The 60,948-nt window shown below is 40.2% G+C and overlaps 1 long non-coding RNA gene across 1 annotated transcript; it reads right to left on the bottom strand.

The window, feature by feature from the left end:
- LINC01546 (long intergenic non-protein coding RNA 1546) lies at positions 16,378-29,211 on the bottom strand. Its single transcript, NR_038428.1, has 3 exons — positions 29,113-29,211; positions 28,659-28,734; positions 16,378-16,876 (listed from the first exon to the last, which is right to left on the bottom strand). It is a non-coding gene; the product is annotated as a long intergenic non-protein coding RNA 1546 (long non-coding RNA).

The following is a 60,948-nucleotide window of genomic DNA, read 5'->3' as shown; positions in this document are numbered from 1 at the left end:
CAATATTTGCATAACTTTGGTAAAGTTCTGTGACACAAAGCAACCTTGGGTTGGTGGTGTGTTGGGACATGAAGAAAGATGGCTGCTTTCTCTTCTGTTGATGAAGACTTTGAGAGGGAAAAACAACAACCTGAATAAACGTAATATAAAGATCTGAGAGATTATCAAAATCCAGAAGAAGAAGGTAAACAGTGCCTGTGGACTATTTGAAGTACTGGGAAAGACGCAAATCTGCTTGACACTCAACTTGACTCAATATATGCCATCATTTAATTAAGGATAGTCCCTGGAAGGCTGGTAAAACTGGAAATCCTTAGATTGGGGTACAAAACTCTTATCTCACGTCTGCCACATCATGGGTTCTCAAAAATAAGGATGCTCCTTTCCCACTATCATCTTTTCTTTGATTCCAGGAAGGCATCCACTGCCATTTAACCCAATGTTATGCTTATCTGCTGGGTATCTTCAGGGATACAATTTTTTAGGTTTTTGTGATGCTTGTAGAATGCCATAAGGATAGGAAATGATTCCTGCCCTTATTATCTCTCCCTTCCCACCTGAAACCCACACTAGGTTTTTGTGATGGTTGTAGAATGCCATAAGGATAGGAAATGATTCCTGCCCTTATTATCTCTCCCTTCCCACCTGAAACCCACTAAAATGAACTACAGCATGTAAGAAAAGCAAGGGTGATCTTCATACGAGCTTTTCATAGTAGCTCAATTCTGTGCACATGTGGGCAAGTGAGTAGAACCATGATGCAAACATCCATGATATTGTCTAAGCTTTTTACAACCAAGGGACCTTTGAGAACAATGTGGAAATTCTACATATTCCTTTACTCTTTATATCTGTTCTATGGTAGGGTCCCACCATAACTGTCACTGTTGATTTTCTTTATACTCCAATGTCTTTTTTCTTCCTCAACTTTTATTTACCCAATTTTCTTCTTTTTCTATCTTCAGTCCAGTCTTTTCTCTCTTCCTTCATGAATCTCACTAGCTTCAACCATAACTTTTGTATATTAAGGGATTTTACTTATGTTTCTAACTTTTTCCTGAGTTCCATTTCTCCTTGTTTTTCTGCAACTTGCTGCCTCTCTCTCTCTCTCTCTCTCTCCTCACTAGAATCTTCCACTGTGTTCCAAACTGCATTCACCATCTGGGACAAATTAGATCATGTTCCCAATGAGCTGCTTCCTCAGATAAGAAGGAAATTATACAGATTCACTCATGACCATATGACATGTTTAGACCAGTGAAATGTAAGTGGATATGATGTAAATTTTATCCAAGCGGAGGACTCAAGACATTCCTTAACCCTGTACCTCCTGCCTTCCACCATGAGGGCAGCAGGAAATGTTTATTTTGGTTCCAAAATAGGAAGCCAGCATGGCTGAACCCAGCAGAGCCCAACTGAGCTGTAACTGACCTGCAGCCTTCCTATCACACAAACACATTTATTTTTGAATTGGAGTATTTGTTACTGCAGCAGAAGCTGACGTATACACCATCTTTCTTCCAAATTTAGCTTTTCCTCCTTTGCTATTTCTGTTAATGCCACCACCTCTTTCAGTTCATAAACCTAGAATGTTTTATGACACTTATTCTCTCTTGCTTTCCTTTCAATCACTCACCAAGCTATGTTGAGATACCTTTGTAACATAGATCTTATCCTTCTATTTCTCCCTATTCCTGGTCTATCACTGCTCTGGTGCTGATACCAAATTTGAGATCTCACTTGGATTATTGCTGATGTTGCCTACTAAAGTCTTCACCTTAATGCATTCAACACACAATACCACTAAGCTAGTCTTCTGCTCTAGAGTTCCAGTCATGCTACTTCAGTCAAAAATCCTCAGATTGGATCTTCACATTTACATAATAAACTCCTTCACTTTGGATTAGTAAACAAGGGCTTCAGCTACCTTTCAAGTCTTCCATTTCATTTTTTACTCCATCTTTTAACACAAGAAGGATTCTTACTGTCACCCAAACATTTGTGACCTTCTATCAAAGACTTTTCTCACCATCACTATCATCATCATCATCATCATCACAACCATCACAACCATCACTATCATCGCCATCATCATTGATATCATCATCATCATCCTGTTTATCAACTGCAAGGCCACTCCTCTTACTCCTCTCTCCCTTTGGCCGTTGCACTTTCAGACCATGCAGGCTTAGACTGGACATCAGCAGAGGTAAAATTTTGCAAAACCTTCCCTTTGGAAATAAAGCTTTGCCTTTTTGAAACATGCTTGGTAAACTAGAAATGAAAATCATACACCTTGTAAAAGATTTCTTTGTCTTTCTTACTCTCACCGTGCCCTCAGAATTCAGTCAACATTTACTGAGACATAGCATGGGAAAAGCACTGAGTCAGACAGTGAAATGAAAAGTGAATTGCATGGGATTCCTGTATCCCAGTGAACTTACAACACAAGTTGTAGATTCAGACATTAATTGTAACATGATAAGATAAGCATCAAATGATGTATGTACAAAGGACAAAGATTATGAAAACAATTAGATGAGAATTATCAGTTGTTGATAAATGTAAAAATAATGGTACTGGTTAATTTTCTTTTTTTGAAAGTTTATTTTATTAATATATTTTTTTCAGAAGCTGGGTATGGGGAGGGTCTTCCAGGCTCGGTGAGCAGCTATGTGTATAACTCTCAGGTGTATCATTTTCTATCTCCTGTCTTTATCCCTTCACACATTTATGGCCTTTGACTTTTCTATGATGGTGATGTAAAAACTAATATTCCCTGTTATACCACTTTCTCCTACATTCCTAACTTTTACTGCCTCTAGAATTCTCAAAAACTGCCTTTGTTCGTTATATATGTCACCCAAATGACTCAGGTCCTCCCTCTGCCCTTCACTTAAACATGCCGGTAGAATGATTTTGGTACTCTCCCAAAGACTACGGAAAGCCCATAGTTACTTCTTATTCTGAGGTGCTTCAGCGGGAGAAAGGTGAATAATTGTTCTCATAGCGACTGGGTTGCAATGTGCCTCCTCTTGCTTCAATCTCCAGCTTCCAGCAAAATTCTCCATCAACTCTACCTGCCAACGTATGACCTTGGAAGCCTTCTGTTTCAATGACTGGCTAAATTTGTCCCAATCTCAAATTCATCTTCTCTCCTTCATCTTCCAAATTCAATACTGATGATAATAATTGGTATCTATGTAGAGTCTTGACAGTCTTGGCCAGTTTCCATATATTACTTATTTGATTATCACAACCACCCTGCAAAGTTGGTGCCAATACCACTGCTCCCATTTTACATAGTAGGAAGTTGAGGCACAGTGAGTTTGAACAGCTTGCCTTTGGTCATTCAGTTCTAAGATGGTACAATTACTATTCCATCTTCCTACCTTCTTAATGAGAAGTTTAAATCTAGAAAGTCTGTGCTTTATATTCATGTTACTCTTCTGTTCTATGAGAACTTCAGAACCTAGGAAGTTTCTGCTCTACATTCCATCATCTTAACCTCTGTACAACCTTGTCACATGAACATGGGATAGAAGATAATGAAAGGCAATATCATACAGGATGGGGCATATGGGGACAATAAAACTTCAAATATCACCACTCCTTAAAGCAAAGGAAATGTCAAATCCTGATAAATCTCCTCATCAGTGGTTCTTAATTTTCGATGCACTTTGAAATCATCGTAAGAGTTGAATAAATCTGATGTCTGATGACATCTCTCTCTTCCCCTTACCCCACTGTTAGCAATTCAGATTTAATTAGTTTAGGGAATGTTTTGGGTGTTGGTATTTGTGCAAGCTCCCTGTGATTCTAATGATCAGCCAAGATTGAGAACTTCTGTTCTAGCTTGCGTCTCTGTAGGCTTCACTCTACCTCCTTACTTTCATTCTAAGAACTTTAAATCCAATCTTGCTTGAAGCTCCAAAATTTTGTTCCCCCAAATGGTAGCAGTAAACCTTCAAATTCCAATCACTATGCTGAGCTGAGCCATCAACATCCTTACTTTGCCTGAAGCTGCTCCGTGCACACCAGCACTGGGACACACTCCAACCTTTGCAAAGTCAAAAAGTCTCATTGACATTTTAGTTTACTCCCCTAAAAGAACAAATTTCTTTCCAAATGGAATTATTTGGCACCTTAGTGCACTGGTTTAAATAGTATTTTTTCCTTCTAAAGAGAAACTAGCCTCAGAATATATGTTATTTGAGCCATTTTAAAAATAATTATTAGTCTGGGATAAGTAGATAGAATATATAGTATATAATATAAAACATATATAAATATAAAATATAAGTATAAAATTATATGTATGTGTATGAGTATATGTGTGTATGAATAGATTCAAGATTGAGGGACTCATTTTTGAGACTACTATTAAATCAATTTAAAAATAACCTGCTAACTCCTTTATTACACAAAACACTTACCCAAATCTCACACTGTAATTACTGCTGCCTGTTTTAGTCCACACCATAAAACTAGCATACCTTGCACCTTTAGGATTCATTAAACCCAGTTAAAGAATTTCATTTGAGCATGTCTGTAATCTGTTTATAAAAAGCTTCCTATGTGTAAAAGATAATATTCACACTCGTGAATATTATCCAACTTCTTGGACACATCTTAATGTGGCCTGAATTGTTCATTCTTATTTTAAAAGTCTTTCTATTTCTCTTTGGAAGTTATGGAATAACGGATGGAGAAATGAAGAGATGGGATTCCAAGTGGAGAGATGGATAATCCAAACAGTAACATGTAGGAGGGAAAACATAATTTGGGGGACATTTTCAAGCACAAATAATAAATTAAAAAGAAATCTTGGTTATTTTTTGTTTGACACATTCCTCCCTTTTGAGTGCAAAAGAAAACATGTGTTAAAGAAGCAGGTCTGCCATAATGTAGCCTGGACCTACATCTGACTCCCAGTAATTGAATTGCCCAGTTCCTTGACCTGCAACATTGATGGCGATGCAACTGCCCTGAGGCAGAAGTGGCTACCTGTCCACCAAGCGCCACGCACTGCCTGCCTTATTGAATGTAGATCCCGAGGCAAAGACTACATTTCCCATGCTCCCTTGCTCTGAGGTGGAGTCATGTGATGGATTCCCGCCAATGGGGTGATGTGATGAATTCCCATCAATGGTGTGTGTCTTTTCTAGGCTCAGGAGTAAAGAAGCAAGGATGCTCTTCTACCTCTCTGTTCTCATTCCCCACTCAATAAAGGGATTATAAGGCACTAGGGGATGGGGAAGTCAAGGTGGGAAGAACTTGAGTTCTTGAATGAATTCAGAGCACCTTCAGTGGGTGTCCACAAAGGCTATTATCATACTATACCTTATCTTCTTATCCTCACTGCTGTCATACCTCTTGAGAAACACTCTTGCTCTTGACATCAGAAAGCAATACTTATCAAGGTATGCCTCTGTTAGACTGAGGTTTATTTTACCCATAGTATATTTCCACAAAGCCACAAAATGTTGCCATGTTTAAATGAAATAATATTTGTGAAAGGCTCCCCTAGAAATGATACATAAATACCATCTATTCTTGTTTTGAGGATGATGATTATTATTTCTTTGATGCAATGGTATTAATAGCATAACTCCAATTTACACAATGAATTATAATTTTGTAAAAGCATTCCCTTATACTGCCATTTAAAGTGTATAACAATACTGTAGGCTGAACATTATTTCTTTATTCCAGATTAGGGTACTAGGGTTCATGGGATTATGTACCAACTGAAGTTCTCCCCACAAGTAAGTGATAGAGAAATGTCGTCTGCAGCCCAGGCAAGTGTCCCTGATACAATTTAGTTGGATTATTAATCACAGCATACATTACAATTTTCTACAAGTCCCTATTCACAATCTTAAGACTCTTAGCCCTCTTTATCATTTAAGAGATTTCTAAACAAGTATATTTTATGTTTTAAAAAAGCCATAAAGAGGTTGGGGAATAGTGAAGCATTGTTAGTGGAATCTAGCTTCAACTTTCTGTTATGAAAAAGAAATATGGACATGTGGCTTTTGGAAGAAAAAAAGCAAAGCTATTTTTCATTAATGTCCAGCAACGTGAATTTTAAGACAATAAGAAAAAACAAGCAAACGAAAAATCTAAGAGTTTCCATGTGAAACAGAAGGCTCACACAGTCTTTTTTCATTATTTTATGTTATATAAGCTTTTGTGAAATATGTCAACATAATGCAATCATACATTTTCTGGGCCTGGCTGAGGGGCTGAAGTTTATAGTTTTTCCTCAAGATTTGGCTTTGAATCATTATAAAAATAGCTTATGTGTATAAACATTTTCTATCTTCCTTTCTGGATGATGGTAGGAGGTTGAGGTTCATTTTAAGTAACTACTTAAAGGAAGAGATAAAAAATGATTTTCAGATGACTGGATTAAAACCCACTGCAGTTTTATTTTTTTATTGTTGATTCTGGAAAAGTGAGACTTTTATTAGGCAAGTATTTAAACAAATAGGAAAAAAAATAACCACTGATATTTTTCTACAGAAAATACTGCATTTAATACATTCTCAAACAGAGAAAGATAATCTGTCTTGATGTCCTCCTTGCTGAAACAAGAGCAGGCACAAAAATCCACCCTGGAGCCAGGTGGCTGGAGGACAAGGGGGAGTAGGAGGAGGAGGAGGAGGAAGAGGAGGAAAGGAAGAGGAAGAATAGGAGGAGAAGGAGAAGGAGAAAGAAGGAGGAGAAGGAGAGAAGGAGGAAAAGGAAGAAGAAGAGGAGGAGAAGGTGAGGGAAGAGGAAAGGGAAGAGGAGAGGGAGGAGACAGGAAGAGCATATCCCTTTGTGGCTATCAAATTAGGAGTTGTTAAAATGACAGCAATTCTTGGGAAGCGTGGAGGTAAAATGTGCACTCTCATAGGCTGGCATAGTGACAATATAAATTGAAAAAAAAAAACTCTTTTAAGGGCATTTAGGAAGGAGAATCAGCCCCTGTTTGGAGAGGAAAAACAAGTTTCCAGCATTTTCACACACATAGCTGGAACTAGCTTCTGTCTTTGTGAAAAGCCTTTATTTCATAGTGTAACTGTTATAAATAACGAGACATAGAAATATATTAGAATATGATATTCTATATAATATAATATATATTTGAATAGAAAAGAATGAATAAATAAAAATTATTTGCAATCTTATTCCTCAAAGATAAATATTCTGAACATGCCCAGATTTTGGTTAGTGTGTATGCACACTATGTAATTGCAGTTTGGATTATAAATCAGATCATGTGGTTTAAAGTTCACCTCCGCCCCCAAAACCCCAATATTTGATTTGCATAGCTCAACATCAGTCAGCCTCATCCTAGGGATGTATAGATGTGTCACTCAGTATTTAATCCTGTCTTGGGGGACATCTAGACTGTTTCACAACTTTGCCCACCTCTGCAAAGAATCCCCATAGTCTCTGAAATTCTGAGATATGGAATGGCCACAGTAAAGTGTATGAGCATATTTAAGGCTCTTGCAAAACATTTCCAAAATGCCTTTCAAAGAGATTTTTCCAATTTATATTGTCACCATGCCAGCCTATGAGAGTGCACATTTTACCACTACGCTTCCCAAGAATTACTATCATTTTAACAACTTGTAATTTGATAGCCACAAAGCGGTATGCTCTTCCTGTCTCCTCCCTCTCCTCTTCTCTTTCCTCTTCACTCTCCTCATTCTCCTCCTCCTGCCTCATCCTCCTCCTCCTCTTCTTGCAGGAGCACAAATAGTAATTAAAAAGAAATCTTGGTTATTTTTTGTTTGGGTGTTGGTATTTGTGCAAACTCCCTGGCGATTCTAATGTTCCGCCAAGATTGAGAACTGCTGTTCTAGCTTGTGTCTCTGTAGACTTCGCTCTATCTCCTTACTTTTATTACAAGATGAAATCTTAGATTGAATCTTTAGATGCGATCTTACTCCAACCTCTCATTGCCCCAAATGGTAGCAGTAAACCTCCAAGTTCCAATCACTATGCTGAGTTGAGCCATCAACATCCCTACTTCGCCTCAACTTCCTTTATGCACACCAGCACTGAGACACACCCCACCTTTTGCAAAGTCACCTGTCTCAATGGCCTCCTCCTCCTCTTCCTCCTCCTCCTTCTTCTTCCTTCTTCTTCCTTTCTTCTTCTTTCCTTCTCCCCCTCTTCTTTTTACTCCTCCTCCTCCCAACCCCCTTCTTCTTTGCCAAACTACCTAATTTGGCCATCTCTTGGAAGAATTTTATTTTTTGTTTTGTCCTTACATTTCTTTTTTAAAGTTTTAACTGACATAGGATAATTTAGGGGGTACGTAGTGATGTTTTGATACATATGATGAATACTGATCACATTAGGGTAATTAGCATATTCATCATCTCAAACATATATCATTTCTTTGTGTGGGGAACATTCAGTTCCCTCTTTCTAGCTATTGGAAACTATATAATATATTTGTGTTACTATAGTCACCCTACAAGGATATAGAACACTATAACTTATTCTTCCTGTCTGGCTGTAATTTTGCATCCTTTATCTACTGAGCTGCTCAGCCTTGGTTTGCTGAGCAGTAAGAATTAATCTACATAGGGAGCCTTAAATATAGCAAATACATAAGAGGCATTAATATTGCTCTAAATATAAAAAAATACTTTGTTCACAGTTACCATTTTTCTTTCTATTTTGTTTATGGAACTGCATTTTTGGAAGGTACAGTAGTGTTAAATTATTTGTAGCTGTATCTTTCATTTTTTCCTTTGTTATTCACTCTTCTTTGTGTTTAATAGGTCACTCTTCTTTCTGACATAAGATATTGCTCACATACTTTTATAATATTTTTCATCTTTAAATATTAGAATTTGGCCAGGTGCAGTGGCTCACACCTGTAATCCTAGCAGTTTGGGAGGCTAAGGTGGAAGGATTGCTTGAGGCCAAGAGTTCAGACCAGCCTGGACAATACAGTGAAACCGTCTCTACAAAAGCTTTTTTAAAAAATTAGGTGGGTGTGGTGGCACATGCCTGTAGTCCCTGCTACTTGGGAAACAGAGGCAGGAGGATTGCTTGAGTCCAGAAGTTGGAGGCTGCATTGAGTTATGATTGTGCCACTGCACTCTAGCATGGGCGATAAAGCAAGACCTTGCCTCTAAAATATATATAAGTATATATATATATGTATATATATGTGTGTATATATATAAAAATATATATATACGTATATATATACATATATATGTATATATATACATATATAAGTATATATATAAAAATATATATATAAGTATATATATAAATATATATATAAGTATATATATATAAGTATATATATATATAAAAACTTAAAGCATTTGGAACTCACTTGACTATATGGTGTGAAATCAAGATCTAAATTTGTTTTACCTGAATATTAAACCAATTTTTCTAACGTCATGTATTAGTTTGTTCTCATGCTGCTATGAAGAAATACCCAAGACTGGATAATTTATAAAGAAAGGAGGTTTAATTGACTCACAGTTCCACATGGCTGGGGAGGCCTCAGGAAATTTACAATCATGGTGGAAGGCACATCTTCACAGGGTGGGAGGAGAGAGAATGAGAGCCAAGCAAAGGGGTAAAAACTCCTTATAAGACTATCACCCCCAATGATTCAATTACCTCCCACCGGGGCCCTCCCATGATATGTGGAGATTATGGGAACTGCAATTCAAGATGAGATTTGGGTGGGGACACAGCCAAACCATATAGCATCATGTATTAAGTAATTTATTATTTCCTCAGTGACCATAAATGTCACTCACATTAAATACCCATGTGAGTTTCTGTTCTCTGTTTTATTGTAGGGTGTCTTACAACATATTTTAATATGAAAACCCGTGCTTTCTTATATTTTCCACATTGTTATATGTCTTCATACTAATTTTTGTCTTTAGATAAATTTCATTTACTAAATATTTATCACCAAAAGTCATTGAGATTTTAATTGGATTTCTTTTAAAAGATGAATCAAATTTTTAGTATGTATTATTTATAACATTGTGTTTTCTCATGCAAGGACATATATATTTCCAGGTTTTCAGCATATTTGTAGAAGCCTTGAACATTTTTGCTAAACTTTCTTGGGAAGGTCTTGTTTATTTGCATCATTTTCAGCTGAGCTACTTAATTGGTCATATTGCCTGTGGGAAAATATAGCTTTCCCTCTCTTCCCATAGTTATATCTCTGGCTTCTTTTTCTTGTTTTATTTTACTGGCCACTTTCCAAAGCTGTGGTTGGCAATGTTTCTGATTTTTAGAGAAGAAAAATGTCCCTAGGACAGCCTTTTGTAGGTAATGCTCAGAACTCTGGTTCTGATTTTATCAGATTGTCTAAAAAAGGACTTCTCTGTTCAAGAAAATATGCACCCCGTAGCCAAAAGAAAATGTCCATCACATTTAAGAAGAATCTTCCCAAGTCTAGATTACTAAGTGTACTCTGTTTTTGAGAAAGGTTGTTGAAATTGAGCAAAGGCATCCTCACACCTTTATGCATGAGCGATGCTCTGGAATGGGCTCATTCTGACTTTTAGGAGCTAACCATGAAACATCCAGGAATTGTGTGAGCCATCTGTCCAACCGTATGTAGCTTGAAATGAACCGTAGTGGGAGAATTTACACCATGGGAATTGGCAAACACCACTAACAAGTGTGTGTGTGTATTTTGAGAGATGGTTTGCTTAGCACACCACCTATTATGTAGATAATCTCATCCATGCCTTTATTTAATAAGGGGCATATTCTATATGCCAAACAAGGTAAGAAGAGTTTAATAAAAATTTCAGTAATTAAGGCAAAGTTTCAATGAATAATTATCCCAATAACCAATTGATAAAACAGTTATGATCAGTACTATAAATGTCAGATGCTGTCAGAGTTTATAAAACAGATGTGTGGTGAAATCTGATGCAAGATTTCCCCAAGGAAATGATGTGTCGACTTTGACCAGGCCACTTTGCAAGACTCTTGGTCTATCCCATGAATACATAAACAGTTGTTTCCTATCTGGATTTACCTGCATCACATTCAGGGAAAGCATATTTTATTTTAACAGCTTAGCGCAATCAATAGAACTCACTTTTGTGGGTACGTCCAGGCCTCAGGATTGAGTAGTAAAAGACTGATGGGAGGGAGATCTGGGATGGAAAGAACAAGATAGAGCATTGAGAGTAGAATGTGTAGGAGAGTCTCTGCCATCTCTTCTGAAAGGTTTGCCATTTCAAGACTTCCCAGGTTTGCTTTCTCACAAATAAAGTGACCACCAAGTCTGGCCGTTTGGTGTTCAGATATATAATTCTCTGTGTGTGGCAGACTGCTCCCCAGAAAATAAAAAGAATGAATTCCATTGTGTATGTGGACCACATTTGCTTTATCCAATCTGTCATTGATGGGCATTTAGGTTGATTCCATGACTTTGCCATTGTAAATAGTGCTGCAGTGAACATTCACATGCATGTGTTTTTATGTAAGAATGATTTATATTCCTCTGGGTATATACCCAGTAATGGGATTGCTGGGTCAAAGGGAATTTCTGCTTACTATGCAGCCATAAAAAAGAATGAGATCATGTCTTTTGCAGGAACATGGATGGAGCTGGAGGCCATTATCCTTAGCAAACTAACACAGGAACAGAAAACCAAATACTGCATGTTCTCACTTATAAATGGGAGGTAAATGATAAGAAATTATGAACACAAAGAAGGAAACAACAGACACTGGGGTATACTTGAGCGGGGAGGGTGGGAGGAAGGAGATGAGAGAGGGAGGGAGGGAGGGAGAGAGAGAGGGAGAGGAGCAGAAAAGATAACTCTTGGGTACTGGGTTTAATATGTGAGTAATGAAATAATCTGCACAACATGTACCCCTGACACAAGTTTACTATTGCAATAAACCTTCACATGTACCCTCAAACCTAAAATACAAGTTAAAAAAATTAATGAATTTCACATGGTTTGAAAAGAAATGAAATAAAAGTATGACTTGGAGTAATTCATATTCTCTAACTTCCCACCCAAATTCTACATACATATTTAAGTAGATTCTTGGAATTTTCCCCCCTCCACTTCTGCCTTTTTTGCTTTGAGTTTGTCAATAACTCAAGGTGCCAACAGGGTTTACTTTACCAAGCATTATTTATGTTACCTTTAGGCAATAGAAGCACCATTTTTCTATTGTATTTGCTGTTAAGATAGCTGATGAAATATCAGGACAACATGTTTATGAATGAGTTGTTTTTTAATTGAACTCAAACTTTAGTTCTTAGCGACAGAATTCCAAGTATAGTTGACCTTGCATGACAGCTAGAACAAAAAGGAATGTGATAATTCAGTGTTGTTCCATACATTTTAGCTTCAGTCATTTACACTTTTCCATATTGACTGAATACCTACCATTGAACATGATTCACCATTTGATGGAAGAAATGAGACAGACGCCTCAGTGAGTGTTGACAGGCTAGATGACCTCCTATACGCTCATTAGCAGAGGTAGATGAGGGAACTATAAAGGGAATAAATTTGAGTTAGAAACGAGGTCTTAGAAGAAAAGTCAGTCAAGGATGGCTATGATTTGTACAAGCCCCTTTAGCAGAGAATTGTCAGCTTAAGCCAGACCCAGGGATGTGGTTCTTTAGGGTTATTTTGGGAAAGAATGAGTGGTTCAGTTTGGCTTAAAGACGGGTTGTATGGGCTTTGGGGTGGAAGAAAATGCTGGACGTCTTGTGCTGCATTTTATTTACTCTTTTATTTTACTTATTTATTTTTAGAGACAGACTCTCGCTCTCACTCAGGCTGGAGTTCAGTGGCGTGATCATAGCTCACTGCATCCTTGACCTCCTTGGCTCTAGTGATCCTCCAATCTCAGCCTCCCAAGTAGTTGGGACTACAGGTGCACACCACCATGCTTGGCTAACTTTTAAAATTTTTTGTAGATACAGGGTTTTACTATGTTGCCCAGACTGGTCTCAAACTCCTAGCCTCAAGAGATTCTCCCACCTTGGCTTCCCAAAGCGCTGGCATTATAGCTGTCAGCCACTGTTCCCAGCCCCTGTACTGCATTTTAAAGCATGTTCCATATTGGAGTGAATTGGATAGTCAATATGGAACAGTTGTGGGGTTTTTGTTTGGTTTAGCGAGATACTTTGGAGTATGTAATCAGTAAGGAATTTAAACAACATTAAAAGAGGCATGGCGACTCAGGTTGATTTGCATTAGAAAAAATTAATTGGCTTCCTCGTAAAAATTAGTTAGGCTGTGATTGTCAGATCAGTGAGAAATTTCAGGAAAATTAATAGGAGATTGCATTGGATTGATTTCCATTAGGCAAAATTAATTGACCACCTGGTCAAAATTAGTTAGGAGGTGATTATCATGATTTAGACAAGGATTAATGAAAGTTTGATATAAAGTGGTTCTAGAGAAAACAGAAATTAGGAAAAATAGTTGCAAAATATAAGCGAGCTTCTCTAGAGTTTGGTGATTGTCTGCATGTAAAAAAGGAAATATAAGTTTCAAAAAAATGTTTGAACCTGAGTGACTATGAGTAACATGTCTCATTCAACCAGGGTGGGGAGATTGAAAGGGGGACTGTTTTTCTAGATAATGAATTGAGGGTATCATGCAAATAATTAAAAATAACAAAAGACAGATATCCATTCAATATCACCAGATCCAGAAACAATCACATTAAGAGGTTTTTGCTTTTCCATTATTTTAAAGTTCAGTTTCTTTGACTGTTCAATATTTATTAGTATGTTTGAAGCCAAAGACACAAAGAGAAGAAAGCTTAGGCTACGAGGACAAAAATGAAACTGTAGCCAGGTACAAAAAGGATTTGGAGACACAGAGCAAAGTGTTGAAGGAAGTACACTGGGAATTTTTATTTGGGTTTTGAGATCCAATTATTATAATCCCAAGTGTGAACTGATTGCAGATTGCTGAAAGGTTTATTAGCTTCCTATAAAACCTTCCTTAATTAGCCCCAACTGAGGCAATGCAGCTTCAAACAAGAAAATCTGCCTTTGTCAAAAAGTGCACTCAAATCAGCTTAGAGAACCACAGGCTGGAGGAACAGTCCCAGCTGGTCTGCAGAACTGCACACTTTACTGCTGAGACCCCACTGTGATTCATGGGCCATGGGGTCATCCAGCAGGAATTGGGGGCACCACAGCCCACTGCAAGGAAAGCCCAGAAATCATGGCTCCCTGCGGGTATTCACGACAAAGACTCACAAAGAGATGGAGACAACCTCAGGGTGCAGCTTTTGCTGAGTCCATGGACATGACTCAGACTCTGCTTCTCCCGCTGTCAGCCACAAAATCAGCATGAGAAAAATTAGGAAGGGTTAAAGAAAATCACGTTTGCTTTGCAAGAGAGGGGAGACTCAATGCGTTCAGTTTTCATCATCACAAATGGTATACGTTCAATGAGATGAAGGAAATTCTCATTAGTTGAAAGGTTTAATTGATCTTGGTGCAGCCTTATGCCCACAAAACAACCGCCCACTGCCAGTTAATTTGCCAGGATAAATAAAGCACGCTGGGCTCGTTCAAGCCTGGTGCATGGCTTCAGTGTTAAGGGTGGAGCTCACAAAAGCTTGCACGTCTCCCACATCTCTTTAAAGCTCTTTCCACATGCCTATAGAATGAATCACGCTGGAGCTGAAATCTCTAGTAAGTGCACTAGTAAAGTAAGAGGTCGAGATGAATTATATACTTGTATGCCGTTGCAGTCCCTCAGATTTTTTATTTTATTTTTCGGTAACTGTAACCATGGGAGCACAAAGGAAGGTCAGGCAGAACAAGAAGTACTGCCATAAGATTTGAAAAACCCTTCATTATAATTTTCTCACTTTATTAGAAGATGCGTAATAACGGAAGCCACGTAGACCAAGGATACTAAAAGATTTAACAAAAGTCATGCAACAACACAGGACCAGATGAAGCCTAGATAAGAAAACATTCAGACAGACAGAAGGGAATCCTATGATGGAAGTGATAATAGAGCATTATTAAGGCAAAAAATAATCAAAATAATATATATAAACACTTACCAATATTGTTGCAGTGTACAGTGTTGATGTCAAAGAAATGTTGGACAACAACATTAAAAAATGGGCAAACAGCCAGGCACAGTGGCTCATGCCTGTAATCCCAGCACTTTGGGAGGCTGAGGCAGGCAGATCACTTGAGGCCAGCAGTTTGAGACCAGCCTGGCCAACATGGCGAGACCCTGTCTCTATTAAAAATACAAAAATTAGCCGGGCATGGTGACACATGCCTGTAATCCCAGCTACATGGGAGGCTAAGGCAGGAGAATTGCTTGAATCCGGGAGGCAGAGGTTCCAGTGAGCTAATATCATGCCTCTGCACTCCAGACTGGGTAACAGAGCAAGATACTGTTTCCGAAAAAAAAAGAAAAAAAAGAAAAAAGAAAAAATGGGCAAAGGATATGAACAGACACATCTACAAAAAAGACATAACACACAGCCAACAAACTTGAAAAAATACTCCATATTACTAATCATCAGAGAAATGCAAATTAAAATCACAATGAGATACCATCTCACACCAGTCAGAATGGCTATGATTAAAAAGTCAAAAACAACAGATGCTCCCAAGATTGCAGAGAAAAGGGAACACTTATACACGGTTAGTGGAAATGTAAATTAGCCCAGCTACTGTGGAAAGCAGTTTGGAGATTTCTCAAAAAACAAAAACAGAACTACCATTCGACCCATCAATCCCATTACTCAGTATATGCTCGAAGGAATATACATTGTTCTACCATAAAGACACATGCACGTGTATGTTCATGGCAGCACTATTCACAATAGCAAAGGTAAGGAATCAACTTAGATGCCTATTAAGAGCAGACTGAATAAAGAAAATGTGGTGCATATACACCATGGAATACTATGAAGCCATAAAAAGAATGAGATTATGTTCTTTGCGGCTACATGGATGGAGCTGGAAGCCATTATTCTAAGTGAATTAACAGAGGAACGGAACAGAAAACAAAATACCACAAGTTCTCACTTATCAGTGGGAGCTAAGCATTGAGTACACATGGACACAAAGGTGAGAACAATATACACCAACGCCTACTTGAGGGTGGAGGGTGGGGATCAAAAAACTACCTGTGGGATACTACACTTATTATCTGGGTGATGAAATAATCTGTACACCAAACCCCCGTGACTTGCAATTTATCTATTTAACAAACCTGTACATGAACTCTCTGAACATAAAATAGAAGTTGGAGAGAAAAAGTAAATAAAAATAAATAAATAAATGTATGAGACTTAGCTGAATGCTATAATATTTTATAACAAATGAAATATATATTCTTTGAGCAATGCAGAAATAAAGTTTTTGTTTAATTGTATATCAAACAATTTATAAGGCGATTTCTGTGAAAGACAAGGCTACAAAATACATTGCTTTTACTGAGAGGTCACTGAAAAACTACTAAGATAATTGGCAAAAAGAGCAAGGTTCTTGAATTAAGAAAATGGAAAGATAACTCCGGTATGCTAAGTGAATGATATTGGCTAGTGCTTCCTCTAGGTTCCCAGGAATACCGATGAAGCAGATAATATTTGCCCATTTTCCACGTGAGGACTGGGACACACAGAAACCAAATGGTGAATAGCTGTCAATAGCTGGTCCCTTGGAGTCAGACGTGGGTGCAGCTCAGCTGTGCCACTTTCCTTGGTGGTGACGTTGGTTCATTCTTGTGCCTATTGTGCAGCCATGGGCTGCAAATCTAGAATTAGAGCCGAGGTCTTGGCAGCTGCAGATATTCTGCTCTTTTTATTACTCCTTGATCCTCCTGCAGAGAGTCTGACACAGAAACAGGAGAATTAGTATATGTACTTCAGCATTTAACCGGGATCTAACATCAACTTGTAGCTGCTTTCCCAATAGTTCATGCAAACAGAAGCCTTCTAAACATGCCATGTCTCTGTTGGGTCAAATAAAGTGGCTCCATTCTGGAATTTTCCTTAATAACCATATTTTAATGTGTATTTTCTGATATCTTCCTTAACATTACTTACAATATTAATAACTCTTGACTGAGTATCTTGAGCTAGGCACTGGGCTGGGCGTTTTGCACTGAAGTCTACAGTCTTTCAGAAATCCCCAGAGGTGTGCATGCACTACATGGCCTCAAGCCCAAGTTGAGGGAGAGAAGAGAACTAGTTTTATGTGGCACTTCTAGGAAGAGATGAAGCTGAGTTTTGCACTCTTGCCTGTAAACAACAAATCTCAACGATGTTTTGGGTTTGTTGCATAGTGAATGATAATTATTATCACCTTTAGGATTTCTGGTGTGGTTCCTGGCATGTCAGTCATAATGAAAAGCAACAACATGATGGCCTTCCAGACAATGTACTCTGCACAATTTTAACTGGCTCAATATATACATATATATATTGAGCAATGCAGAAATAAAGTTTTTGTTTAATTGTGCATTGAAAAATTTATGAGGTGATTTCTGCAAAATATAGAGCCACAAAATGTATTGCTTTTGCTGAGAGGGCATTGAAAATCTGCTAGAATAATCAGCAGGAAAAGTGAGGTCCTTGAATTGAGAAAATGGAAAGATAGGGAACATTTCTTCATGGCTGAAAGTGTCATTTTGCCTGGCTGGAAAAGAGGAGAACCATGATTAAGGGGTATGTCAACCAAGAGATAACATTTTTGTCTGTTCTGTGTTGCTATAACAGAATACCACAGACTGGATAATTGAAAATGAACAGAAATTTATTTCAGTCATGGTTCTGGAGTCTGGGAAGTCCAAAATCAAGGGGCTGCATCTGGTGAGGGCCTTCTTGCTGTCTCCTCACATGGGGAAGGCATCACATGGTGAGAGAGAACAAGAGATCAAACTCACAATCTCAAAGCCTTTTATAATCCATTCATGAGAGTAGGGTTCTCATCACCTAAACACCTCCCAAAAGACTCCACCTCCCAACACTGTTGTATTAAGAATTAAGTTTCCAACACATGCTTTTTAGGAGACACATTCAAACCATATCAGATACTCATAACAAACTTTTTAAACCTATATTCATGTATTCCATTAGGCAAATATAGGTTATATATATATATATATATATATATTTATATGATATTCATATTTAGTAAGTAAATATACAAAATATATAAATATAGGTTATATATGATATTTATATAAATTTATATATTATATGTAAATATATATTTATGTAAATATTTATATGCGTATATTTTATATATTTATATATAAATATATAGAAAATATTTCATTCCAATATATATTCCATTCTAATATTATATATATAACTTCAACATATTTCTAGATATGTTTCATATGTTTCAAGATAGATATAGATACTGGTACAACAAAGATACATAACTTTTCATGGCTCAATAGTTCATTTATTTTTAGCACTGAATAATATTCCACTGTTGATAAATTGATGTTGAGGAAGGCTATACATTTATAGGGACAGGAGGTCTGGGGAACTCTCTGTACCTCGTGTTCAGTTTTGCTATGAACTTAAAACTGCTCTAGAAAATAAAGTCTATTAAAAAATATGCACTGATCAAGCTAAACTATGAAAAACTAAATTTTGTTAAATCCAAAATATTTCCTTTCTTAAAAAAAAAGTATAATGTTATCTCCTTTGCTGAGACAAAGGGGAAACATTAATTATTTCCTAAGAAGTATGGGTATGAAGACTCTCCTCTTTAGGTCTCTAAAACTTCTTTGTCTGTTCCTTCTGTATAAGCAGAACTTTGGGTGTCTGGCTCCCTCCATCAATGGGCCATGTGGCTGGACAAAAGAAAGAGCAAGGTTCTTGAACTGAGTATCAGTTCTTTCTCCTGCTATTGGAGCCACGGTGGAGTGAAAAATGCTTTGTACAGTGGAAAGGTGCAATGTTGAGTCAAACTTTTCTGTTTATTCAGTTGACATCCTCTGAGGAAGCACCATGGCAAGGCTTGTGCTTCTGCAGATCCTGGACTAAAATTAGAATAAATGTGCAGTTCTTGCTGGTGCATGGCCAGCATTAGATGCCTCCCATGGGTAAAATTCCCAGAGAAAAACAGGAATCTGGGTATTCAATACATCCATCTTAAAAGAAAAAGCAAAACCCAATTTTCATCAGTTTTAAATTTCATTCTTTAAAAGAACTAAAAATACAATTACATTTTTTAAAAATACTCAGATTCTCTCTCATTTTATTTGTAAGCCTTGTTATATCCATGTAATTTATGTCTGATTCCTCAGAAGTAGACCCTGAGAGGAAGGGCTCCCAAGAAACCTGTAGGAATGTTGGTGGAACAATCCGGGGCGGGGGAGGGGGGAAACAAAAATCAAGCAAGGTGGGATCTCAGGCCAAGTTGTAGGGAAGGAAAGTTTCATTTAGCATGCTTCAAATCAGTGCCTGCACACTAATTTTTATACATTTTAAACACAGGTTACCATCATTTTAGCTCAGCATTCTGTGTGCAATTAATAGCAATTTTCTCATAATTAACTAATGCGTTCTCTTCATGCGCTCACTCCCAAATTGTTGGCCATATCTGGTCTCTACCCTGGAATCCATCATTTCTGCACATCTCTCTGAAAGATAAAATTTCAGTTTATTTCCAATTTGTTAATATATTACTCCCTTCCTCCCTCCATGAATTTTTGTGCTAAGTTTTCTAAAGCTTGGTCCCTAAATTATGTCCTGGTGATACAAGAACCAAGAACAGGTAATATATCATGTTCCTTAGCCCACATGTGGTTATATGGACCTGTTATATGGTCTTGTCTTGCTGACCACCTAGTTTTATTCTTGAAAGATAACTTCCCTTGAAACTACTTTTCCAAACTTTTACTCATTCTATGATCTTTGTGAGAAAGATTTCTGCACTTTTCATAGTAGGGCAGAGCTACATCTTGAACTATCAACACACATGTGAAATCATCCCTATAAACTTCATAAAATTTAGCAGGGGAAAAACAAAGGGGAGAAATGAAAATAAACCAAGCTCACAGCACACTCAACACTCATCCTGAGGTCAGCTTGCTCCCTGTCCTGCTTTGTCATAGTTGTTTCGTGCCTCTTGTCCTAGAATCACATAGACCCTAGATTAGAGTTCCCTTAACTGCTTTCTAGATAACAACTTCAACATTATGAAACAAGTTTTCCCTTTGAGATATTCTTTCAGGTCCTGCATACTGATGAAACTACTGATGCCAGGTGGTCTGAAGGACACCACAAGAAGCTAACTCACCAAAGAATGCAGTTTCCATATCCTGATGACTTCATCCTCCTTACCCAAAGCAGTCAATGACCCCAATTTTCCAGCCCCTTATCCTCTGCAATCCCTTTAAAAACTACAGCTCAGGACTCCACAGGGAGAGTGGAGTCAGTGTTTTCTCACTCAGTGTGCTGCAATAATTAAGCTCTTTCTCTGCTGCAAACCCTGCTGTCTCAGTGTATTGGTTTGTTACTGCACAGTGGGCATACAGACTCAGTGGTCCTATAACACATAGTCCAAGACAGCTGTTGTTGGGTAAGTCTTTCAGGTCCTGCTTGCCTGCACACAAAGTTTCAAAGGGGAGAAGGCTATAAGATTTCTTCATTGGCTACAAATAAAATGTCTTAGAAAAACTCCCATGTTACTTTCTTCAGTCTTCCCAGTGGTTCTCAAAGTGTGGTACCTGGACCAGCCTCATCACCTGGGAATTTGTTAGAAATGCAAATTCTAGAATCCTTCCCTAGACCCACCAAATGAGAAGGAGTGGGACCTAGCATTCTGTGTTTTGACAAGCCCTCCATAAGCTTCTAATGCTCCCTCGACATTGAGAACCACTGGTTAGGACTGCAATCTCTCTCATCAAATCTCATTCAGATCATGACCTAATTAGCAAACAAGACTGTGAGTCATTCCTGGACCAACCTGCCTTTTTTTCTTTATATATACCAAAACTTTCTGTTTCAGCTGACTAAATGGGTGGAATTCAGAAAGGAGCAGCCAGTTTATGAGGACACTGTGAAGATTTAACATATTATGGTGGGGTTGCAGATTAAATCCACACAGGGACTTAAAAAAATTGAAACATTACAATATAAGACACAGATATCAAACATTTCCAGGCTTTAAGAAAATCTAAGACTGAACACAGTGGCTCATGCCTATAAATCCTAGCACTTTGGGAGGCTAAGGTGGAAGGATTGCATGAGGCCAGGAGTTTGAGGCTAGCCTGGGCAACATAGTGCAACCCTGTGTCTACAAAAAAACTAAAAAATTTAGCTAGGTGTGATGGCATGTGCCTCTAGTCCCAGCTACTTGGGAGGCTGAGGCAGGAGGATGACTTGAGCCCAGGAGTTTGAGGCTGTAGTGAGCCATGATTGCACAACTGCTCTCCAGCCAGAGGAACAGAGCAAGATCCTGTCTCTAAAATAATAATAATAATAATAATAATAATAATAATAATAATAATAATAAAATTTTAAAAAGAACGAAAGAGAAGATCTAAGAAAATTGAAAGAATGGTATCAGAATATAACTTGGGCAAGCTATAACTATATAAAGAAGAGGTAGTAATCCACAGACTACTTTCTAAACCTCTGTATGTCTTCCCATTCAGCAAGCTGCAAATAACAACATACACCTGTAAATCAGAGTCAAGGGAGTTGCATCAATGACTAAAGCAAGGCTCCATTAACCTATTTACAACCAAGATAGCAGCCCACTTTGAGTCTCATGAGTCTCACAGTGGGCCGCCATCTTGGTTGTAAATAGGTTAATGCCTCCAAGGATCATTTTCTCAGACTTGGACTCTCTTTCATGGTGAATGTTTTATAGCATTCCTTTTACAAAAATGTAATGAAAACCACTGATAATGAACACACCTGCACAAATAATTTTCCAACATGTATTTGAGGCTGTAACTGCAATGTAAAACAGAAATGTAACAGGAAAGCAACTCTTATTTTAAAACACCATGGCATTTTAATAGGTAAATGATAAGGTAGGGATGGAACAAAAGACCCACAGGTTTGCTCTAGATGTAATCATTGAGATAGATACCAGAACTGCCAACACTGGTGTGTTGTGTTGGCAACTCAAATAGCAGCAGGAGGATTTCCATAGATGGTGTTTTCCAAAGTGGTGACTAGTTCTTGATCAGGTTCTGATCAAGGCAATTGACTGCAGTCCTGTTTCCACTCTTTTGCTTTCTTGTGAATTTCATGTTGATTAAAACTGTTCAAACATAGATGAAACTGGAGGTCATGATGTTAAGTGAAGTAAGCCAGCCACTGGAAGACAGTGCATATTCTCACTCCTGTGTGGGAACTCAAAAAAGTGGATCTCACGGAGATACAGTGTAGAATGATGGTTACCAGAGGCTGGGGAGAGAAGTCTCACAGTGGGCCACCATCATGAGTCTCACACTGGGCTGCCATCTTGGTTGTAAATAGGTTAATAGAGCCTTGCTTTAGTCATTGATGAAACCCACTTGAATATGTGTTGAATACTTAGAACAATAGACATCCACAGTAGGTATCCATTAATTTCAATAATTAGTATTTGCAACCAAATTTATTCAGATGATCAGTCTTCATGAAAACTAACCTTGGGTAAGTAGGATGAAGCTGTTTATGAGTATAACAGTAAGCCACTGAATGAATATACTCCTACCTAATAGATTATAACTTATGTCTTAGCTTATTGAGGCAAACTATAAAAATATTTTTAAGAGCAACCATTTATCACACAATGTTTGGACTGTTGCAACCTTCTTGTTTCTTGCTGTCAAAATTAAATCTATGGCATGTACTCATTGATCCTTCATGGAGGGAACTCCCTTTACTATTTTTAGTTTTCAATTTATTTTTATTTTTAATTGACAAATAACAATTACATGTATTTATGGGTTAAAACGTGATTTTTATACATTTATACATTGTGGCATTAACAAATCAGGCTAATTAAAATAATCATCACTTCACATATTTGTCATGTCTTTATGGTGAGAACATTTGAAATTCAATTTTTAGAGCAATTTAAAAATATACGATATATTATTAACTACAGTCACTGATATGGTTTGGCTCTGTGTCTCCACCCAAATATCATGTCAAATTGTAATCCCCAGTGTTGGAGGAGGGGCCTGGTGAGAGGTGATTAAATCGTGGGAGTGGACTTCCTTCTTGCTCCTCTTGTGATAGTCAGGGAGTTCTCATGAGATCTGATGGTTTAAAAGTGTGTGGCATCTCCCCACTCACTCCTTCTTTCTCTCCTCCATCACCATGGTAAGATATGCTTGCTTCCCCTTCATCTTCTGTCATGATTGTATGTTTCCTGAGGCCTCCCCAGCCATGCCTCCTGTACAGCCTGCAGAACCATGAGCCAATTACACCTCTTTTCTTTATAAATTACCCAGTCTCACATAGTTCTTTATAGCAATGCCAGAACAAACAAATACACTCACCTTGTTATGCAATAGATCACCAGAACTTATCCTTCCTGTCTAACTGAAACTTTGTACCCTTTGACCAACATACACTGCATGCCCCCATCCTCTGGCACCCACCATTCTACTCTCTATTTCTATGAGTTTGACTTTTTTAGATTCCACGTATGAGGGAGATTATGCAATTTTTGTTTTCCATGCCAACTTCCAGGGCATGGAATGGTGTGGACGGTACACGTGCCCCAAATTGGCTACAGAGCTGTGGGCAGAAAACTTGAAGTCAACTTGAGGGCATTTTGGAATCTGGCTCTGAGGCACACAGCAGGCTTGATGGGTCTTTAATGACAACCATTGGAGAAACAGGATAATATTCCTCCCTGCCTCTGTCCACTTGGGATTCTATAATAAAACAGCATACACTGAGTGGCTAAAGCAATGATCTTCAATTTCTCATGGTTCTGGAGGCTGGAAGTCCAAGATCTGGGTGCCAGCAGATCCAGGGTCTGGAAAGGACTCTCCTTTTGGTTTGCAGGTGGCTACCTTCTTGTGTCTGCAAATGGTGGTGAGAGAGAGAGGGTGGGGAATGAGCTCTCTTGTGTCTCTAATTATAAGGGCACTAATCCCATCATGAGGGCTCCATTCTCATGACCTGTTTTTCAAAATCCCCATCTTCAAATACCATCTGTCTTAGCCTTACAGGCTGCTATAATGAATACACATTAAAATGGGTTGCTTATAAACAACATAAATTTATTCCTTCCAGTTCTGGAGGCTGGAAGTCCAAGATCAAGTTGTGGCAGATTTGGTGTCTGGTGAGGACTGGCTTCCTGGTTCATACATGGTACTATGCCCATCCTGGTTCATAGACGACACTATGTTCTTGCTGTGCCCTCACATGGTAGAAGGGGCAAGGGAGCTCTCTGGGTCCCTTTTTATAAGCGCACTCATCCCATTCATGAGGCTCCACCCTCATGACCTCATTACCTCCCAAAGGCACCACCTCCTAACACCATCACCTTGGAGGTGAACATTTCAACACATGAAATTTGGAAGACACAGACGTTCAGATCATAGCACCATGATAGTAAAGATTGGGATTCCAAAACACATAAATTTTGGGAAGGGGACATAGACATTCATTCCACTGCATCCCTTATCTGCCCTGTGGAAAGAGAATGCATGCCTATTGAATTCAGATGCCTGCCCATTTAACTGGCATTTTCACTTGCTGGGCGTGGACGGTACACGTGCCCCAAATTGGCTACAGAGCTGTGGGCAGAAAGCTTGAAGACAGCTTGAGGGCATTTTGGAATCTGGCTCTGAGGCACACAGCAGACTTGATGGGTCTTTAATGACAACCAGAGACTTGGAGGTGGAGAGTGATCTTCTACACAACAGATGAGAATGAACTTCTCTCCAACATTTCTTTGGATGAAGCAACTCAAACCATCCATGGGACTAAATTCTCTGGCCTGTCAATACCCAGGTGATTGGAAATTCTTCTGGGAAGAAACCTTCTCATTCCCCATTTGGCAGGCTCCTAATGCCACTGCACCATTGCAGATTCCTACAATGCTCATCAACACAATTCACTGGCAGCTCATTTTACCTAGGGATTTGACTCTCGACATCACTGAGTGGGTAGAGAAAAGCTTTCCATCTCTCAGATATTTGGAAAGAAGACCAGAACTGGGCCATGTACACAGGAAGGGGGGAATCCTGCCATCTGTAGCAATGGGACTGCTTTCTTGGGAAAAACTTGGTTTTATTGGGTTTAGAAAGTCTGCTCATCAGAACTACCATCTCGTCCAGCAATCCCACTTACTGGATATCTACCCAAAGGAAAACAAATCATTCTATCAAAAAGATACCTGTACTCAAATGCTTATTGTAGCACTATTCACAACAGCAAAGATATGGAATCAACCTAAGTGTCCATCAGCACATGAATGGTTAAAGAAAATGTGGTATATATACCCACCATGTGTATTAATCTGTTCTCATGCTGCTGATAAAGACAAACCCAAGACTGGGTAATTTATAAAAGAGGTTTTAATGGACTCACAGTTCCATGTGGCTGGGGAGGCCTCACAATCATGGCAGAAGAGCAGGGCACATCTTACATGGTGGCAGACAAGAAGAGAATGAGAACCCAGCAAAAGGTGAAACCCCTTATAAAACCATCAGATCTTGCTGAAGTTGCTTATCAGTTTAAGGAGATTTTGGGCTGAGACGATGGGGTTTTCTAAATATACAATCATGTCATCTGCAAACAGGGACAATTTGACTTCCTCATTTCCTAACTGAATACCCTTTATTTCTTTCTCTTGCCTGATCGCCCTGGCCAGAACTTCCAACACTATGTTGAATAGGAGAGAGGGCATCCTTGTCTTGTGCTGGTTTTCAAAGGGAATGCTTCCAGTTTTTGTCAAAGTCTCAGGATACAAAATCAATTCTGCAAAAATCACAAGCATTCCTATACACCTTTAACAAACAGAGAAGTAAATCACGAGTGAACTCCCATTCACAATTGCTACTAAGAGAATAAAATGCCTAGGAATCCAACTTACAAGGGATGTGAAGGACCTCTTCAAGGAGAACTACAAACCACTGCTCAAGGAAATAAGAGGACACAAACAAATGGAAGAATATTCCATGCTCGTGGATAGGAAGAATCAATATCGTGAAAATGGCCATAGTGCCCAAAGTCATTTATAGATTCAATGCCACCTCCATCAAGCTACCAATGACTTTCTTCACAGAATTGGAAAAAACTACTTTAAAGTTCATATGGAACCAAAAAAGAGCTCACATTGCTAAGACAATCCTAAGCAAAAAGAACAAAGCTGGAGGCATCACGCTACCTGACTTCAAACTATACTACAAGGCTACAGTAACCAAAACAGCATGGTACTGGTACCAAAACAGAGATATAGACCAATGGAACAGAACAGAGGCCCCAGAAATAACACCACACATCTACAACCATCTGATCTTTGACAAACCTGAGAAAAACAAGCAATGGGGAAAGGATTCCCTATTTAATAAATGGTGCTGGGAAAACTGGCTAGCCATATGTAGAAAGCTGAAATTCGATCCCTTCCTTACACCTTATATGAAAATTAATTCAAGATGGATTAAAGACTTAAATGTTAGACCTAAAACCATAAAAACCCTAGAAGAAAACCTAGGCAATACCATTCAGGTCATAGACATGGGCAAGGACTTCAAGACTAAAATACCAAAAGCAGTGGCAACAAAAGCCAAAATAGACAAATGGGATCTAATTAAACTAAAGAGCTTCGGCACGGCAAAAGAAACTACTGTCAGAGTGAACAGGCAACCTACAGAATGGGAGAAAATTTTTGCAATCTACCCATCTGACTAATATCCAGAATTTACAAAGAACTCAAACAAATTTACGAGAAAAAAACAACCCCATCAAAAAGTGGGTGAAGGATATGAACAGACACTTCTCAAAAGAAGACATCTATGCAGCCAACAGACACATGAAAAAATGCTCATCATCACTAGTCATCAGAGAAATGCAAATCAAAACCACAATGAGATACCATCTCATGCCAGTTAGACTGGTAATCATTAAAAAGTCAGGAAACAACAGATGCTGGAGAGGATGTGGAGAAATAGGAATGCTTTTACACTGTTGGTGGGAGTGTAAATTAGTTCAACCATTGTGGAAGGCAGTGTGGTGATTCCTCAAAGATCTAGAACTAGAATAACCATTTGACCCAGCAATCCCATTACTGGGTATATATCCAAAGGATTATAAATCATGCTACTATAAAGACACATGCGCAAGTATGTTTATTGTGGCACTATTCACAACAGCAAAGACTTGGAACCAACCCAGACGTCCATCAGTGATAGACTGGATTAAGAAAATGTGGCACATATACACCATGGAATACTATGCAGCCATAAAAAAGAATGAGTTCATGTCCTTTGCAGGGACATGGATGAAGCTGGAAACCATCATTCTCAGCAAACTATCACAAGGACAGAAAACCAAACAGCACATGTTCTCACTCATAGGTGGGAATTGAACAATGAGAACACTTGGACACAGGGCGGGGAACATCACATACCAGGACCTGTCAGGGGGTGGGGGTCTGGCGGGGGGATAGCATTGGGAGAAATACCTAATGTAAATGATGAGTTGATGGGTGCAGCAAACCAACATGTATACCTATGTATCAAACCTGCACATGTATACCTATGTATCAAACCTGCACGTTGTGTACATGTACCCTAGAACTTAAAGTATAATTTAAAAAAAAATCAGATCTCGTGAGACTTATTCACTACCATGTGAACATTATGACGGAGACTGCTCCCATGATTCAGTTATCTCCCACTGGGTCCCTCCCACAACACGTGGGAATTATGGAAGCTGCAATTCAAGATGAGATTTGTGTGGGGACACAGCCAAACCATGTCACCATGGAATAGTACACAGCCCCCCAAAAGAATGAAATCATGACTTTTGCAGCAACATGGATAGAACTGGAGGACATTATCCTAAGTGAAACAACTCCAAAACAGGAAGACAAACACCCCATGTTCTCACTTATAAGTGGGAGCTAAACACTGTGTAGACATGGACATAGACAGTGGAATAAGAGACATTGGAGACTGGGAAAGGAGGGAGGGGAGAGGAAGGTGAGGGATGAGAAATTACCCAGTGGATACAATGTACACTATTTGAGTGATAGTTACAGTAAAAGCCCAGACTTCAGCACTCTGCAATCTCTCCATGTAACAAAACTGCACTGGTATCCCCTAAATCTATAAAAATAAAAAAACGTTTAAAAATTACAAATAAGAGGCCAGGTGTGGTGGCTCATGCCTGTAATCCCAGCACTTTGGGAGGCTGAGGCTAGTGGATTGCTTGAGTTCAGGAGTTCGAGAGCAGCCCGGGTAACATGGCAAAACCCCATCTCTACAAAAAAATACAAAAAGATTAGCCAGGCAGGTGGTGCATGTCTGTAGTCCCAGCTACTTGGGAGCCTGAGGTGGGAGTATTTCTTGTACCCAGGAGATCGATGCAGTGAGCCAAGATCACACCACTGCACTTCAGCCTGGGCAACAGAGGGAGACCCTGTCTCAAAAAATAAAAATAAAAGTAAAAATACTCAACCTTACCTTATTCTTAAGTATCCATTGCTGTGTGGCTCTGGGGTGGCTGTGCCTCCTGGGGTAAAAATGTACCAGCATTTTTCTGCAAAGAATGGGGAATAAATAGGGTTTGGAGAAATGGAGTCTCTATGAAGGTATTTACTTACAACGCAAGAGGACATGGGGAAAACCACAAGTCATTTTATTTTGGTTTCTTCAACAATGAAGGACTTCCTCTCTTTGAGGAAGATGGTGCTTTCTGTGTGTGTGTGTGTGTGTTTGTGTGTTTGTGTGCGCACACACACACACACACACACACGCTCATTAAGCATTTACAGTCCTGGAATGTTATTCTGACTACTCATAGCAACTCCACTTCCTGCCCACCCAAACAGTCATCCGTTATGGAAAATATGCCTGCCTCTGAAATATTTACCGGTGCCCCGGAGTGCCACACAGGCATTTCTTATAAATACTCAACCTTTTGCTCAAGTCTCCAGGGGTCCCTTTTCTCTCTGGGTAGCAGGGTGAGTGTCCATGATTTGCTGACGCTGCAAGCTCCCCCATGTCCAGCTGCTCTGTGATATTTATTTTCCACCTCCGATAATTAACCTCATCCTCCTCTCAAAATGTAAGCAGCAGGCAGCTTTAGAAAGATGGTGCAGATTTGCAGATTGCAGGCTTCAACATGCAGGACCTTGTCGAGTGCATTCAGAGGCTGGTTTGATTGAAGGAGATTTTTGATGGCACAGTGAGTCAGGGCAGCTACAGAGGTACCACTGGACGGTGGAAAGCCACCGTGGAACGAAAGTCTCTGCGGGAATCAGCTGAGTGGCCTTGAATTAGAAAGGGATGTGGGGCAGATGTAAGGAGTTGACACTGAATTTGCACAATGCTGCCTTGTGTGTTTTCTTGCCTGTCTCCACGACCCCTCTCGAAAGCCACCTGGAAATACTGGACGCATAAACTTGGCATGGATTTAACATCATGCTAGCTGGCAGAACTCAGTGATCCCTGAGCTAAGCCAAAGGGGTAATAAATTAAAGACATGCTATGTTGGAAAGAGCTGCAGGGGGAAGCAGATTTATCAATGCGAGGGATGTCTGTAGGCACAGCGGACATTGTCATCTCCCCCCATTCCCCAGACAGACTGGGACAGGAAGAGGAAGCTCATTATTAGATCTGTAATTCATCTCGGGGGTTTTACTGCTACTCTAGCAAGCTCTAAGTGACAAGGATAATTTCTCTTTCGGCACAAACAGTTCTATTACAAATGTGATCTCTCTGGGCTTCCAGTATAAGCCCACTGCTACTGGCACGAATGAAAGACCTAGTAAAAAGAAAGTTGTCTCTGCAAAATGTTGGCACTGCAGAGACTGGGGGTTAAAAAGTTTGAAAAGGGGCAGCTCACGCACTCTTTCTTTACTGCTCAGAAGGTATTATGGTCATATTTGCGACTGCAGAGTCGATCTACATGTTTATTTGGTGGAAAATAAGACGACTCAATTGATTATTTAATTTATCCATTTGTTTTCATGAAACAGACTCTGTTTGGTACAAAAGCATCACAATGAATAAAAGAAGAAAATATACAGTGTATCCTGAAAGCCTGAGTTCAGGCGCAGAGATGAACTTGGCTGTTACATCTAAAGAGGAATTTCCATCCTAAAAAGGAAAGTGCTCTGATGCAAAGACCCTGTTACTTTAATGCTGTGCTTTTAGACAAGTTGGGAAGGGAACTGTGAGTACGACAGGCCCCACATCTCCCGAAGCTACCATAGAATCTGATATTTTGAATGAGGACAAGGAGACTTTGTTCTTATAGAACTAGTCTGTTTGCAGTTTGCAGGACTCTGCGATGCTAAACAGACATAAAAATCACACAAACTGGCTAGGCACAGTGGTTCGGTTCATGCCTGTAATCCCAATAGTTTTGGAAGCCAAGGTGGGAGGATCCCTTGAACCTAGGAGTTCAAGACCAGCTTGGGCAACATAGCAAGGCCCCATCTCTACAAAAAAAAAAAAATTATCCAGGTGTGGTGGCACATGCCTGTGGTCCTAGCTACTTGGGAGGCTGAGGTGGAAGGATTGCTTGAGCCCAGGAGTTCAAGACCAGCCTGGGCAACATAGTGAGACTTCATCTCTACTTTTTTTATGAAAATGAAAAAAAAAGATATACATTCTATTTGGGAGACTGAGGTGGGAGGATCGCTTTTGTTCAGAAGGTCAACAGTGCAGTGAGCTATCATCTCGCCACTGCACTTCAGCCCGGGTGACAGAGCAAGACCCTGTCTTCAAGAAAGAAGAAGGATGAGGAAGAAGAGGAGGAGGAGGAAGAGGAAGAGGAAGAAGAAGAAGGAGGAGGAATCATGTAAACAGATCCAATTAGTACATCTGCTAAAGTAAAGATTTGTTCTACTGTGCAGAGTCCGCTCTGTGTATCTGTCATATTGGAAAACATACTGCATTGGGAAAAATATTAAAATTTGATCTTCTCAGACTTGTTAGGTAATTATAGGAGCTTCTCAATCCTTCTTATGTTGTTCTTTTTTTACTTTTTCCTTCCTCATCTTCATCATCATTTCGGACCTCCTAAATTATGCACGAAGCACCCTCATGAGTCAGGGTCCAAGTTGAGATGCTCTATCTGCATCTCTCAAAACCCCAAGCGTATGCATCCAAAGCTAATTGACGAGTGCTCTATTTCTTCAGGAATCAGTTCAATTGGTTTCTACCCATTGGTATTAACTACATGACTTTTGGAGAGAAACTATCGAGTCTAGACATGGAAGTGTTGAAGTTAGAGTAACCGTAAGAGAATTATTTATTTCACTAACATTTGTTGAACATATACTATGTGCCAGGCAAGGTGCAAAGCCACATCTCTGCTTTCATGAAGCTAACACTCTTTTGAGGAGAGGCAGACAGTAAATAAAGAATCTATGTAGAAAATCACAGATGTTATGGGAGTTATAAAATAAATAAATGGAGGAATCAGGAAGAGAAACTGTCCTGCCACGTGGGTCCCATAGGAAGGTGTCTCTAAGAAGGTGATATCTGAGCTGATCTTTGAAGGCTGAGAATCAGGTAAACATGACAAGAGCCAGTTGAAATGATTTCCGGGAGAGGAACCTGCAAGAGCAGAGACCCAGAGTTTGAAAAGCAGTTGACCTGTCGGCCAATTACATTACAGGCACAAGGAGCAGCTGCATTTTGGGGGCAGAAGCCCCGAAAATGCAGAAACTCATTGGATATCCAAGGAGTTTGAATTATATTTAAGTGCAGAGGAAGGCCAAAGAAAAATATAAAACATGTTGGGATGACAGTTCTGGAATTCAGAAGATGAGTCAGGCTTGAAAATAGAACGAGTAAGTATTCAACAAATACTTGCACATGCATGTTTATGGCAGCATGATTCACAAAATCTACAATGTGGAAACAATCAAAATGTCCATCAACCAGTGAGAATAAATAAATAAAATGTGGTACATCCATACAATGGGATATTATTCAGCTATAAGGATAAATAGTAATGATGTATGCAATGACAGAGATGAGCCTTGAAAACATTATACTGTAGGTGAAAGAAGCCAGACACAGAAGGTCACATACTCCATGATTTCGTTTATATGAAATGTACAGATAGAGAAATCCACAGAGACAGAAAGCAAATTTTCAGTTGCTTTCCCTGCAGGGATGGGCTGCTGCAGGGAAGCAGGATGAAGCGTAACTGCTTGACAGATTTCCATTTGGAGTGATGAAAATGTTTTGATCTATCGCTTCTAGGCCTTTTGGCTAAGATCAAATGAAAATTTTTCGAACTGAATAGAGATGATGGTTGTACAACCTTGCAAAGGTCTTGAACATAACCAAATCGTACCCTTAAACTGGTGAGCTTTTTGGTGAATTTTGGCTCAGTTAAAGAAATATGTAACCTTAGATGTTCTTAACATCATTCAGCAGGTTCAATAAGTAATTTTGGTTTAAGGAGGAAAAATGCTAATCACAAATAGATTTTATGATTAATGACAAACTCCATGGAAATTAGTGAAAGAGAGAGAGGGAGAGTCAATGGAAATCTATTATGCCTTTGCTGTTTCATATACATTATTTCACTTAATTGTCATTGTCTGCCAGTATGATTTTTATCCATTGTCTGCATAAGATCCTTAAAGAAAACTCTCATATTGACAATGAAAAAACTTTGTGGAGCTATTTATAGTGAAAAAGGTCTTTCCTGACTTTTCAAAGCGTGTTCTACCAGCAGCTGCAAACGCTTCCAATTTATAGGACAGTCCCCAGTGACTTTTTGTTCACCGTATCTCAATATCCTAGCTCCTATACTGACTCTTTCTTATTTATATGGATTGGGAAAAAAATATGAGGATGGAGAGTAATTCTATCATATGAGGTTAGCTTCCCACGTTATAAATGCAGTGGTAAATTAGAAAACATGGAAAAGAGAGAATGCTAGCTTGAATATTTCAGGTTTCCACTCTCAGTGCTCTGATAAAATAGAGTGAGGAAACCTGGGGCCCTCGCTTTGTCCCAAGCTGTGTGACATTGCAAAATTGTATCCGTCTGTGACATTGCAAAATTATTTCAGATTTCAGGAATTGATTTTCTAGCCTTTAAAACAAGGGGGGTGGCTTATCAGCAGTTCCTAGCCTTTAGAAGGTGATAAGCCTCTCTGAGAATCTAATGAAAGCCAGACCCTTCTTCCCAGAAAGTGCACAACACACACACATATGCGTGCGCGCACACACACACACACATGCACACAGGGAGATAGTGCCATTATCATGATCTTTTTAGCGCTATGTTTTTTTGCATTTTTGTGCTTTTTGTCCGTGACTTTTACTGTTTAAAATGGACCCTGGCTCGGTGCGGTGGCTCATGTCTATAATTCCAGCACTTTGGGAGGCTGAGGCAGGAGGATCGCTTGAAGCCAGGAGTTTGAGACCAGCCTGGGCCATGTATTGAGATCTTATCTCCACAAAAAGTTTTTAAAAATGGGCCAGGTGTGGTGGCATGTGCCTGTAGTCTCAGCTACTTGGGAGGCTAAGGAACGAAGATCAATTGAACCTAGGAGTTTGAGGTTCCCAGTAAGCTGAGGTTACAGTCAGCTGAGGTTATAGTGAGCTATGGTCACACCACTGCACTTCAGCCTAGGTGACAGAGTGAGAACCCATCTCTGGAAAAAAATAAATAAATAAACAAAATGAAAATAAAATGGCTTCCAAGCATAGTGCTGAGTGTTGTCCAGTCTTCCTAAGTGCAAGAAAGAAAGCTATGATGTGCCTTACACGGAAAATACTTTTGTTAGGGAAGCTTCATTCAGGCATGAATTGTAGCACTGTTGGCCATGAGTTTCAGGGTTCAATATTCATTAATTCAGTGTTTATGATGATTTTAAGCACCTGAAAATGAGTGTATATTTACAATTGCAAACTATGAAAGCAGCCTAAATACCCATCAAACAATGAATGGATAAAGGAAATGTGAGATATATATGGAATACTACTCAGCAATACTACTCACCCATAAAAAGGAACAAAATAATGTCATTTGCAGCAACCTGGATGGAACTGGAGACCATTATTCTAAGTGAAGTAACTCAGGAATGGAAAACCAAACATTGTATGTTCTCAGTCATAAGTGGGAGCTAAGCTATGAGGATGCAAAGGCATAAGAATGATACAGTGGACTTTGGGGACTGAGGGAAAGGGTGGGAAGGGGTGAGGGATGAAAGATCACAAATTGGATACAGTGTATACTGCTTGGGTGATGGGTGCACCAAACACTAATTTTAAAACAAATGGCACATATGGGTAGAAAGTTTTATTTTTGCAAGACGAAAACGAGTTCTGAAGATGGATGGTGACGGTTGCACAATAATGTGAATGTATTTAACACTACTTCAGGGTACACTTAAAAATGGTGAAGGTGATAACTTTTGTGTTAGGTGTATTTTCACACAATTTTTAAAACATACAGTACCAAAAAAATGGTTATTTCCTCCTCTCAGGGTAACGGTAGACATACGTCAATGCATACATTTTACTCTAAAGTCGCTTGCAAGATGGCTGGCTAAATGATTTCAAGTCCCTCCTGCTGGTTCAATGAGAAGCGAAGAAAATAACCACGTGCCTATATCAAAGTAGAGGAGATGCAGACTGTAGCTGATCGATATCACAGGCCATGCCAAGGAGAAGGCCACACCTCGATCTCATTTACCCATTTACCTGTCACCATGGATGTTCTGTTAAAGAGACGTTAGCAGAAATCCATTCTTTTTTTTTTTTTTTTTTTTTTTTGAGATGGAGTCTTGTTCTGTTGCCCAGGCTGGAGTGCAGTGGCGCGATCTTGGCTCACTGCAAGCTCTGCCTCCCGGGTTCATGCCATTCTCCTGCCTCAGCCTCCCGAGTAGCTGGGACTACAGGTGCCTGCCACCATGCCTGGCTAATTTTTTGTCTTTTTAGTAGAGATAAGGTTTCACCGTGTTAGCCAGGATGGTCTTGATCTCCTGACCTCGTGATCCACCCGCCTCAGCCTCCCAAAGTGCTGGGATTACAGGCATGAGCCACCGTGCCTGGCCAGAAATCCATTCTTAAAAACCATGGTCATTTCTTTTTACCTAGCAGTTTAAGTCGAAGGAACACGCTTTCTCAAAGGGAAGGCTTTAAGATATGTGATCCCAGGCAAGCAAGTCTTGGATATATTACTAACAATTGCATCGGCCAATGTGGGTGGAGCCCTCTGAATGTAGATGGGAGTCTTGGGAGTTTGAGGTCTACGTATTTGTATTTAATCTGCACCATCAGTATTGGTAACTGTCCATTGTTATCTCTGTTTTTCAGCCTAAGTGTCTGGTACTAGCCACTGGTCACCCAGTTAGAAAATGTGCCTGCAGGATTCAAACCCAATTAGCTTTCCACAAGTGCCAAAAAACTCTTGCCAGCTTCCTGGTCTCTGCACAGGTAAAAAACAGCCATTTCTTGGTGTCTTCACAGGATGCATTATTACACTCTTCTTCCTCATGTATTAGATGATTTCACACATGTGCAACCTGGAGTTAAGTATTTTTGAGCCCATCTTATGTATTTCTGTCTTTATCACATTACATTTAAATCAATCCAATACATATGTATTGACTTAAAACACATCATTGTGCATGTCAAGGCTATAGACATATAGACAACACTGTTACTGCCTGCGCGGACTAAACTTTGTGGAGGGAAATGAAGCTACTGTAGACAAAGATACACAGGTAATGGAAACAAAGGGAGTTTGGGAAGTTGTCTTCTTTCATTGGGGCTGCTATAACAAAGCACCATAGACTCGAGGCTTCTCAACAGCAGGCATTTATGTCTCACAGTTCTGGGAGCTGGAAGTCCAAGGTCAAAGCGTGTCAGATGCAATAATCTGGTGATAACCTGCTTCCTGATTCATAGACGGTGCTTTCTTGCTGTGTCCTCACACGGTGGAAGGGGCAAGGGAGCTCTCTGGGGTCCCTTTTATAAGGGCACTGATCCCATTCATGAGGCTACACCTTCACGACCTCATTATCTCTCAAAGGCTCCACCTCCCAACACCATCACCTTGGGTGTTAAGATTTTCACACAGAAATTTTGGAGGAACACAAACATTCACACCATAGCAGAAGAACAATATAAAAAATTAGTGAGGCTGGGTGCAGTGGCTCACACCTGTAATCCCAGCACTTTGGGAGGCTGAAGTGGGCAGATCGCTTGAGGTCAGGAGTTCAAGACCAGCCTCATTAACATGGTGAAACCCCGTCTCTACTAAAAATACAAAACTTGGTCGGGCATGGTGGCACGTGCCTGTTGTCCCAGCTACTCAGGAGGCTGAGCAGGAGAATCACTTGAGCCCAGGAGGCAGAGGTTACAATGAGCCAAGATCCAGCCACTACACTCCAGCCTGAGCAACAAAGCGAGACACCAAAAAAAAAAAAAAAAGGCTGGGCACAGTGGCTCACACCTGTAATCCCAGCACTTTGGGAGGCCGAGGCGGTTGGATCACGAGGTCACGAGATTATTGAGACCATCCTGGCCAACATGGTGAAACCCCATCTATACTAAAAATACAAAAATTAGCCGGGCGTGGTGTCACGCACCTCTAGTCCCAGCTACTCAGGAGGCTGAGGCAGGAAAACCGCTTGAATCCGGGAGGTGGAGATTGCAGTCAGCTGAGATTGTACCACTGCACTCCAGCCTAGGCGACAGAGTGAGATTCCGTCTCAAAAAGAAAAAAAAAAGTGAATAAATCATATAGAAAGAAAAAGGAGAGGAGGTGTTAATTCAGTTGAAGGAACTTGGTGAGGTTTCAGGAACAAAATGACTTTTGAGCTGGGACTTCCAATGTGTGGGCGTTCAGCATATAGAGATGGGGCCAGGGAGGAAAATGAGAGTGAGGTCAGAGAGGATGGGAGGAGATAAGGAAAGCAAAAAGATAGAACCAAAAGGGAAAGCAGAACTGAGTCTAGGGGAGAAGGGAACTTGGAAAAGCAGAGGCCATTGACCTCTCTATAACTTTGTTAATAAATCTTTGTGTTTGTCTGGCCTGGGATCAAGTTCCAGAGCAACCACTTTCAAGCTTGGGCAACTTTCTCAATTCGTCTTAAGTCTCATCTTTTATTTATTTTTGTTGTTTGTTTTTACAGTTGTTTGCACAAAAGTAGCAACTATTCAGAGAAGTGTGCATGGAGTAAACTCAAAAAAAACCATGCTTTAAAAAAAAAATGCTTAGTCCAATGGCTATCATCCAAAATGCTCATTAGAAAATAACCAAATACAACAAAAATTTGAAGGCATGGAGTTGACTAATGGTCTGGAGAGTTAGCCATGTGTAATTATAAAAGTTTACAGACCTGAGATTTATGAATATTCTGTTTGTTTTCTAAGTATAGTTGATTTTCCTTATTTATAAATTTTGTCTTTCTGAACTTGCCTGCTCACTAAAACTTTGTAATCTCGAAATCAATACAGCACTTTTGCAGTCATTTGCAGACACACACACAAAGCTGGAAAAAATATAAATTGCTCAAAGTGCACATTCCCAGCTACAGTGGAACAAGGCCATGCCCTACCTTCTTGTTTCAGCTCTTATACTTTAAACAAGTAGAATTATTGTGGTCCATTGAGTACCATGTGTTTTGCGTGTTTGTGCTTTTTGTTGGTGATTTTGCTGTTTAAAATGGCCTGAAGAACAGAGCTGAAGTGCTGTCTGGGGTCCCTAGTACAAAAGGACTGCAATGTGCCTCACAGAGAAAATCTCTGTGTTAGAGAAGCATTACTCAGGCATGAGTCATGGTGCTGCTGGACATGAGTTCAGTGTGAATGAGTCAAAAATATCTACTCAGAAAGTTTTTCTTAAACAGAAACATGCATAAAACAAGATTATGTATTGACTGGTTGATGAAAATGTTGTGACCAGACATCATAGAATCCTAATCTTGTATTTCCCCTGGGAGCAATAGTTTACAACTTGCTAATTCAGTGTTTATGGTGACTTTATAGAACACAACTATCACAAATACAGAGAATTGAATGTAATTTCAATCTTTATTTCTACTGAAAGATTACCTCAATCAACCCAGGAGCCCGTTGGGTTTTCTCATTGCTTCATTGCTGATGACTGTTCCAATGCTGGGCTAATAACAGGCATTTGATTAACATTAGATTTATACATCAGGTGAGTAAGGAGGAGACTGGCTTCATTAATACCACATAGTCACCATGCAAAAGGTGTCACATTTATTAGGGAAGTGTGACGCTGCCATGGAGAAATAAAATGAATAAAATTCCTGTAGTAAATCATGGCTAAACATAATGTAAAAACAGTCATTGTGGAACAGAAATTATAATTAGTTCTCCAACATCCAGCTCAATGACACTCTAGGAAGGCAATCACATTACTAAAATTGATTTTGACCAATTGTCTGTTCCAGTCATTAAAATGAATGACAACCACAAAACCTAAAATATGCATACACCTCTTGTGTTATTTTTCTGTGGCTGTTGTAACAAATTACTATAATCTGGGTGGATTGTGGAATAATCCCAAATGCCATCAATCAACAGGTTGGTAAAGGAACTATGATATATATGTACACACACACACACACACACACACACACACACACACACCATGGAATACTACTCAGCCATAAAAATGAATAAATTAATGGCATTTGCAGCAACCTAGGTGGGAATGGAGACTATTATTCTAAATGAAGTCACTCAGGAGTGGAAAACTGAACATCATATGTTCTCATTCATAAGTAGGAGCTAAGCTATGAAGATGCAAAGGCATAAGAATGATACAATGGACATTGGGAACTTGTTGGAAAGGGCAGGATGGGGGTGAGGGATAAAAGATTACAAATTGGATTCAGTGGATTGCTCTGGTGATGGGTGAACCAAAATCTCACAAATCACCACTAAAGAATTTATGTAACCAGATACCACCTGTTCCCCCAAAACCTATGGAAATGAAAAAAAAAAAAAAATTTTAAGATAGCAAGAATTTGTTCTCTCAAACTTCTGGAAGCCAGAAGCCCAAAATGAAGGTGTGAGCAGCAACACACCTTCTCTGGAAACTCAAAGAGTGAATCCATTCTTTGCTTCTGGCTTCTGGTGCCTTTTGATGTTCTGTCTTGTGGCCACATCACTCCAACATCTACCTCCATGCTCACATCACCTCCTCTTCTTCTGTCTCTCTTGCCCTTCGTGCATATTTTATTTAAGCCACCCAGTTTATGGCATTTGGTTATAGCATTAGAGGTAGGTTTGCCCAAATAATCCAGGATGACATCCTCATCTCAAGACTTTTAGCTTAATTACATCTACAAAGACCCTAATGCTATAGAAGGTCACATTCATGGTGTCTTAGTTCAGGATCCTATAATAAAATGCCTTAAGCTGGGTGGCTTGAGCAACAAATGTTACTTCCCAAAGTTCTGGAGCCTGGGAAGATGAAGATGCTGGCAGATCTGGTGTCTACTGAGGGCCTCCTTCCTCCTTCCTGGTCTGCAGATGGTGCCATGTCTCTGTACCTTCACATGGAGGAGAGAGGGAGCTCTGAGTCTCTTTCTCTTCTTATAAAGACACTAATCCCATCAAGCAGGCACCACCCTCATTATCTCATCTAAACCTACATACCTCCCACAGGCCCCACCTACTAAGACCATCCCATTGGGGATTAGGGCTTCCACATATGGATTTGGGGAGGATGTGCTGTATTAGTTCATTCTTAAGCTGCTAATAAAGACACTCCTGATACTAGGTCATTTATAAAGTAAAAAGGTTAATTGACTCACAGTTCCACATGGCTGGTGAGGCTCACAATCATGACAGAAGGCAAGGAGGAGCAAAGCCATGTCTTTTTCTTACATGGCGGCAGGCAAGAGGGCTTGTGCAGGGGAGCTCCCATTTATAAAGCCATCAGATCTCTTAGGACTTACTCACTACTATGAGAACAATATGAGGGAAACTGCCCCCATGATTCAATTATCTCCACCTGGCCCCACCCTTGACACGTGATAATTATTACAATTCAAGGTGAGATTTGGGTGGGGACACTGCCAAACCATATCACGTGCATTCCATGACTTAGACCAGGGATTGGAACATGCAGTCCGTAATTTAGGCCAGGGATAAAACACAGACTTTCATTCTGAAGGCCATTTAACTTTCTACACTTCTATATAGAGAACCATAAAATTAGAAGAAAGCAGCAAGTGTCATTGTAATTTTACACAAAAGTAGGGAGAACAGCCACGTAAATGCAAAGTAAAACAAAGTAGATCTGAAATCTTCTGGTTGGCAACTTGGGAGTATTCAGTTTCAGTGACATACCAAATTCCTATCCTTGCATGTTCCCAGAATTGAGATAAAATGACATTAACGCTACAAAAGCTCATATAATGACTGTTTGTGACAGCGAAAACGAATGTGCTAATGTAAAACTTTGCATTAAGTTGAAATGCTATGGAAAACACATGGGGAATTCTTCTTATCTCCTGTGCTGCAGAATTGTGGCTGACAGACAGGGAACATAAATCACGACATTTTATTCAAAGACAATAAATGCACCAACTCAACTAACACAACCTGAAGACAAGCCAGAATAACTCTAGAAGGAGAAAAAGGTAACATCTGAACATGTCCTCAGCTGAGGTAAGTACACTTGGAAAGGGCATATATTTAGCTGTTTCAAATGCTCTATTTCTGGGCAAAGCACATGTTTAAATGTTTGGTTGACATGAATTAAAAGCAAATGCCCAATTTGGTACTCTATAAGGTAGCTTTCTGATGCCCTGAAGAATCTTATTTACATGACGCCAAATGCATTCATTCATTGACCAATTCATTCACTTAACAGATGTTGACAATGTATTCATGATATGCCAGTGGCATTCTGGGCACCGCTGAGAGGTGTGGATAAATAGGACATAGAACCTTCACATCCAAGGCAACTAAATCTAGATGTTGTGCTCCAGCAAAAGTGTAAGGTTCATTTTTCTTCTGTCTCCTAGGAAACGGATGAGGGCAGAATTATTATTAAGAAGTAACATTACAACCCCACCAAAGCTCATGCATACACAAACACATCTGCTCACTGAACATAGTACATCCAGTGAACAGTGTCCATATGAGCCAAAATTTTTCTCTCTTTCTTACCTTGGAAAAAGTTAAGACTCCTAATGTTAACTGGGCAAAGATTTGCTTCTTTCAAGCTCTGAAATTTAGATCCATGGTCTTTGTTTGAACTGTGTTGTACTGTGAGCTCATAGCTGGTACTACCAATGTGTCAATCCTTAGCAAAAACTTTTATTAATAGCTATGCATGCGCTGCCTTAGCCTTCCAGTGGCCATAGGTGATTGACATTGGTAATAGGGGGATGCAAGTGATTTAAGTAGAGCTGGGGGCAATTGTTGCAGTTGCCATTGCTATTGCTGTGTGTGGTTTTAACACAAGGGCATTTGTTTGGGGAAAAAACAGTGTTCATATAATTGAATTTGATACTTCTTGGTGAACTGGCCATGAATTAACAGGCTTTACACTGCAAGAAAAAGAAAAGAAACATGAACCATAACACTCAAGCAGTTTAAGCATGTCTTACAAGAACATAAAAGGAAAGAGCCCAGTAAGAGTTAAGTTCTGTGGAATAGCTAGAGCTCTAGACATGTGGGTTTTCTCCAAACCAAAAGTCAACAGTTCATCAAAGCACCGGGCAGCATATAACTATTGGGAAGTGCATGTATTCTGACATCAGTTAGGAAGTGTCCATATGGTAGTGGGTGGCACAGTGGCCCCCAAAATATATGTCCACATCCTAACACCAGGTATAGAGGGATGGGACCTTATTTGGAAATAGGACTTTTGCAGCTGCAATTAAATTGACAATCTATTGATGAGATTATGGCTAGATTTAGAGGGGTCTCTTAAATCCAATGACAGGTGTTCCTGTAAGAGACAGAAGACGAGACACAGATAAAGAAGAGAAGTCCTCATGGAGATGGAGGCAGGACTGGAGTGATGCGGCCACAAGCCCAGGGAAGCCTGAAGTCCCCCAGAAATGGGAGAGGCAGGAAGGATTCTCCCCTAGAGCCTCCAAAGGGAGCACCACCCGGAGACACCTTGATTTCAGATTTCTGGTGCCCAGAAATGGTAGAGAATAAATTTCTGTTGTTTAAGCCTCCCGGTCTGTGACACTTTTGCTACAGCAGCCCCAGAAAACTCAAACACAACACTCTGTGTGTGTGCTCCTACAGTAACTTCCATATACCTCTCATGGGAGAGGAAGGGGATTATTCTTCCAACAAGATGGAGACTTGCACACATGCCTTGTAGACACAGAGGAAGCAAAAAGCACAGAAAAGTACTCAGAGGCTTCGCAGACACGTGGGAGACCCTCCTCAGTTGGTAAAACGCCACAGCAATACCTTACAATGGGCACAGAACTGTAACATAAGGAGTGATCTTCTTTTCTGAGGAGCCAAGGCTAAGAAAACTGATTCTCGCTGAAAAAGAAAGCATTTCCAATGCACACCAGACATAAATAATTCATGCAAACCAACATGAATTATTTTAGTACGTGGCTTTCATAAAGTAACTTCTTTGTCTTCATTATATAACCCCTAAAACTTCTCAAAGACTACTCTCAGACTTGTTAAAGCTGAAAAAGCTTAACTATACATATAAACACTGTCATATATCAAAGGCATATTTCACCTTACAAAGCATGCTCACTAGGGCTTTGCTCACGAGACACCAAAAACACGTTCAGTTGCACTTCACCCTGAAAGCAGAATCTCTTATCCCTGAATCAGAAGGGACGTAGGCACACGAAGTCCCAGGGAGAAAAGAGGCATATATATCGTGCTGAGTTAACAAGATTTGGCACTTGTCTTTTTCACAGGAAAAGAAGGAACATGAAAGATAAGGATTTTGGCAGTCTCACTAATTTTTATATGGGACGCGGGATGGGAGATGAACCCTACCGGAGATGATTATAAATACCAGTTTGTCTTTGAAACCAGTTTTACGAATTAATGCAATGCCTTATTTCTTTCTTCTGGAGGAGTCTGTGGTCTCCTTTCATCCTCAGATTCTTCGTAGAAGAAAACTGCTCAGATGTCCTGAGCAAAATGATCAAATTCCAAAACCCAGGGTTTAAGAAAGCAGACAGAAAGCCACAGAGAGGGGAAGTGGTTAAAGAGAGGGGACATTCCAAAAAGACAGCCACTTAGCACAAACAATTCAAATTCCAGTGTTGTTGGTGCCAGAATCCTTTTCACTGTTGGTGATGGGATTTTGAGAAAAGTGTTTCAAATAGAAGAATTTGAGGTGTCTTAAAAATGGGTTTCCAAAGAAAGTGGAGGAGGCGTGAAAAGATTCCATTATCCAGTTGAGATCGTCAAGTATCCTGCTGATCTATGTGCGGGTCTGGATACACACAGCCTTCAGGAACTTGGGCACAAACAAAATCTACTGTGATGGTTAACACTGAGTGTCAACTGGACTGATTGAAGGATGCAAAGTACTGTTCCTGGGTGTGCCTGTGAGGGTGTTGCCAAAGGAGGTGAACATTTGAGTCAGTGAACTGGGAGAGGCAGACCCACCCTCAGTCTAAGTGGGCACTGTCTCATCAGCTGCCAGCACAGGTAGGATAAAGCAGGTAGGAGAAGATGGAAAAGCAGACTTGCTTAGTCTTCTGGCCTTTATCTTTCTCCTGTGCTGGATGCTTCCTGCCCTCGAACATCAGACTCCAAGTTCTTGGACTTACACCAGTGGTTTGCCAGAGCCTCTCGGGCCTTCGGCCACAGACAGACAGCTGCACTGTTGGCTTCCCTACTTCTGAGGTTTTGGGACTCAGACTGGTTTCCTTGCTCCTCAGCTTGCAGAAGACCTGTTGTGGGACTTCATTTTGTGATTGTGTAAGTCAATACTCCTTAATAAACTCCCTTTCATATGTATATCTATCCTATTAGTTCTGTCTCTGCAGCAAACCCTGACTAATCCATCTATACAGGGGTCATTGGGCCACATCCAGGAAGAACTACCAGAGAAATCAGCCCAGGCTCAGTCAGCTACAAGTCCCAGGACTGTGGAAGCCAGGGGTCTCCAGAGACAGAGCACCCCACATCTGAAAGGGCTGAGACACACAGCCCTTGGCCGCTCTAGGATTCAGTGATTCCCAACGCGTATCCTGAAACTCTGATAAAACAATGTGCCTCTGTCTCCTGAGTGAAACCGTTTATGGAGTTAAGTTTACCAGCATCTGTTTATTTGGCTACACTGTGAATGTTAAACAGTTTTTAGAGGTTATCTGAATAACTGGCACAGGTGAAATAAAATGAAATAAAATGTTGTGTTTCCCTCCTTGTGTGCTGGGTTAACTCTTTTGGGATATAACAAAGCTTTGATATGCCAGCTTTATAGATGATTGATACTGTGTGCTTGGGTCTTATTAGCAATTAATTACATCATTCATTCATTCATTCATTCATCAATTCACCCATTCAACAGATGCCTACCCAAAGGTCTTCACATGCCCAGAATTTTCCTGGTCACTGGTCATAACAACAGAGACCTTATGGATTTTACAGAGCAGCAAAAGAGAGATTTGTTTAAGAAAACCATAGAAAATTTGTACTTCAAATTTGTATAAGTTCATCAAAGGAAAATAATTGAGTTCTATGAAAAAGAAGAGCTTGGGGAGATTATTGAATAGGCAGGAGAAAGAAAGACCAGAGTGAAGGCGATGGTGGAATTGGCTTCTATTCCGGCTTGGATGGTGCCCAAAGGACATGTCCTCTTAGCCTCATACCATTTACAGAATGCAGTGCAGCCTCTTTAATAGAGTTGCCTAATCTACCCTCCTGAAAAATAATGCTTACCCCATTTGGCATAGCAAGTCGGACACCATCTATCCCAGACACTGCCATTTCAAAGGCGAAAGGAAACAGGAACACTCTGAAGACTTCAACCTAAAGTGGAAGACAATTCGGCCATTAAAGGGAAGGTCATACATTTCCCCCTGTAGGAAATGTACTCCCCGGAGATCTCCTTGGTTCTTTGCACCTTTTATTTTGAGACAGTCTTGCTCTGTCACCCAGGCTGGAGTGCAGTGGTGCGATTTCACCTCCCGGGTTCAAACGATTCTCCTGCCTCACCCTCCTGGGTAGCTGGGAATACAGGCGTGCACCACCATGCCTGGCTAATTTTTGTATTTTTAGTAGAGATGGGGCTTCACCATATTGTCCAGGTTGGTCTCGAACTCCTGACCTCAAGTGATCTTCCCCCATCAGCCTCCCAAAGTGCTGGGATTACAGGTGTGAGCCACCGCACCTGGACAGTTTTTTGCATCTTTGTTCAATTATCTCCGCAACTATCAACGTATAGATCAATATGTATAAAAGCTCCAATCAATGTATAGCCTAGTCATAGAAAATAATGGAGGACATTTAATATAAGTGAAGTCATAGGAGATGCGGTTCTTTTACTGAGCAGGATATTTGCAAGACTCATCTTTATTGTAGCCATGTGAGAACTGCATTTCTTTTTATGGCTGTGATATGCTTTGGATCTGTGTTCCCACCCAAATCTCATGTTGAATTGCAATCCTCAATGGGAGATGGCTGGATCATGGGAGTGAATCTTTCATGAATGGTCTAACACTATCCCCCTCGGTACTGTGTAGTGAATGAGTTCTCACAAGATCTGGTTGTTTAAAAGTGTGTGGCACTACCCTGCTCTCTCTCTTGCTCCTGCCCCAGCCGTGTAAGACGTTCAAGAGTTCCTGCTTCCCCTTCACCTTTTACGACGATTGAAATTTTCCTGGGGCCTCCCCAGAAGCCAAGCAGAAGCCATCATGCTTCCTGTGCAGCCTGCAGAACCGTGAGCCAATTCAACCTCTTTTCTTTATAAATTACCCAGTCTCAGATATTTCTTTATAGCAGTGGGAGAACGGCCTAATATAGGCTGAATAAGATTTCATTCTATAGATGGACCATCTTTTCTTAATTCACTCCTCTGCTGATAGACATCTGGATGGTTTTCACTTTCTGGCTATTGTAAATACAGCAGCTGTGTATTTGAGATGATGAAAAAGTCGGGAACTAGAGAGTGCTGATGCTTGGACAAATTTCTGGATGGACTTAATGCCATTTTAAAATGGTTCCAATAGTAAATTTGATGTTTACGTGTGTAAAAAAAGGTGAGGAAATTGCAGACACTTGCATTTTAGAAGGAGATAGTAAAAGACATAGGAGTGAACAGACAGTGCGGTGGCTCACACCTGTAATCCCAGCACTCTGGGAGGCCGAGGTGGGCAGATTGCCTAAGGCCAGGAGTTTGAGACCAGCCTGGCCAACATGGTGAAACCCCATCTCTACTAAAAATACAAAAATTAGCCAGGTGTGATGGCAGGTGCCTGTAATCCCAGCTACTCGGGAGGCTGAGGCAGGAGAATGGCATGAACCCAGGAGGCAGAGGTTGCAGTGAACAGAGATCACACCACTGCACTCCAGCCTGGGCAACAGACCGAGACTCTGTCTCAAAAAAAATAAAAAGAATGAACAGACAGAGAATTCCCTTACATAATGTCAATCTCATCAATAACATGCTGGTCATTCTGGAAAAATAAAGAAATAATAAATAGCTTGTAATAGCTTCCAGACAGCTAGTGCCCCAGTGCCCTATAACTCCATCTGTCTCTGTTTCTCTCTCTCTCTCTCTCTCTCTCTCTCTCTCTCTGTCTCACATACACACTCACTGTTTCTGTCTTTTTCTCTCTTTTTTCTTTCCCTCTCTCTCTCACTGTTTCTTTCTGTTTTTCTTTCTTTCTCCCTTTCTATTTGTTTTCCTCATTCCTTCTCTGGCACTGACTCTGTCTCTCTCTTTCTCACACACATATGCCTTCTGACTTCTCTCTTTCTTTCTTTCTCTTGCTCTCCCTCTTTTTCTTTCTCTCTTTCTCAGTCTTTCTTTTGTCCTCAGTCTTTCTCTCTCTCTTTCTGTCTTTCTGTGTCTCTCTATCTTTCTCTCTGTCTCTGTCTCTATCGTCTCTATCTTTCTCTCTGTCTCTCTTTCTCTTTCTCTCTTTCTTTCTCTCTCTCTGTCTTTCTCTGTCTCTATCCTCTACATCTGTTACATCATCCACAACATGGAGATGACCTGAAACTCCCATCTCAGCACACCCAGTCAACACCTTCCCACATAGAAACACACCCTAACTCTGAGCCTTCCCTTGATGTCCCACAAAGCTGCTCTGACCCGACATTCATCTCATCAATTTGATCGTCCCCCTACCCACCTCAGCTCCACCATGCTGGCCACCCAGTCTTCACTCTTCTGTCTTAGTGCGGGGACTCGCTTTTCTGTGCTGCTCTTTGTTTCCGCCACCTCCAGTTTGAGGAGTCTCTGGTTTATTTTTTATTATGTAAATTTTTTATCTGACTTTAGAGCCTTAATTAGGACAAGCTCCTCCTAAAATGTCTCTTAATTTCCCTAAATCAGAATTCATCTCTCGCTCCTCTCCACTCCCATGGTGTCTGTTCATGACCCCTCTTACTGACCTTATAGACTTTGATTCCTTATTGGTTGTATAAACACCACTTTTTCCAACTAGATTCTGAAATACTGAAAAATAGAAACACTTTTTTTCTCTTCTTTGTGACCTCAGCTCTTACTATATTTTTTGAGGTTAGGTTTGAATATATGTATTTTCACATACATATATTCTGGCTTTCATGGTCTTTTTCTCGGGGGAGCAAAAAAACAAGACAAAATTCAATTAGAAACTTGATTGAAAATGACATTTCATTGAAACTGGAACCAAAAATAAGCATGATTTCACTTCCATGAACAGCAAAAATGAAGCAACCTCTTAGCTAAATTTATCACACATCAGAGAGGGGAAGTGTCTTCAGCCCTGCTGAGTCAGGCCCTGAGGAGACACAGGCCATCCAGTCTTCCAGTGGGTGCCTCTGAGGGGCTGCTCGGCTCTCAGAAATCCGACAGGCCTATGTCCCTTTACTTGTCTTGAGTCACTGAAAGCATGTGAAGTTTGGATCAGACATTGTGGAAGCAGATAAAACACTAGTGAACAGATCCCAACTTTAGCCTTCGATAAAACCTAAACTCTGAAAATGTGTGGGTTTGTGATGAGCTGAACACTGTGTTGCTCCCTGGATTAAAATAATTATTTCATTTCATGCGTATTTTATTATTAGTCATGGACTATACGAAAATTTGCCTCAAAATCAAAGATGGGACCAAAACCCAGGTCTATTACCCCGTAATATTCCATACTGTTGATATTTTGTTTATATGCACCCCACACATATACATATATCAATATATACACATATATGTACCATGTATACACACAGGCATATACACACACATAGGTACAATATATACACACACATATACACATATATAAGTACTTTATACATACACATATACATATGCACACATATATGTATTGTATGTATACACACATATGTACTGATATATACACATGTGTACTATATGTGCATATATACATATATGTGCTATACACACATATGTACTTTATATATAAACACATATATACACAAGTACTTTATACATACCCATATATACACATATAATGTAGTCTATATAAGCACACACACTTATGTACCATATATGTACTTTATATACACACATGTACTAATATATACATACATATGCTATATACACATATACAGACATGTATATACTGTTATATATGACATATATATAGTTATACTGTGTATATATGCATATGTATGTGTATATATATAAAGTAATATACATGGGCGTATGTGTGTGTTTGCATATGTCTATGTGTGTGTATATATGCACATATGCTGTGTACATATGCACACACACATACACCCATATATATTACTTTATATATACATACACACATACATATGCACTATATATGCACACATATATTACTTTATATATACATATACACATACATATGCACTATATATGCACACACACATACACATACAAGTATATTTGTACCATATAACACACATATATAGATGTACATACTATATATGACACACATATACACATATGTATCATATATACATATATGTATATGCACTATATGTACACACATGTACACAAACATATATGTACAATATAAACACACTTATATGTACTATTTATACACACATATATACACACACATATACATGCGCCATGCTCTCTCTCTCCACACACACACACACAACATGGAACTGTAGGATTATATATATAGGTAAAACAGCATATATAAAAAGAGTATCCATATTAAACAGTATATATATGTGTATGTATGTATGTATGTATGTGTATATATATGAATGTTTCAGTGAATTTCAATTTATATCAGAATTTGTCTTTCCAAATAAAGTTCTGAAATTCTGCTCAAGAAATGTTTGTGGCTATAAATAATCAAAATGGGGTCAAATTATGGTAAAGAATTTATGGGATGCATTCATATGTCAGCCCAAGCTCTTAATGGGATGAAATAATGCCTTTTATAAAAGCTGCCTTTAGGAAATGAAAATTGACACAAACTTACAATTTATAGCTTGTCCTCAACTCGTTATGGCCAGCAGATTTTCTCTGGTTATCTCTGATGTTATTCATATTCCAAATCTGCCAGATGTTTTTTCTAGTAGCAGTGGGCGTAAAGAAAATGCAGGCTGGATTTGAGGACTAGCCTAGGACCTGGGAAAAGGCCAACTTACATGAATTCAAGCTCTCCTTCTAGATATGAATGAGCTGAATGAGCTTTATTATGTTCTTATAGAATTTTTGATGTTTTTTCTGACTATTCAGTGTATGGAAGTAACCTCCTATGATTAAACTTCTACCATAGACCAGCAGAATTTAATATAAAAGTTATTTGTATTGGCTCTTATTCAAAGAGCTTATTTATTGAAATATCAAAACAATTTCCTATAAGGTTATTTTAGCTGGAAGGCAAACTCACATCTTCTACATAAGAGATGTTATCCTAAGACTTCACCATAGAGTGAAGCTGACATTTTTCTCCAGGTATGAGACAAGATGACCTACAAGCCAAGTAGCCAAGAAAATGATTTGCTTCATTCACTCCCATGATGTCATATTTGGAGAAGAGATGCTCTAATGAACATTCCAGGTGTGTTCATATTAAGTCCTGGATAAATTCCATTCAAAGCCCAATTCTGTGACTGACAAACAGTGGATGCTTTTCTCAGGATTCCAGTAAATAAAAAGTATGGATGGGGGTAAGGGGACGTGTCTTGAGTTCATTAGTTCATTCTGTCGATCATATGTCCAACATCCACACACTGTCTCTCTTTTGCCCCTTGCTGAATCAGTCACAGAATCCCGACTCTTTTATTTCCTCCAGAGATGAATAAAGGACTAAGTAAAGGAATAATCAAACAAAATAATTCACACAAGACTTCTTTGTATGCATCAGGCTTTGCTGAGAAGGTTTAGAGGATGAGGGAGACACGAAGAGCCAATCTACACAGATGGCTAAAAATTGGATATAAAAGATTCTTTTCCGGTAAGTTCTTTTTAGTGTCGCCACTACTGATGATTTGTCATTGGTCCCACCATTTAGGGATATCCCCAGCATCCAATTATTTGGCTTCTCTCCCCTCTTCCACTCCCTCCTCCCAAGCAGGAGCAAAACAAAACAAACACAAAATAAAACCAGAGAGACTTGTTACTCTATTTGCACATCTGGAATCCCCACTACTCTCTACATTGTATCTTTTTAGACCTACATGGCTTCTATAACAGAGTAACAGTGCCATCAGAGCAGCAGTGTCAACTTTGGCACTGTTGACATTTGGGGCTGCATGATTCTCTGGTGGGGCATCCTTGTGTGCTCTACGGTGTTGAGCAGTGTCCCTGGGCTCCACCCACCAGATGCCAGGACCAACCCTCCACCTGGAGAAAATGTCTCCAGGCATTGCCAGTGTCCCCTGAGGGCAAAGTGGACTGCAGTTGGAAACCATTGTGATGATAGATAGATAGATAGATAGATAATAGATAGATAGACAGATAGATCGATAGATAGATGGTGATAAGGTTTGGCTGTGTCCCCACCCAAATCTCATCTTGAATTTTAGCACCCATAATTCCCACCTGTTGTGGGAGGGACCTGGTGGGAGATAACTGAATCTTGGGGGGCAGTTTACCCCATATTGTTCTCCTGATAGTGAATAAGTCTCAGGACATCTGATGTTTTAATAATAAAAAGAAACCCCTTTCTCTTGGTTCTCATCCTTTCTCTTGCCTGCTGCCATGTAAGACATGCCTTTCGCCTTCCTCCATGATTGTGAGGTCTCCCCAACCACGTGGAACTGTGAGTTCATTAAACTTCTTTTTCTTTATAATTTACCCAGTCTTGGGTATGTTTTTATCAGCAGTGTGAAAACGGACTAATACAGATGGATTGATAGATAAATAGATAGATAATCAACAGATATATAGATAGATAATAATGATAACAGATAGATGACCAAATAGATGATAGGTGGATAGATATATAGATGATAGACAGATAACAGATAGGTGGACAAAAAGAGAGATAGATAAATAGATGACAGACAGGCACACAGAGTCTCTCATGCTAAGGCAGGGTTTTGCAGTTGAGCTGGCACTGCTGACATTTCGGAGTGGATGATTCTCTGTGGTGGGGGTGTCCTGTGCACTGTAGGGTGTCGAGCAACATCCTTGGGCTCCACGCACCAGGTGCCAGTGAGACCACTCAGTTGTGACACTGAAGAATATCTACAGACATTGCCAAGTGTCCCCTGGCATAGAACAAAATCTCCCTACCTTGGAGACCATTGTTCTAAAACTCATAGAGCTCTTTCACTCGTCATAGACAGCATTTGTCTGACCATTTTTATTGTTTCTCAAAATTATGACCTGAATTCTCTCAATTGTTTTGATAAAATTGACGTTGTAAATGTCTTCAAGAGTCTTAGGTTCATTTCCCATCTTAGAAACAAAATAAAGGCCGGGCACGCTGACTCACGCTTGTAATCCCAGAGCTTTGGGAGGCCGAGGCGGGAGAGTCACTTAAGGTCAGGAGTTCGAGACCAGGTTGGCCAACATAGTGAAACCCTGTTTCTACAAAAAAATACAAAAATTAGCTGAGTGTGGTGGCCTATGCCTGTAATCTCAGCTACTCGGGAGGCTGAGGCAGGAGAATCGCTTGAACCTGGAAGACAGAGGCTGCAGTGAGCTGAGATTGCACCACTGTGCTCCAGCCCAGGGGAACAGAGCGAGATTCTTTCTCAAAAAATAAACACACAAACAAAAAACAAAATAAGGTGAGTCCCTATCATTTTCATTTTAAAGAATTTTCTACATTTCTTATTTTAATTTTGCATGACAACAAACACATTCAGGTTTGCATTTGAATGTGTGTTGCTGAAAGAATTAAAAATTAGCGCTCAGCACATTTCACAAAGCCCACACACGTTATGCAGCTATACGGGTTGATCAAAGTCCCTTATACGGGTTGATCAAAGTCCCTTAAAAATTTCAAACTAATTATATATATCTACCCTCTTTTTGCACACCAAAGAACATGCTTCCAGGAAAGCCAAGCAACCCAAGCTCAGATGTTATTGTCAATGCTGAAATTGATCTAATTTCTTCCAGGACAAAAGAAGTCCACTGCATGTGCCTTGGTCCTACAGTTAAATCTACACGACCATTTCCATATCAACTGGTTGGACATATCTACTGACCACAAAGGATGGTGAGGATCTGGGAATAAGCCACCCAATCCACTGTGGATCACCAAATTGAGTTATTCAAAGCACAAAGCAGCTCCTTCTGCAACCTACCAACTCAGGTGTATATTTATCAAATGTCTGTATCATAGTCTCTATCTTATGGACTTGAATTAGACAAAGCTTTACTAGTTGTGGGAACATTGTTCAAAAAAGAACATCTCCAATATGGTCGCATTGAAAATTCAGGGACTTTGGAAGAATCATGTACTTTCTCATTTTATTCCTGTCCAAATGTCGCTTAAATGAAGAAACAGCGATTGAGGAATCCCCCACAAGGGGAAGAAATCCTATTTTCACATTGAATTACTCTTGGATGTTTGATGGGCTGAAAAAGTCTTTGATCCTCAAAGAATTCTGACTTTATAACTTTCAACATTCATGCTCTTTTACTAGGTTGCTATTCCATAAACTAAAGTGGTATTTTACCCAAAATCTTGTGGTCAAAGATTCTGTTATCTTTTTTTTAATGCAAGAAAAAATACACATGCATACACACATACTTACCTAATACATGCACACATACACACACATATACACATACATGTGTGTGTGTTTGTATTAGGTATGCATATTTTTTTCTTGCATTAAAAATGAATAGCATATATATTGGTAGACTAGCAAAAAGCAATCTCATTACAGAATGAAAAATATAAAAGGAAGATAAGCTCTTAAGTTTTCCTCTAAGGGGTGAGCCCAGGGTTTATTCTATCAGTTCCATTCTGACTATTACTAATGTTGAGTGGGTTGAGGCATTTCTCCCCTTCACCTGCTTTCCACTGAGGTGGGTGGTGTTCTTTACAGTTGGCTAGCCACATGGAGGTCTATGGCCAATAAAAGGATTAATGACAACGTGCTTAGAGCTATTATGTGCTTAGGTTATTATCCCAGACCACCTAGACACCAACTCTTTCAGTGTCTCAAAGTGAAAATGAGCACATCCTTGTAAGATTCTCTGCTTTGGAACCTAAAAATTGGCTTTCAGCATGGCTTCAGCCAACTCATAGGTTACATGTCATTTTATAAGCAAGTGTGCTAGGTGGAAGAACTGAGGTTGAATCCTCTATCTATGGGACATCTCAGAATGTTTATAAATTCAGCTGTGTCTGAGGAAACCACCAAAGCATGAACTAGAGCATTGAACAAAATCTGGGATGGGTCAAACGTATAAACTCTTTTATTTTGGGAAATGCCTCTATATAGCCCTCATATTACGAAGGCAAACTGTATCCAATTTGGCCAAAAGTAAGTGAAAGAGCTCTCGTGCTCCGAGGGGTGATGTAAAAGATGGCTAATGTGGAATGTGCACAAATGTCTTAAGTTCTTGGTGCTCTTCCCAACATTGTCTTCCTCTGAGTTATGTTTAGTCTGAGACATAAGATTAAAGCATTACTTTGCCTGTATACGTCTCTGTCTTGGACATATGTGCCCCCAGGTGCTCTATATACGCCAAGGATGGGTGGGGAGGCTGAGAACTATCTGCATTCTGCCGCCAGATTAATCTTATGAAAATACCACTTTGATCACCTTAAGGTAGGAAAAGCCCTTAATCACTCTCCTCCACCAACAGGAAGAAATAAACACTACACAACCCATCATTTAAAGCCCACTGTACTAAGGCTTCAATCACCTCTTTTGAATTATCCTCCATTTCTTTCCAAACAAATCTTTCCCCAGAAAAGTTGTCTATCATTGTTTATAAAGACTGCCTCTTGACTAGACTTGGACTTGAGAAAGAGCCAAGCTATGCAAACTCAACCTCTCCTTCTAGGAACGCATGAACTGAATGAGCTTATATTCTTGTAAGATTTCCCCCTTTTTTCCCCTAAACTTTCAATGAATGGAAGTGAACTCCTGTGACTATCTTACTATAGCACAGCAGAATTTATTACAAAGGTTATTTGTGTTGGCTTCTCTTCAAGAGGGTTTATTTTATTGAAATGTCAAAACAATTTCCTATAAGGTTATTTCAGTTGGAAGGCAAGCCTTTGATAATATAATCACGTGGTTGTGCCTATCCAGAAGTCTCACGGCTGGGATGAGGCAAGTGGTGAGGAACTCATGTAAAGAATCAGGGATTGTCAGTACAGTTCAGAAACAGAGAGGCTCTGGAGAGCCAGAGGACCTGAGTAGGAAGCTTGTTCCTATAGTTGTGAGGTCTGCAGTTGCTGAGAGTCCTGGAGACAAAACCAGGGCCAGTGCTGAGGTGTCAGCCCACCCATGTTTTAGAACAGGTGCATCATTCATCATCAAAGTATCTTCATGTGGAGGCTAAAGTAGCTCCATCTTGAATGCTAATCCACCATGTTGACTTCTGATTGACCCTAGTTCCAGGCATGCCTCTAAGATTTCTATTCTATCTACTGTTCCTTGTGTAAGAGCATGTTCTTGCCATAAATCCTGCCCTTAAACAATCATCCTACACACCCCTTACTCCATGGTATATAAGTCCTGGGTTATTTGGGGGTAGTGGTGTGGAGATCCACCATCTTCTCTCTCTGCCATCCAAGACACAAACATGGCTTCTGTTTTTAAGTACCTATGAAATGTTTTGGGGTTTTTTTTGTTTGTTTGTTTTTTCTGAGAAACTAGATGTGTCAGCCTCTCTCTTTGACTTCTCAGCTTTCTTGGACTTTTGGGGAAAGGTTTGCATAGGCCTGCCTACTGCAGAATACCTCATCCCAAAATTCAAGCCAGGAGGACAAAAGATGAAGACAGTGTCAGAGATGCAAAACCCAGCCACCAAGCCAACAATCCAGTCAACCAAGAGATATCCCATCAACCCACAAACCCAGAAAGTTTTGGGTAAGACATCTGGGCTGAGAGGTGAAAGTTTCATGTTAAGGTTAATGACATGTAATGGCACATGTGCTGAATAATGCCAGTCCAAGTGTGGGCTGCCCTCTGCTGTCAAGTCCAGACAATCAGGGGACATTACACCCATTATCTGTCCAAAGTGAGTTGAGTTTCTCCAGGATCTAACCCTGTCACATCACCTTCATCTTCTTGTCCAAACCCCATTGTTGTGAACAATCAGAACAAGCCTCATGAAGTCAGTCATGGTCTCTGTAGCAGCAATAGCCCCAACCTTCTACAGACCCTCCAAAACACCTAAGATGGAGACCATGAATGCTCCTTAACTTCTTCCAGCAAGTTCAAGATATTCTGATGTGCGTGCCCATCTTGAACACATGGGCAGACGAACACGGTTAGAGCCTGGAGTTGTTTAGTATAAAATACAGAAATTTAATCTTTACCTAGGAGATAGAACTTTGAAAATAAAAGGAGCTCTGAGGATGAACAAGGAGTCATTCCGTCATTTCTCTAAGTGAGGAATCCAACATCAATGGGGTTAATAATCGCCTCTTGGTGACGTTGCTTGATCAGAGACAAGCCAGGAGAAATTCTCCAGAAATCCTGTCGGCTGAGTTCTTGCTCCTAAACAGCTCTTGGAGATCCAACTCTATTACACTATAGGACTGGTATTTCTTGAGGGCTCTTAGGGGGAAAGCATATGTAACTGGTGTGTCGAACAAGCATGACTCATTGAGTATAATCACAAAGCAATTTTATTTTATCTCTTACTAGCTCTTTCAAATATATTCAGTGGGGCTTAGCGAGCAGGGAGAGTTTTGTTGGCCTCCGGAGGAAATGATAGCCAGTCCTGTAACTTTTCTTCAAGCACACAGTGTCTCTCTTTCTCCCTGACTCCCTCCTTCCTTCCCTCTCTCTCCTTTTCTCCTCTCTTTCTCCATCCCTTCCTTCCTCTGTTTATCCATTTGTTCCTTTCTGTCTGGCTCTCTTTCCTTCTTTCTCTTTCTCCCTCCCCCTCTTTTCTTTCTCTTTCTCTTTCCTCCTCCTCCTCTTCCTCCTCCTCCTTCTCCTTCTTTTCTCTCTCTCTTTCTCCTTTCCTTCCTCCATTCATATCTCTCTGACTATCTCATCTCTCTCTCTGTCTGCTCTCCTTCTCTTTCTCTTAATCTCTTCTCCCTTTCTCCATTTCTCCCTTCTCTCTATTTACCATTCGTTCCTCTATCTCTCTCACCCTCTTTCCCTCTCTTTCTCTTACTTCCTTCTCTTTCTCCCCTCTGCTTCCTGTTTTTCTTTCTTTCTCTCTCCTCCTCCTCCTTCTTTCTCTCTCCTTCCCTCCCCCCTCTCTTCTTTTTTTGGTCCTTTTTATATTTCTCCATTTCCCCCTTCTTATTCTCTCCTTTCCTCTCTCTTTCTTCCTCTTTCTCTCTCTGACTCTCTGTCTCACTCTGCCTCCCTCTTTTCATTTTTTTCCTTTCCTTTCCTCTTTTCTTTCCTCTCCTCTCCTCTCCTCCCCTTCCCTTCCTTCCCTTTCTCTCTCTTTCTTTCTCTCTCTTTCCTTCCTTCCTTCCTTCCCTCCCTCCCTCCCTCCTTCCTTCCTTCTTTCTCTCCCTTTCTTCCTCTCTCTTCCTTCATCCCTCTCTCTTTCTTCTTTCTTCTCTCTCTTCCTTCCTTTCCTTCTCTCCCTCTCTCTTCCTCCATTCTTCTCTCTCCTTCTCTCCCTCCATAAAAACGTGTGTGTCCTCTCAGCATCTTCCACCTCCAGGTAGGAATCATTGAGTCAGAGAAGGATATTAAGAGAAGGCAGCTTTGAGCTTCTTTTCCTTCCATCCAGTAGCATAGGCTCATGTGCAGGAGGAGGGGGAGCCTGCTTGGGTCATGTGACAGGCTCTCTTTCCATTGTAACTGGAGCAGTGATAGACAGAAGTCCTTATTTCTCCCCAAACCCCCTGTAGACTTTGCAGTGGGCTCCTAACCAAGTGGGGAGGGGCACACATAAATTGCTCCTTAAATGCCCAAAGTCATCATCTAGGAGACCCTGAGAAGGATGCTGAGAAACAATGAACTCTGAGCTGTTTTGCAATATCAGGGTTTCTTGTGTAGCCCCATGGAGGCTGCGTAAAGTGCTGGCTGCATGTTCCTGTGACCTTGCAGTTTTTGGCATCTTATGCCATGAGTGGGGGTTGCAGCTGCTGGCTGTAGGTACAGCCAAAGGTAGCAACATTGACACTCGCAGGCCACTGAGGACCTTAAACCATGACTCCTCTGGCTGCTGGTCTAGGTATTTTGCCTTATAAAGGAAGGGGCTTCATTTCAGTGGCCAAAACAGAAATTTAACTGAGCCTCACTGGGCTGAAATAAGGGTGTCTGCAAGAATGGTTCTTCTGGATGCTCCATGGATGAATCTGTTTCCTTGCTTTTTCCAGCTTCTAGAGGTTGCTGTATTCCTTGGCTTGTGGTGCCTTCTTTCTTCCTGCATCACGCCAACCTCCACTCTCTTTGTCACATCTCCTCTTTCTCTTTTTCTGAATCCCTGCCTTCCTTCTATAAGAACCACTGAGACTACATTGAATCCACCCAAATAATCCAGAATAATCTCCCCATCTCAAGATTTTTAACTTGATCTCATCTGCAAAGTCTGCTTTACCATGTAAATCAACATATTCATTGGACATGGACACCTTTGGGGCCATTATTCTGTCTACCACATGGGGATTAGGATGTGGACATCTCTGGGGCCAGTATTCTATTACATGGGGATTAGGATGCAGACATCTTTGGGGACATTATTTTTTCCACCACATGGGGATTAGAATGTGGGCATCTTTGGGGGCATTATTCTGTCTCCCACATGGGGGATTAGGATGTGGACATCTGTTCAGTTCTGCAGACCTGGAGGTAAAGAGTTTAACGTTGCTCAAGGAGAGGTCTGGGCTTTGGAGTTGGCTAGAATTTAACTTTGCTCAAGGAGAGGTCTGGGTTTGGCGTTGACTCTAAAACTTGACATCTAAGCCTTTGGAATGTGTGCCAAACAAAGACAGGAGTGTATTTGTTTCTGTAGGGGTGTTGGTTCACACTGGGCAGTCTAACAGTGTGATTTGGAGTCAGGGTAGCCACATCCATTAGTAACAATGGGATTCAGGTTCCATGGTATTGGTAGACTTCCAGTGAGACTGGAGAATGATCAGCCACATAGACAATTAATCAATCACAATGAAGCCTCAGTAAACACTGAACCCCAAGGCTCAGGTGATATGCCCAGTGATATGGTTTGGATATGCTTCAAATCTCATGCTGAAATGTGATTCCCAAGGTTGGCAGTGGGGCCTGGTGGGAGGTGATTGGATCCTGTGGGTGGATTTTTCATGAATAGTTTAGCACCATTCCCCTTCGTACTGTCCTTGTGATAGTGAGTGTGCCCTCATGAGATCTGGTCATTTAAAAGTGTGTAGCCCCTCCTCACTCTCTCATTCCTGCTTCCACCACGTGAGACACCTACTCTCCCTTCACCCTATGCCGTGACTGAAAGCCTCCTGAGGCCTCCTGAGAAGCAGATGCCAGCATCATGCTTCCTGTACAGCCTGCAGAACTGTGAGCCAATTAAACCTCTTTTCTTTATAAATTACCCAGACTCCATTTATTCTTTATAACAAGGCAGGAATGGACTACTACACCCAAGTTGGCAACACTTCATGCATATTGCCATACACTGATGCCTAGAAACCAACACTTCCCTGACTCCAAGGGGAGAGGATAATAGAAGCTCTGTTTGGTACTTGGCTTGGACCTCTATCCCATGCACCTCTTCCATTGGCTGACTGTGATCTGTCATCCTCTCACTGTAATAAACCACAAATGTGAGTGTAACATCTTCCAGTGAGTTCTGTGAGTCCTTCTAGGGAACTACTAAACTTGAGGGTAGTTTTGGGAACTCTTCTCAACCTGCAACTGGTGTCCGAAGTGAGAGTGGTCTTGTGAAATAGCCCCCTCCTCTGAGGGCTCACTTCGTTGCTTGTTTTACTGGCCTTAAGACATCTCTCTGCCTTGGCTGACCCAAGTAGTGTGTTCAGTCCTTCAGAAAGACAGGGGTCTAGGCAAGGTGGTTCTCAGCTATAATCCCAGCATTTTGGAAGGCCAAGGTGGGAGGATCACTGGAGCCCAGGAGTTCGAGACCAGCCTGAGCAATATATTGAAACCCTGTCTCTACAAAAATAAAAATAAAAATATTAGCCAGGCATGATAGCACACACTTGTAGCCCCAGTTACTTGGGAGGATGAGGTGGAAGGACACTTGAGCCCATGAGTTTGAGTCTGCAGTGAGCTATGATCACACCACTGTACTCCAGCCTGGGTGAGAACAGAGTGAAACCGTCTCTAAGACAGAAAGAAAGAAAAAAAGAAAGAAAGAAGAAAGGAGGGAGAAAGAAAGAAGAAAGGAGGGAGAAAGAAAGAAAGAGGAAGGAAGGAAAGAAAGAAAGAGAGAGAAAGAAAGAAAGAAAGAAAGAAAGAAAGAAAGAAAGAAAGAAAGAAAAGAAAGAAAGAAAGAAAGAAAGAAAGAGAAAGAAGGAAAGAAAAGGAAGGAAGGAGGAAGGAGAGTGAGAGGGAGGGAAGGAAGGGAAGGGAAGGAAGGAAGGAAGGAAGGAAGGAAGGAAGGAAGGAAGGAAAGAAGGAAAGAAGGAAGGGAGGAAAGGAAGGAAAGGAACGAAGGAAGGAAAGAAGGAAGGAGAAAGGGAGGGAGGAAAGGAAAGAAAGGAAGGAAAGGAAGGAAGGAAGGAAGCAAAGAGGGGGAAGGGAGAAGCCCATCATGGTTTGTTTACAAGCGCTTTGCTTTTCTACCTGCCCTGTCTGTCTTTAATGAAATAACTCTTTTGGTCAGAATCTGAGCCATGAGTACGTTGCAGTTAGCCAAACCAAGACTTCCCTTCCACATTGTGCTGGCAGCGATCACACAGACGACTGTGAGGCCCAAGAAAGAGAGATGAGTTAATGTCACTCTCTGTCCTTACCAGGACAGGGCCCGATACAGCAATCAGCTCTGGGGGTTCAGGGAGAATGCTTTGCCGAGAGAAACCACACCTAGAATTTGGCCTGGAAAGCCTGTAGACTTGTTTCTGACTCTTTGAATGTTATCATGAAAATGTGTTCTAGCCATACAC

This window comes from Homo sapiens, chromosome X, assembly GCF_000001405.40.
Source record: "Homo sapiens chromosome X, GRCh38.p14 Primary Assembly".
In the NCBI taxonomy this organism is placed as follows: domain Eukaryota; kingdom Metazoa; phylum Chordata; class Mammalia; order Primates; family Hominidae; genus Homo; species Homo sapiens.
This window is presented reverse-complemented; position numbering and strand designations above follow the sequence as displayed.